General features: G+C 38.6%; 5 protein-coding genes across 11 annotated transcripts in view; 2 read left to right on the top strand and 3 right to left on the bottom strand.

Annotated features, from left to right (window-relative positions):
* Positions 1-10,055, top strand: part of ap1m2 (adaptor related protein complex 1 subunit mu 2) — an 11,451-nt gene extending 1,396 nt beyond the window's left edge. Inside the window, exons 2-12 of the mRNA XM_026933266.3 lie at positions 1,924-2,080; positions 2,781-2,848; positions 4,223-4,353; positions 4,710-4,857; positions 5,755-5,881; positions 6,070-6,212; positions 6,329-6,400; positions 7,564-7,722; positions 7,964-8,089; positions 8,295-8,370; positions 9,739-10,055. Coding sequence (XP_026789067.1) covers positions 1,924-2,080; positions 2,781-2,848; positions 4,223-4,353; positions 4,710-4,857; positions 5,755-5,881; positions 6,070-6,212; positions 6,329-6,400; positions 7,564-7,722; positions 7,964-8,089; positions 8,295-8,370; positions 9,739-9,761 — 1,230 coding nt within the window. The 3' untranslated portion in view covers positions 9,762-10,055. The remainder of the gene's footprint in view (positions 1-1,923; positions 2,081-2,780; positions 2,849-4,222; positions 4,354-4,709; positions 4,858-5,754; positions 5,882-6,069; positions 6,213-6,328; positions 6,401-7,563; positions 7,723-7,963; positions 8,090-8,294; positions 8,371-9,738) is intronic.
* A 202-nt stretch (positions 10,056-10,257) lies between these two features.
* Positions 10,258-13,981, top strand: cdkn2d (cyclin-dependent kinase inhibitor 2D (p19, inhibits CDK4)). 2 transcript variants are annotated; one of them, XM_026933284.3, is made up of 3 exons: positions 10,258-10,596; positions 11,015-11,193; positions 13,184-13,981. In XM_026933284.3, the coding sequence occupies exons 2-3, from the start codon at positions 11,053-11,055 to the stop codon at positions 13,553-13,555; spliced, it is 513 nt and encodes a 170-aa protein (XP_026789085.1). In that variant the 5' UTR covers positions 10,258-10,596; positions 11,015-11,052; the 3' UTR covers positions 13,556-13,981. The 2 variants fall into 2 exon arrangements, with proteins under 2 accessions (XP_026789085.1, XP_026789086.1); XM_026933285.3 differs by lacking the exon at positions 10,258-10,596 and adding an exon at positions 10,609-10,698.
* A 3,971-nt stretch (positions 13,982-17,952) lies between these two features.
* Positions 17,953-29,104, bottom strand: si:zfos-323e3.4 (volume-regulated anion channel subunit LRRC8E). Of its 2 annotated transcripts, none has more exons than XM_026933235.3 (3): positions 24,883-29,104; positions 23,079-23,227; positions 17,953-20,591 (listed from the first exon to the last, which is right to left on the bottom strand). In XM_026933235.3, exons 2-3 carry the CDS (start codon positions 23,217-23,219, stop codon positions 18,303-18,305), a joined length of 2,430 nt encoding a protein of 809 aa, XP_026789036.3. In that variant the 5' UTR covers positions 23,220-23,227; positions 24,883-29,104; the 3' UTR covers positions 17,953-18,302. The 2 variants fall into 2 exon arrangements, with proteins under 2 accessions (XP_026789036.3, XP_053088016.1); XM_053232041.1 differs by having other exon boundaries at positions 23,079-23,230.
* A 141-nt stretch (positions 29,105-29,245) lies between these two features.
* keap1b (kelch-like ECH-associated protein 1b) lies at positions 29,246-51,170 on the bottom strand. 5 transcript variants are annotated; one of them, XM_026933240.3, is made up of 7 exons: positions 50,984-51,170; positions 45,262-46,451; positions 40,581-40,826; positions 37,456-38,132; positions 35,218-35,423; positions 34,501-34,677; positions 29,246-31,807 (listed from the first exon to the last, which is right to left on the bottom strand). In XM_026933240.3, exons 2-7 carry the CDS (start codon positions 45,571-45,573, stop codon positions 31,605-31,607), a joined length of 1,821 nt encoding a protein of 606 aa, XP_026789041.1. In that variant the 5' UTR covers positions 45,574-46,451; positions 50,984-51,170; the 3' UTR covers positions 29,246-31,604. The 5 variants fall into 5 exon arrangements, with proteins under 5 accessions (XP_026789041.1, XP_034154781.1, XP_026789039.1 ...); XM_034298890.2 differs by having other exon boundaries at positions 45,262-45,620; positions 50,984-51,074; XM_026933238.3 differs by lacking the exon at positions 50,984-51,170 and adding an exon at positions 50,639-50,977 and having other exon boundaries at positions 45,262-45,620.
* Positions 51,171-59,797: 8,627 nt separating this feature from the next.
* On the bottom strand, positions 59,798-64,355 carry s1pr5b (sphingosine-1-phosphate receptor 5b). The gene is made up of 2 exons (XM_026933271.3): positions 64,162-64,355; positions 59,798-62,447 (listed from the first exon to the last, which is right to left on the bottom strand). The coding sequence occupies exon 2, from the start codon at positions 62,163-62,165 to the stop codon at positions 61,011-61,013; it is 1,155 nt and encodes a 384-aa protein (XP_026789072.1). The 5' UTR covers positions 62,166-62,447; positions 64,162-64,355; the 3' UTR covers positions 59,798-61,010.
* Between the last annotated feature and the right edge of the window lie 7,734 nt (positions 64,356-72,089).

Raw genomic sequence — 72,089 nt, forward strand, 5'->3', positions numbered from 1 at the left:
CACAATAGCTACCTCACTGACTTCCACACTAACTACCTCACTGACTTCCACATTGACTTTCACATTGACTTCCTCACTGACTTCTTCACCGACGTCCACACTGACTTCCTCACTGACTTCTACACTGACGTCCACACTGACTTCCTCACTGACTTCTACACCGACATCCACACTGACTTCCTCACTGACGTCCGCACTGACTTCCTCACTGACTTCCTCACTGACGTCCACACTGACTTCCTCACTGACGTCCACACTGACTTCCTCACTGACGTCCACACTGACTTCCTCACTGACGTCCACACTGACTTCCTCACTGACTTCTACACTGACGTCCACACTGACTTCCTCACTGACTTCTACACCAATGTCCACACTGACTTCCTCACTGACTTCTACACTGACGTCCACACTGACTTCCTCACTGACTTCTACACCGACGTCCACACTGACTTCCTCACTGACTTCTACACTGACTTCTACACCGACGTTTATACTGACTTCCTCACTGACTTCTACACCGACGTTTATACTGACTTCCTCACTGACTTCTACACCGACGTCCACACTGACTTCCACACTGACTTCCACACCGACCTGCACACTGACTTCCACACTGACTTCCACACCGACCTGCACACCGACCTGCACACTAACATCCACAGTAACTACCGCACCATCTTCCGTACCAACTTACGTACCAACTTCCACACTAACTACCACACCGACTTCTCCACCAACTTCCACACTAACTTCCACACTAAATAGGACACCTCTTCCATTTGCATAGCAACCAGGTGGAATATTATGTTGATATAGCTACTATTTTATAGTGTCTTAGTATGTGTTTCAGATATAGCCACTAAAACATTGGACATGTCTGCATATATCCACCTAAATTTCCCCTCACTGCCTCCTAATTTAGCGCTTAATCCAGGGGTTCTCAAACTTTTTGCTGTCTGTTTAAAAAAAACACACACACACAGGACCCTCAGCCCAGATTTATTTTTGTGATTTAGTCAACTATTAAGCCATTTATTCAAATGTGTATATTACTAATAATAATCTGGCTATTTATTGAAGCTTTTTTCTTACTGAAATGGAAGGGCCAAGATGACATTATTTATAGCCCTACTTAATTTTTTCAGTTATTGGGGTTTGGATTAAATACATTTTATTCACCTTATCAGTCAAACAGGCGGATAAATATAAGAGCTCAATATTAAATACAAATGGTGGATTGTGATTTCTACTGCTGTAAAAAAGAAAAAAAAATCACAGACATGCTGGCCTTGTTTCACATGCTCTTGAGCACGTGCTCTTCCCAGGGAAGAACAGGCTATGTGAAACCTTAAGATTTTTAATTAGTTTTTATTTTTATTTTTTAAAATTTGTTGTGTAAGATAGAAACGCTTTCATTTCAAGCACTATTTGGAAGATGTCCGCTGGATTTGTAACTTGAGATGAGCCGGCTCTGTTTCTTTCACAATGGGCTAAGGAGGGCAGACGAGGAAGGGAGGAGTGCTCTTTACAGTAAGCTCAATTGCACATAACCCAGTAATGCAGCAATGTATAGAGAAAACTCTTTTGTTTAAGATAGCATTAACTTAGAAACCCTTATCACTTATCTTAACCTGTTGCACACCTGCAGTATCTGCTTCGTTCTCAGACATTTGAAATTTACGGAAATTTACTGCTATGATGAGAAACTTCCGAAAATAAAAGCATCAAGAACATTCATTACTGACAAGCAGGAACTCACCAGTAATGGACTGCTAATTTCCTGAATGTGTTAGGGTTGACCTAACAATTGCATTAAGCAATCTTAGGATGATTTGTATGTGAAGCTGCTTTTGGGGGACAACTCATAATAGACATGTGTACAAATATTTATTAAAATCTTTTGAATTTTACTCTCTTCAGGTGCTGATATGTCGCAACTACAAAGGCGATGTGGACATGATGGAGATAGACCACTTCCTGCCGCTGCTGTTGCAACAGGAAGAGGAAGGGCTACTGTGCCCTGTTATTTCACATGGCAATGTCCACTTCATGTGGATCAAACACAGCAATCTTTATTGTATCCTTTCATCAGTGCTTTTGAGTGGATGGCACTCGCACACAAACAGGTTTAATAGCTTGAAGTTGTCTGTGAAACAGAAATTTCTGTTGTAATTGCCTGGTCTATCTTAGCGTAATTTAGAGTGCAGGAGTTGTTAATAATGGTGTTAAAAATTCATGCCAGGGCAGGTTTGGTAGTGTTTCAGCATGGAGAAGTACTGATGTAAGAATCGTCATCATAAAATAGCACATCTGTCTTATGTGTAAAGAATTGCAAAATGCCCAGTTGCCCTTGTCACTGGGGTGGTACATCTGTTGTACCATTAAAAATAATTTAAGGTAAAGAATTAGACCTGAAGGACCACTATTATACCTCTTAACATTTTACTCTAAAAGCTAATGAAAGTTGCACCTTCCCAAGTGAAAGTTACATACCACAGATACAAAAGATGTACCCTTTATGGTACCACCTCAGTGAAAAGGAAAACCACAGTTGGGTACATTTTATTTTTGAGAGTGTAGTCTCCAGTTAAACATAGCTCCAATACAAAACCAATATCTGCTTTTTTTTTTCTTCTTTTTTTCTTTTTGTGGCTGAGTTCAGTATAGCCATTCCTAAATAGGTTCCTGCACTGAGATTAATTGTAAGTATAGTGAACTTTGGAGAAATAACACCAACAAATATTGTGTCTATGAGACTTAACATGATCACCGTACAGTGGTGGCTACTACCAACAAGAACTCCAATGCATCTCTGGTGTATTCTTTTCTGTACAAGCTGGTGGAGGTAAGACACTGCACACCTCATTCACTGTACTGCAGGAGGAAAGCATGTTATATCCAGTTTATTTCCATTTTCGTTTAGGGGCATGTGCACATTTGAACAAGATGTTATTGTTGGAATTAAGCTCTGCTTGATAGAAGAGTTGATACTCAAGCCAGGGATGGACTTTACTCATGCTCTTTGAATATCTTTGAGATGATTCTTATGTCTAATCAAGATGATTCTTATGTCTAATCAACAGAGTTGCCTATCAACTAAAATAAAACTCTACGCTAATAAATCTACACAGACTTTCTGAAGGGGTTTCAGACACAGGACTTACTGTAATGAATAAAAATTAAACAAAACTTTACTCTGTAACCGAACACTGTAATTTTATAGAGGCAGCCATCTTTGACTATCAGAATCACTGTCGTCATTAGCGCAGTTTGGTATCGTTATGTGCAAGACAACTAGAGTTGATTGTTGGTATTTGATTTGAAGGCAGAATTGTATCAGAAAGCTGGAAATGATAACATTGTCATAACAACCAAACATGATAACTCATAATGTGGTTATATCTCTCTATCTCTGTCTATTTAAAAATGTGATTACACATCTGAACAATATTATTTGAAGTAGTTATATGATGATTCATCATAGACTTGATGGACTTGATATTAATACTTGGTACGTACATTAGACATAGATATGGTGGAACGTAAGTGCAAAAGACATCAATCCAAATCCAAAAAGCAACAGCTAATCAGAAAGCACAACAGCAAATAACAAATACGAAAATGCATCAGCAGTAATATACTCAAAATAGAAAAAGGGGAGGTCCTCATTGAACATCACATCGCTTGTTGCTGATTGGCTACAGCATGCATCAGTGTGAGAGTCGATGGAGAACAAAGAGCTGGAGGATGTTTACAGTAAGAGGAAATATGAGCCTAAATGAATCTGCTGATGCTTTTATTTGTGTTTATTTTATCATTCTGATCAAGGGCATTCATATGATGTTATTTTAGATATTCTGTGAATGTCACACAGCATTAATATGAGTGTGTTGATGCGAGAGGTTATAGGTCATATGCCCACACTGGTTTGAGCTGACAGGAAGGCTACGGTATCTCAAATAGCCACTCTTTACCACTGTGGTGAGCAGAAAAGCATCTCAGAATGCACAACATGTTAAATCTTGAGGTAGCAACAAGCCTGTGATGTTCAATAAAGACCTAACTTTTTGAGTTAATGCTGTTGCGTTTTGGTTTCTTGGTGTGTTTTGTACTTTGTACAAGCCACCATATGCAGCTCTCCCGTGCCAAACTAAAGAACCAAGCCAAACCAGACACCACATGTTTGTTCTTTGCTTGTGTATGTGTGTTCTCTGTCCAGGTGTTCTCTGAGTACTTTAAAGAGCTGGAAGAAGAGAGCATTCAGGATAACTTTGTTGTGGTGTACGAGCTGCTGGATGAGCTCATGGATTTCGGCTTCCCTCAGACCACAGATAGCAAGATCCTGCAGGAGTATGTGCTCATAACACCGTCTGTTTCCACCAACACCCCAAACTAGGATTTAAATTAAACGAAATTGTTACAGTCAGTGCTTCTTAAAGGCCTTGCATCAGTGTTATATGGATTAGTTTTCAGTGTTTCTGAGAAACATAGGCTAGACATTATGTCAGCATATTAGCCGCTAAGCTGCTCCTTAGCTATTTCAGTGTTGTTGGGTGGGAAAGTACTCCTTTTCAATATTTGCTGAGTGTGATGGCTTAGCATAGCTGTGGGTTTACAGGAGATTGCAACAGATAATTTGTCAGTGAGCTGGGTGTGATGAATGATAGCTGTCTTTTAACTACTTTGAATACCTCAATTATATTTAGATACATCACACAAGAAGGTAACAAACTGGAAGTCACTAAGGCCAAAGTGCCCACGACAGTCACCAACGCCGTGTCCTGGAGGTCTGAAGGCATTAAGTATAAGAAGAATGAGGTTTTCATAGATGTCATCGAGTCCATAAATGTCCTGGTGAGTGCTGGGGTCCCTCATCAGAATGCTAGTAAATGCTGCAAATTAATTTGCATTAAAATTGTGAAGATTAGGAACTTATGCAATTGATCTTTATAATACATTTGTAAATAATTACTGATATTTCATAACTACAGATATGCCACATGCCTGGTTCCTTTTTCTGCCATGGGAGTGGCATAGCTTGTGATTACACATATGCAGTATACTGTTAGTGTGATTTTCTAATGGTTTATTGCTACAGTATATAACTTTCAGATTTATTGGATTTATGCAGTGTCATATGAATTATGCAATGAAAATTTAAATTTAAACAATTTTCCCCCTAATCCAAATGTAGTCCAGTTTGCCAAGATGTTGGCTTCCTTACCTAATTTACAGCTAATTTGTAGCTCCAGCAAGTAATGATGCCAATGTCACGCAATCTCTTTTTCATAAAGATCTGCCTCAAACCACATCTTGCTCGTAGGTAATGCCAAGCAGACTTGCTTTTCGAGTTTAGCACACACTTTCTGTAAACTATAAAAATCTAAATAAATACACAAAACATCAGAGTGTAATGAAGTTTTGTTGGATTTTATAGTACACATTACAGAATTTGTGCAACCAACTTGGACAAACCGAAATTACTTTTATTTTCCCCTTGGTGTCATTGTGCACAAGACAAAAAGATACTGGGATATTCCTTGAAGCAGGTAAATAAGGGTTTGTGTATGTCCAGTGCAAAACAAACAAACAAATATTAGACATTGAATATGTCTTAGCTGATCAACTACATTTGGGATAAGTGGAAAATTATGTGCAATTAATTTTTTACAGAACCATTTCTTTAATACTTTGTTAATGCTTGATGTTTTGCTATGTAAATAGCTTAATTGGTTGGTATGTGGCTCACAGGTGAATGCCAATGGGAGCGTAATGAGCAGTGATATTGTGGGCAGTATTAAACTGAAGACCATGCTCTCGGGAATGCCTGAACTCAGACTGGGCCTCAACGACCGTGTGCTCTTCGCCCTTACCGGCCGTAAGTAACAACTTCACTGCATGCATTCTCTGTTTTATATCATCTCATAAAGTTGCATCAGAAATGGCTAAACTAACTTTAGACATAGGGTGAACAAACTATTATTTCCAAAGCACTGTTTTATTCATCATAAAGAAAGATAGAGCATACATGACCACCTTGTACTATCTGTCTGTTTTTTTGTGCAGGAGACAAGGGGAAGACTGTAGCAATGGAAGATGTGAAATTTCACCAGTGTGTACGACTCTCACGCTTTGAAAGCGACCGAACCATCTCATTCATCCCTCCAGATGGAGAGTCAGAGCTGATGTCTTACCGCATCAACACTCATGTGAGACTCCAATCATTGTATTTTACCTACCACATTAAGAATATATTGTTATTGAGCTAATGGTAATGTTAATAAGAACAGACCCACCAAAAAACTTGCCTAAATTTATCATGCAGGTCAAACCTCTGATCTGGATCGAGTCTGTTATTGAAAAGTTCTCTCACAGTCGAGTGGAAATCATGGTAAAGGTGGGTTAAACGCAAGCGTTTGCAGGGTTTTCTTTCTCATCATCTCCCAAACAAAAGTAATATCATCTATGGTCTTTTATTTATAGAGGATTTATTAAAGGAATGGTGCATAATTCCCAGTGTGGCCTCCTAGTACCACAACTACGATGCGTTAATAACCACGCTAGCATGAAAATTCTAGTTCAGGTTGAACAATTATTTCTAAATATGTATTTCCAGTTTTAATGACTAGGCCAGTGACCATAATTGCCCATAAGTGCCCATAATAGTTTTGGACAAATTTGAAGTAAGGATCAGCTATCCTAGTACACTATGTGAGAGTCCAGGATGACCAAATGGTGAACAAGAAATGTGCAGATTTTTTTTTTAGAGTGCTCTCCAGTGAGAACAGTTAACTTGTAGTAAATGTATTAAAGGAATACTCTAGCACATTTCAATATAAACTCTTTCCACTGGATTTTCTCAGTATGTGTGATTACCACAGTTATGAATTTCAGCACTGATAAAAGAAGTAAAAACTGTTTACTTCTAATAAAATTCTGGGGGCAGATGTTGAATTGCCATGGCAAAACCATTACATTCTAACAATAATGAGAGAAAGTTTTTCCACCACTGTTTTCGTCAAGCTTTATCCAACTTTCCAGCACGGGAACAGTACCGTGATCAAGTAATTCCATGTGCAGTCAGGTCGAAACTGATGCACGTTTGTGTTAATTTTAAGCTATTCTGACTGTATTGGTAACGCATGATGACAAATTCTTCCTTCTGTACAGTTAATCTTATCTCTGAAAGAATGAATTATAGATTTGGAGCTTAATTTATAAATACCTTTGACTGAAGCATTCATGAAAGTGTTTCACATATATATTTACTGGCTATTCCAACAACTGGCCTTTAATTATACTACAATTATAAGTGAATTTTAATCTAACTAGTTTCTGGTCTTTACTCTCTAAGGGAAACATGTTCTTGTCTATGGTAATCACACATATTCTGCAGATGCGGAAGATAGAATTTGAGCTAAAAAATGCTGGAGTAACCCTTTAATACAATTTTGTAATGATAATATAAGTGATGAAAATTCTTAGCCAATTATTAGCAATGTAAAAATTGAGTATCAGCATTAATGCATGTTCTTTCAAGTCTAATTTATTCTCCCTCAGGCTAAAGGACAGTTTAAAAAGCAGTCCGTGGCTAATAATGTGGAGGTTCGTGTTCCTGTCCCGAGTGATGCAGACTCCCCAAAGTTTAAAACTAGTACTGGCCATGCAAAGTATGTTCCTGAGAAGAACCTGGTGGTGTGGACCATTAAATCCTTCCCGGTGAGTAATATCTCTAACAGTATCGCCTTCTTGTATGTCATTTTTGTGTTTTATACCCAAATAATTATTTTGTAAGAATTTGTTTTTTCTGCTAATTCATTTTTATGCTAAATGGATTTTATAGCATTATAACATGCGGGTAGTATAGTAACAGAACATTTTGCTGTATGTTAACCCTATTAACTGTCTGACAGTGAATTTGGTTATTTACTTTGTGTCTGAATATTGTGTGGGTGTGTAGGGAGGGAAAGAGTTCCTGATGCGAGCCCACTTTGGCCTCCCCAGTGTGGAGAACGATGAGCTGGAGGGAAAACCACCCATTACAGTCAAATTTGAGATCCCATACTTCACTGTGTCAGGAATACAGGTGTGTGTGTGTGTGTGTGTGTGTGTGTGTGTGTGTGTGTGTGTGTGTTCGTATAGGTATATTTGTATCACATTTACAACATCATGTTTCATTCATCTAATACAATAATTCTTATTAATAATTCTAATAATCCTCTTTATGTGTAATTATTACGAATTGTATTATAAGTAACATAATTCTGTCTGGCTGTGTTTCATTTCATAAGGTGCGATATATGAAGATCATCGAGAAGAGTGGCTACCAGGCATTACCTTGGGTTAGGTACATCACACAGAGTGGAGGTAAGCTGGAATATTTGCATGTTTGCACGTAGCAAGCCTGTACCTAGGTGGGTGATTTGCATGGAATCACAATACATGGTTAGAGAGAGCATTACTGTATTAAAGAGCCACACCAATGAAGTGATTGGAAAATGTAGCGAAAACAAGATCTGAAATTTAATTTACTGTTATTTTGATCATTGTGCATCTACACAAAAGTAATGTGCTTTCACCAGTGTATCTCCCCCAAAACAAGTGGTGGGTTGATGTTAGAGTTAAGCCACTTGCTGTGATGTCACCATAAACTAGGGGCACGGCTTATTTTCCTGGCAAGCTGTCAAAACACATCATTGTTCTCGTCCTTGTAAACAGGCCCACATATGTGCAAACATTGGGGGGGAGCGGGGGGGGGAGAGTATTAGCAGCATGTCTTTAGGTTCATTATGGGCAGTATGCCTAAATAAGTAAACTATATGGCCAATAGTATGTGGACTCCTGACCTTCACACCCATATGTGCTTTTTGAACATCCCATTCCAGATTTAGTCCCCCTTTGTTGTTATAATAACCTCCACTCTTCTGGGAAGGCTTTTCACTAGATTTTGGAGCGTGACTATGGTGATTTGCCCGTTCAGGCACAAGAGCATTAGTGAGATCAGGCTCTGATGTTGGGTGAGGAGGCCTGGGGTGCAGTCAGTGTTCCAGTTCATTCCAAGGGTTCAGTGGGGTTGAGGTCAGGGCTCTGCACAGGACACTCTTCTTCCACTTCTTCTACTCCTTAACACACCATGTCTTCATGGAGCTCATGCTGTCCACAGGGGAATTGTCATGCTGGAACAGGTTTGGGCGTCTTAGTTCCAGTGAAGGGAAATTGTTTATGCTACAGCATACAAAGACATCCTGTACAAGTGTGTGCTTCCAATGTTATGGCAGCAGTTTGGGAAGAACCGCATATGGGTGTGATGGTCAGGTGTCCACAAACATTTGGCTATATAGTGTATTCAGGAGTAGTCATGTCATTTTAGCTGCTAGTAGTCTTCCAGCCAACTGACAGGAGATATGTAACATGATGGATTAAAAAAAAACTTTTTTTTTTTTTTTTTTTTTTTTTTTTTTTTTTTTTGTACATTAGGAAAATGTAGGAATTATCAGCACTATTTGGTGTATTTAAAAAAAAAACTTACAACTGAAGAGTTTAATTAAACTATAGCTTCACTACAGAGTATTGAGTGACTCATACTTTTTCCTGTAGACTCAGAGTTTACGCAAACAGAGTCTCTGTCCAAAGAGGATGTGACAAAACCACTATAGGTCACTGGAATTATTATTTAAAAACCTTAAAAACTAATGAATGAGAATTCAATATGCATTTTTCCGCTTTACCTTGCAGATTACCAGCTCAGGACGAACTAGAGAAGCACTTTGCATTTCCTGATCCTGTTCAAGCTCCCAGGCAAATGATAATCTGATGAAGTCATAATTTGCATCAAAAACTGTCTTGATATTTCAGTTCTTTTTTTTTTTCTTTTATTTTTTTGGAAACAGAAGGAAAATAATGTTATAAATCTTAAGATTTTGTTGAGGCTGAAATGCTTCTTTTTAAAGATTTCATTGTTGTTGCACTAAATCATGGTATAAACTGTTAAATCAACCATTGTTTTCTTATAATAATGATTAAAAAAAGTGATGAATTTCTGTTTTGGTTCAGACTGCAGAAGGTCACGTGTTATTTCATGAATTAAATTATTACACTGGAGTTCATGTATTGACTATATCTTTTACAGATACAATGACATTACAGAAAATATATATATACCCATAAACCCGCCTTTTTCACCGATTATCGCACTGCTGAAGGAGAAACATGAATGAACGTCCCGGGGTGCAGAAGTAACCTTCTCAAATCGCCCGCCGTCTGCGCCCTTCATTCTGATTGGCCAGAGGCGCAGTTACCATGGGGATACTGTAGCAACCGCACGTGCACTCCGCCCTTTTTACCATATATGGTCAGTTTTGGCCCCGTTTGTAGCTTCTGATTGGTGGACGCTTTTTTTCCGTCACCGTTTGAGAAGTCCTGATAGAAATTTGTCACTGTTTTCCAAGCGCGCAAATTAAAGGTACTGGCGCCCAAGAAGCTTGTTTGTTTTGATTTATTTGAAATATTCATAAACATTATAAAACGAGACGAGAAGGAGCCGCGGCTAACGGTCGACACCTCGAGAAACGACAGATTAAGGACGCAGATAAGGTAAGGCGACGGAGCTCGCTGCGTTAAACTACTTTCATTTCCCTATTCTTAAAAAATTCAAAAGCGCTCGCGCACCGCTCGGGATTATTCACGCACATTCAGGTGTATTTTACGTGTTTCATGTCTGTAATATTCCGTTTTTACCTTCTTCCTTATGTCCTCTGTCCCTGCTTGTTGACAGCTAATCGAGTAATAACCTAGTTTACACTGGTAAACAAGTTAGCCTGTTAGCTTAGCACGAGCTCTCCGCCGGCATTTAATTAAAGGCGCTCGAGACCTAACAAAGCGCACCACTACAACACAAAAGCAGCGTTATTCTTATTATTCTTCTTCTTATTGTTGTTGTTGTTGTTGTCTCTGTCATGTTTCTATAAAACACATGAACAAGGTGTATTTATTTTGTGGCGTTTATTTGCAGGGCTGGTAAAACCCACCATCGCTATAATAAGAGTGATCATGGTGCTGAGTGAGAGCGACGCGGGGAAGAGTCTGACTGCGGCGGCGGCGAGGGGAGACACGGCGGAGGTGCGCAGGCTGCTGGAGGAGAGCCGCGTTCACCCTGACACCAGGAATGAGTTCAACAAGACAGCCTTACAGGTACCACACACACACACACACACATGTATATATATAAATATATATAAATATATAAATATGTGAGTATTATGAGTCGAGTCGTGAGTCGAGTCGTGTTTACGCTGTGTGCGGTATTAAGTAATGATGACGTAATCTTACAGAGACATGTTACAATATTAATATATTAATATAATCTTTATAACTCTGGCTCTAAACGATGGCATCACAGTCTGTAGATCACTATAGCTATTTATTCTGATGAGTGAGACCACTCAGTGCAGTACACAACACACACACACACACACACACACACATATACTTACTATATATATACTATACCATTATATATGATGTCATCTGTCAATATGTAGCCTACAGAATTAATGTTCATATTGTATATGTTGAAATATCTGGGGAAAAAAACACCTCTTCATAGTCCATAAGATATATATATATATATATATATATATATATAATCTAGAAATATTGCTATTTATTCTGTTCAAGGAGCAGTGCAATATTTACTATATATATATATATATATATATATATATATATATATATATATATATACATGTGTGTGTGTGTGTTAATATGTTAATACTACAGCTGTTTATTTTGACAATTAATGAGGCACAGTGCAATATGTACAGTATGCCAATTTATAGCCAACAAATGTGTTCCTATGTGTTGTTATATGTTGAATTTTCCAGAAAAAAACATCTCTTAATCCATTAAATACTTTAGCTACTTATTATAAAATGTAATGATCCAATATGTATATTATATAGTATACCATTACATATAATTCCAAATGTCAATATACAAAATGAATATTTGTCTGTTGAATTTTCCTAAAACAAGACTTCCTAGTCCTGCCTGAATGTATAAATGATCAGCCTGTAAATATTTATTGTGATGGCATTATGTAAAATGGCTGTAAAGGAGCACAGCTGCCCCACCCTAGCTGTGTAGATCTAGCTTTGATCGAACACACCTGATCCAGTTTGTCAGGGCCTTCAAGTGGCATCTGAGTTTGAAGAGTCAGTTGTGTTGGTATTTTACTATGTAGGCTGGTAGAACATCAGGAATGAGAACAAACCCTCAAGGTAAATATGACTTATTAGTTTACTATAAACATTTACCACACAACAGTCCTCCCTGGCGTGATGGTGATTTTTTTCGCCTTTATTATTAGTTCCTTTACATATCAACAGGATACATTCACATGTAAGGACATACATTTGATCTTTATATGTACAATTGTCCCAAAATTATTTTTGGTCCTGACAGTATTTATTATATTTACCACAAACACTGCCTTATCGTGAATCATGGCAGGGTTGCATCAGCTGCTGTTACTTAATTTGAAGTTGTAATTGACTCTAGGGGCTTACTAAGTAGTAATTAGCTTGTAAGTAACTAAAATATGTTAAATTGTATGTTTGTTTCTACTGAATTGAGCAATCTATATATCTATATAAATTGTTCAATGGACCCAAGATAGTACTAAAATGGCCAGGAAGCATTCCTTTAATTCTCAAAAAGAACAAGAGGATCTCAGTAAATATCCAAACTGGGAATGTCCACTCACCATCCCAAATGCCAGCTAGCCGGCTAGTTATTTGCTAATAGCACTTGTCATGGGTCGACATCAACCTGAGTCCCAATATAAGTCTAAGTCTTGATTTGCGTTGTCATATTATTAGCAACTTATTTAACACTTGGCAAATTTGTCAAAATATACCATATCATATAAATCTGTCCCAAATACTGATTTATATGTATGGAATAAAATGGAATAAAACATGATGGGGCATGCTGTCATAGGAAAATAATGGTGTGGTGGGCTGGTGTGGGCAGTTACCACTATGAAGTTGGTAAGAGTTCAGAATTCAACGGTGCTGTGGTATAAAATCTATACAGTCAACTATTCAAGAGGAATTAAGTGTTTAAAATGATATTTTTAAGTTCAGAGGTATTTAAAGACACTGTACTGTGTTCTCTGCAGGTCATGATGATGGGTAACACCAATGTTGCTTGCCTGCTGCTGGAGAATGGTGCCGACCCGAACATCCAGGACCGCTTCGGGATCACACCGGCCCATGACGCTGCCCGGACAGGTTTTTTGGACACTTTGTGTGTCCTGGTTGATTATGGCGCATCAGTCAACATTCCCGATCAGTCCGGGGCTCTGCCCATCCACATTGCCATCCGAGAGGGCTACAGAGACGTGGTGGAGTTCCTGGCACCGCGTTCGAACCTCGGCCACCAGGACACGCGGGGAGACACGGCGCTGGACATCGCAAAGGCCTCGTGCACGCCGGGCATGGTGGAGCTGCTGAAACGGCAGCTGGAATCCTCCCTGGCTTTCCAATCTTAGAAATTCTGGATTTAGTTGTGAATTCTAAGCCACTCTAAAGTGCTAGGAGTCCACAAAGAACTTTTTCTCATGTACAGGACTAGGTTACATTACTACAGTACTATGTTTATTTTAGTTTATTTCGTTGTTCAGTTAGACAGTTAATACTAGATGAAGAATGTAGCAGCAGTTTTGCACAGAGCAAAGATCTGCAGTCGGAAACGAGGATTGCGTTTCGTTTACCGTCAATTCGGGAGTTTGCCATGCACAATTGTAGAACAGCTCTTTTTTCATCCTTTTATAACCGAAGTTACATTTACTGCACGGGTCTGTGTAGAAAACTTGAACTGTTAACCATTTTTTTTAAAAAAAGAAATCTCATGAAATTATTGTTGCCTTTTCTCACTTAGTGAGACTGTGCAGCATGCACTGATGAACTTGCATGATCATTTGCTTAGTTTGTATTTGTTTGTGTGTGTATTACAATTTAGCGTTTTTTGATGTGTACATAGCATTTTATGAAAATATCAACTTATTTATTGACAGATTGTAAATAGATTTATGTTTAATGTGGGATTTCTGATGTTATTTATAAAGGTACTTATCCATATCCCTCTGCCCCCTCATGTATTGTTATTACATGAATTCTTTGAAACACAGTTAAATTCTTAAACCTAAAAGGATTGTATGTGTGTTGTGTGGTGTGTATGAAACTGGAAATTCCTTTTACCACAAGAGGGCTCTATTCACAACTTCGACGTAACTTTGACTTAAATAATTTCAAACTTTTGTGCTGAAAAGCTGAATATTTTTTGCAATTAAAATCAAGACATGAGACTATAGAGCTGATTTAGAGTTAGATTTAGAGTTTTTATGACTTTTAAGGAATGATCAGGCCAAAAATATCCTCCTAACACCAAAATGGTTATCTACATAACACTGCAGCAGGAATTCTAGAAATTTCCAGGAAGTTGACCAAAACTACACACTGTTGATGAATGTCTGCAGAATGATGCATGATGGATAACATTGGATAAACTGAATAAGTACACTTTCCCACTTTTGTAGCTTAACAGGGTGGTCTACATGTGCTCTCACCTTGTGTACGTTTGAGACCAAGGTGAGTCAGCAAGGACGTTTATAATTACTCCACAGAGGAATGTGCTTTACTGTACAGGCCTGACAGCGTGCCATCGCTCAGGTAGACCACAGAATAAAGAACAGGAATCTTATTTGTCCGCAGCATTGCTGTTTAAAGGACACCAGCACAATGGATGTTATTGTTGGCTCTTCTGCTTTAAAGCCAAAAGACTAGACTGGCTGCCTGTTGCATTTTGTAACAAAATCTCCAGTGGCATTCATTCAGATCTCTTTCTGGTTGGAGTTCCTTTTGCCTTAACTGGACAAATATAATGTATCCACTTTGTTACACACTTAAAGGAAAAATCCACCTTGAACAACTTATCAGTATTTAGTATCAGTATATGATTTTCAATTAAGAATAAAATTCTCAGCTGACTTTTTTTGGGGCTAAACTTCTTTCATCCACATGGTCTATCTACACTTTGGTTAACGGTTTATCCACAATGCCTTTTTGACTTTCTGCTGAGTGGCACCAATGGGAATTTGTCTGTACCTAAAGAAACTGATGCAGCAGCACTTTAGTCATTTATTCTGTCCAATTCTCTCATCTGAATACTCTGCTCAAACAGATCAGCTTCCAAAGCTTCAACTTTCACGCTAATACCACCATCAATACCATCGCTTTCATCATCTCTTAGATCACGAACTAGCTGAGGCTACTCAATTGTAGCTTAACTCAATTGCGTCATATAGCTGCATTGCATTCGGGAACTCTGAGTCCAACGTTTGTTGTCTGCACTACTTCTTATGCTGGATTTCTCATTAATATGATGGAAAATGGTGAGAGAGAAGAACAGCTCTTGCTTTTTTGTATTTTAGGAGCTAACAGCGAAACCTGACAGTTATCCCTTAAGACAATAACTATGTCCCCCTGTGACATCAGATCATCAGACGACTAACTTCTCACAGATAATAAAAATACAACACTAGCAGATTAGCACCAGAATTGCTGAACATTTGCTAACTTATATATCTATACATATACATAGGATGGGTGGAGATTTCCTTTAAGGGTTCTCCAGTTGTCCCTCTGGAGAACCTTTAAAGGTTCTGTGTATAACCCTACAACACAGTGGTTCCCAATCAGAAAGTTTTTTGGAAGCTAAGAACTCTTAATAATTCAAGGAACACTTAAAGAACCCTTTTTCTAAATGTTTAGCATTCCGAGGTTTTATAATCAATCAATGCTTAAGCTATTTAACCTGCTAAACAAGAGTGTCAGGACAGCCTGCAGATTTTCAATGGCTAATGTGACACCCACCTGTTTTTGGCAGCAGAAACAAAAAGCAGTCATAATTAGGGGAGACCATTGTGGCACAACACTAGAGGGCACCATTCAGAACATTGTGCCATTATTTATTTTAGTTGCATCATAGAAACTTGTGTCAGCATGTGCTTCAATTTAAAGTGCAAATAAGATGGAAAAAGTGATGGAGAAAGAAAGTAGGTGAGTCTTTTTCAGGGATGACAAAAATAAAGTGAGAAGACAGAGGCTTATGTCACTGAATGCATTCAAGGGGAATTTCTGAACACATAATTAGCACTCTACTCATGAGTTATACTTTAAATAATGGCCTTGTCAGTATTTCTGACTGTGTACAAACCATGATTGGCTTGTACGGTTTTAGTCAAGAGCATCTCCTATTCATGACCAGTTTCTGCCACATTGTTACACCCATTTATGACTAACACTAATCATCAAGAAAAGTTGATCTTCACTACCTGACTTTAGATCAAGATATCCACAGGACATGGGCAGAAACCTAACCTGATTGGCTAGAATTGGGTAGAATCAGGGAAACCCTGAACCTTAGCAAGTGGCATCTTTTGCTTTTGACATTGTACTTGGATGAGTTAGCTTTTAAGTTTCAGCATGGATCCAGACATTCACAACTGTCTACTACTGGTGTGTGATCCAAAGTCCTTTCATATAGTTGAATCTCCTCTAGTGAGTCATTTATGTCAATATGCCTGAGATGTTGATCTAAATGCTTTCACTAGTTACTTTCACTATTATTTTGAAATGAATGTTGTAATGAATTGTACACTACATGCCAAACAAATATTTCTGCGTAGGCACATACTGCTTAGTTGTGGTGCAGGTACTACGTGCTGCAGGTTGTTGGCTGGCTGAACTGCATTCCAGTATTGGGCTGTGAGTCAGATTCTACAGAGTTCAAATTTTACACCAGTATGTCCTGTTGGAGTAATTCACTGATGTTACTCATGAGTGTAACATTGTGGTGAAATGTGCAAAACAATGGGCAAGAAAAGAAGAGCAATAAAAATGTGTACAGGTAAAGAAACCTAGAAACTCACTTTTGCTGTATTAAAACATCTGGAAGAGACATCTCTCAAAGTGATATTTTATTTCTGATGTCACCTGTGACACCGAGGCCCTGACTTTAAGGTTTGTAAAAACTCAGGCAACTTAATGGTCTAGGGCAGATTGTGCAAAATAGTACATGCTGTCCAGTTTTGCATGTTTGTCTTGATGAATATACAATTTAGGATATTTCTACCTAAAAGGTGCAAAAATACAGGGGAGGATAAATGTAAATATACCACTTTATGGCCAAAAGTATGTGGACACCTGACCTTCACATCCATATATGATTTTTCCCCCAAACCGTTGCCCCAAAGTTGTAAGCATACGGTTATATAGCGTATATAGTTGTATATGCTGTAGCATTATGAATTCCCTTCATTGAATCTAAAAGGCCCAAACCTGTTTTATCATAACAGTTCCCCTGTACACAAAGCAACATCCATAAAGACATGGTTTGCCAAGTTTTATGTGGAAGAACTCGAGTGGCCCAATCCCTGATCACTGAACACATTTGGGATGAACTGGAACGTCACTGCAAGCCAGACCTTTTCACTTGACATCAGTGCTCGATCTCACTAAAGCTGTTTTGGCTGAAGGAGCACAACTCCCCACAGTTACATTTGAAAATCTAGTGGGTTTGCAATGGGCACATATTGGTATAATGGAGAGGTGTCCACATACTTTTGGCCTGGTAGTGTAGATTCATTTAGCACATGCAATGTTATTTATTAAGGCTGAAAATTCCTTTGGGGATGGCAAATTAATACAACCAGAGTCCGTGTATTATATTTGCAGCAGTCCATTTCCACCAGATGGAGACAAAATTATACCATTCACTAGGTTTTAAAGTGTGTTTTAAAATGGTCAAAAGATTTCTTGAAATAATGATGTAATATAAACTTTTTGATAGAATGTAATAGAATACATAATAATAATAGGTAGAATATAAAGTGTATAAAAACATTTTATTTCAAGAAAGGTACAAACTTTTTCAAAGGCACTTCAGTGGAGCAATTAAAATAAATAATATTCACTAATTCTATCTACTCATCTGAAATGCAGTATAAAGTATGTGTCCGTGTCAGGGGTGACTAAGATTTATTTGACATGTACTGTTTGTTTTCCTACACAAAGATGTAAATAAATAAAAATAAATTAGTCAGGCCCAAGTTATATGACATGTTTCAACTTACTCAGCCTACAAAGTATTCTAGAACCAGTGGTGTATCTTTCTTTGTACTGAATATGCTCTGGTTTTTCCCAATTCAACTCATCAAAGGTAAGTCTATCTTTAAATCACCTCTCCTTTATTCTGTCTTTTACGTAAGAAGGCAACATATCAATCAGACTCTCCTCTACGATGAGCCCAGTCAACTTCAGTAGGTTGCAGTCACCTATCTCAACAGGCAAAGACTCAAGCCTGTTAAACTTTAGTTCCAGACACACCAAGTGAGCCAGGTTCCCAACCCTCGGAGACAAAAAAGCAATTCTGTTATTCCCCAGCTCAAGAGTCCTCAGCCTCTTACAGGAGAACAGCTCCTCTGGGAGCACTTCCAGTGAGTTGTAAGCTGCAGAAAGGTGCCATAGACTCTGCAGGATACCAATCTCAGGGGGCAGTGAGGTGAGTTGATTGTGGGAAAGATCCAGGTGCCGAAGCTTGGTGCAGTAGCAAAGATGAAGCGACAGCCTATGAATCTTGTTCCAGCTCAGGTCGAGTGTCTCAAGTGAGCGCAGTTTGTTGATGTGCTCAGGGATGTAGCGGATGGAGTTGTGCCATAGTCTGAGCGTGCTCAGTCGGCGGCAGTGCTGCAGGCTAAGGATCTCCTCCACAGTGGTAAGCCTGTTCTCTTTCAGATCCAGCTGTTGCAGATTAGTGAGGCTGAAGATAGCACTGGGGAGGCGCTCCAGTTCGCAGCCAATCAACACCAGTGTGGCCAAGTTTGCCAGCTTCTTCAGACTGCTGAAGGCATGCAGCCTGCTGCCCTCGTTGTGCACGCATAATCTTAGCAGCTGGCCACCTAAATCCGCCACACTGGAAGGGATCTTGGCGAGTTTACCACGCAAGGTCAGTACACGAAGGTTCTTGAGCTCCCGCAAGGTGTCTAAAGTGGCGCCACGATGGAGCTCATTGGTGAGTGGCCCACTCAGGTGGAGCTCTTCCAAATTTGTTAAAGTGTACATCCACAAGGGGACCTGCTCCAGGTTGCCAAAGGTGAGGCGGAGGACTTTCAGGTTCTCTCGTAGGTAGGTGAGGGCTTCTAGCTGAAGTCTGGCAGGACAGTGAATGAGGGACATTTCCTGTAAAGCTGCAAGTTGGGTCACTGTACCAGGAATAATCACATTATTGATCTGTTCCAGCTTCAGAGATTCCACTTCTGGCACATCGAACACAGTGCTGGGTAAGCCTGGCAACATGAACAAGTGCAGTTCTAAGCGGTCACTGGCATTCCTTGAGAGACGTGTGCGGAGTTTCTTGATGGGCCACTCATGATTGAGGTTCACCTGACTCAACCTGCTCTCACTCACTTCAGAGAGAAATACAGCAAAGCGTTTAGAGTAGAGAGGGTCGTACTGATCACTGAGGTGCAAGAGGAATGCAAAGTCATTTTTAACGTCAGGGATGTCGTTGATTCCTGTCTCCAGACGTACATGCTCGAAGGAGTATGCTTTCAGTGGCCGATGGAAGAGCCAGTAGAGAGAATAGATACATAGTAGTCCATACACACCAACAAATCCAATGTAACAGTAGGCTAATTTCGAGAAGAGGTGTGCTTTGTTGTTATTACAGCAGAACAAACCAAAACCAGTCAGGTCAGGCGGGACTCTGCAGGTCACCACAATCTCAATATTTGGTACAAGCAAAACACTATAAATAGTGATGATGGCAAATTTTAGCACCTTGATTGAGGTCTGGAGAACATACATGAGGTAGAGGAGGTCTGCCTCTTCTACATGAGTCTGAAATTTTCTCACCTTCTCGAACAGAGCCTTGGCCTGCTCACCTTCCTTTTTGTCCAGGACAGATGTAGCATGCTCAGGCTCCAGCCCATTCTTCTCCTGGTCAGACACAATGGACGTAGAACGAATAAAGGCAGCAGATTTGTCCTCCTCATCAGGGCTTTCGACTGCCGATGCTTTTGCTGTGTTGTTTTTCTTCCATGTGACCATGTCTTCTCTCTCCTCAGATACCTCACTAATTGCTCGAGTGGTCCAGGGGGAGTCAAAGCACTTCCCCAGGATCGACACAAACAGCTCAATCTTGGACGATGTCCCAGGGAATTTGAACCAGAAACTGCTTGCTACCATAAAGATCATGGTGTGGATGACCACAAGGTAGGGGAAGTACTTGCCATACCAGTGCACTGCCCTTTCGTAGCAGAAACTGTTTATGAAGATGTACTGGTGAATGTCCAGGTTGTTCTTTCGGCCGAACACCTCTACAATGTTTGGGGCGATGTTCTTGGTGATGGCATGCTCCCACAGACTCTCATTCTCTCTGGGTTTTTGGAGGTAGCTACAGTCCATCCTTTCATCTGAGTCTCCAGTGATGCGATCAGGGAGACAGGAGATCTTTTCCTGTGTCAGCTATCAAAAGAGAAAAGAGAAACAAGTCATATCCACACATTTATCATGTGGTTCACACCATTTAACATTCTGTTTAATTATACCACAGCTTTGCTGAATTCTCAAATCTGAAGGTATCTGACAGCTCCAAAAGTAGTTCTGGGTGTAATTCAAACATATTTAACTAAGAAAAACATATAATGGTTAATATGGTGAAGTATTTATTTAACATTATGGAAAGAGTCTCCAGTGTCATAACGTCGTAATTTTTCCACCATCGGAGAGTCTTCTGGACAGAGGACTTTGGCTTTTTGGGTTCTCAGTAACATGAGAAACTCTCTATTTTCTAATTAACTTGAAGAGAGAAAACACAGAGGCTGGTAAGGGAACAGATGTTTATAGCTGTTATACAGTAAGTGATAATAAGAACTAACATTCTTAAAACACTTCGGGACATGCTGTTATATGAAAATAATCTACAGCATGCACTGTTGTGTTTTATTCCTTACAAACATGGAGGCAGTTGAATGACCAGCGCTCTCTCCCACCCTCAGTACCACAACTGAGGTGAGACCCTTGAGCAAGGCACCGAACCCCCAACTGCTTCACGGGTGCTGCAGCAAAAAAAGGCTGCCCACTGCTCCGGGTGTGTGTTCACTACTGTGTGTGTGTGCACTTGGAGGGGTTAAATGCAGAGCACAAATTTTGAGTATGGGTCACCATACTTGGCCACAAGTCACTTCACTTCAACATAGTAGCTATGGGTGATGACAATCTCTATATTGAGATATCAATAAATTAATGTACATATATCATTAATATTTCCACATCCTTGATTAACTCCATTGTTACTCACAGTACTAGTCTGCTAGCTTATTGGAAGTTAACATCTATTTTTTAATCAAATCAATTGATTTAATTCTGAATGTAGTTCCTAACAAAAACGATTCATGAACTTATAGTTTTCATTGGCTTTCTGGTGTTTTGTTGGTGTTTTGCTGTCAATCAGCAAAACTAAATACCATGATACATACAGGGTATTGTGAAAACATCTTCAAGTATGGTAAGCTCTTATTTTCTTCTCCTATTGCCTACTAGATGCTATTCAACCAACAAGCAGCATTTGAAACATGGATTACTTGCAACTACAAATTACTTGCAACTCTCCATTTCTGCACACATAAGAATGTTCAGAAATAAAATAAATCTGCTTTACTCAATCATTTAGTGGTAGGTCTAGATGGGTGCATGGAGCAGGCTTATAATATCTAATATAAGATCATATGAATGAAATATTAAGCCCTGGAGAGCATCTAATCCAATTCTATTTGAATCTAGGCCAGGACAGTGCAAAAAACAGGCAAGACTCTTATGCCTTACATGCACTAGAAGGTCAGTCTCACCGATAGGAACCTGTGAATAATGTTTAAATACTGGGAGTAGATGTGAGGTCCGAATTTTCCCACACATTACACCATATTTAGTCCATAATTGAGCCAACTGATGTGCCTTATAGTTGTTTTTATTTCACTTTTTGTCCCACTCTCTCTCTTTTGGCTTTCGTTACATTATTCTCCTTTGTCTCTTGCCAGGCCACCTCTGTAAATAATTTGTTCAGAAGTGGCTAACCTGGTTACATCATTGGAAAAAAACAGTATGCCTCCCACAGTAAATAAATTGCTTAGCCATTTCACATGAAGGCAGTAGGGAAGTCAAAGTGACGTAATACAAGTACACGAGAATGCAATGAATGTATAATTAGAAATGAAATATAAACCACAGATCCCACTATTTTTTAGGAAATCAGGACCAGCATACGTAACAGGTCTTGCTCATGGACGGTCATCGTAGAATGACTCACATCTGCCAACATGCTTAACCTTAAAGTCAACAGTACAACGCTTGAAGGCGCCTTTCTGACTGACTGACACATAATCACACAAACCGTTGTGTTGAAATATTAGACATAAAGTACTTGCCCACTAGTAGAGTCTATTGGCTGGTTAATTTTAAAATGATGGTTATGTTGGGTAATAGGATATATATAGTTGTACTCACTTTTCCATGATTTAATAACCAACTAAGATATATGCAATGTCAGGGGGAGAGAATATATGCTAGAATATGCAATCTGCAATCTCAGTAGATTAAAAGGCCAACTGTTACCTATTCCATGACTTCACTAATATTTCCCAGATGTTTTTTTTTCCCATTTCTAGGTGTTTTCTTTGATAGTGAAACTTTGACCAACTTATGAATTTGCAAAGCCATTTTGTAACTGGTTAATAACAGATCTAAAATGACTTTCAAGTCACCTTGTCTCAGACTTGCACTTCTGATAACTAGACAGGAACTGTTAATACACTATAGAAAAGAGAACATAATCTCTGAATACTATCTGAATGAATAAACAAAACACCAGTCACATGACTTGCTCTCTTATCAGAATTAAAATGCATGAGCAGTATGGAGGAAGTTAAGTGAATATGAAAGGCAAAGGTTTAGTACCTGCATGGTACATCCAAAGACACCGATCATTAGCATGGCTATGCACAGGTACTCCGAGAAGACATCCCACCATGGCTTTAGAACTCGGAACCGCGGATTTTGTTCCGAGGAAATGTTCCGGAATTCATTAACTGGAATCATCCTGGAATCTGCCGATCAGGTGGAAGGACATAATTCAAATTGAAACAAAATTAAAAATAAAAATGCTGAAATATGAAAATATCAATATGAAATATCACAAGTATTGTATATCTCTGTAAATCTCAATATTTTTCACAGGGTTTCAAATATGGCATTATAATGAAAAGTCTTTATTTAATATCAGAAAGCAGTTCAGTGATGAGTATGTAACTGCTTTTCAGACCAAGAGCATTTTTGTGTGGAAGAGAAGCTTGTGTAATGTAAAGGAATGCTGTCTGTCTATCAACCACAGAAACTAAACAAATTCCATTATCATCCATCAGAGTAGAATGACTGGTTTTCAGAGACTGTTGAAGGAAAGCTTCAGCAGCTTTTCATAATATTGCTTGTACTGGGAGTATTCAGTAGTAGATTTATTCATTCATTCATTTTCAGTAAGCAATTTAACCTCTGGACCAGTAACCTCTGGTTTGGGTCACGATCGATCTGGAGTCTATCACACTGGGGGTGAGGTGGGAATATATCCTGGATGGGACAACAGTCCATCATAGGGCACCGTGCACACACACACACATTCACATGTTAATTCACACTTAGGGCAATTTAAATTAGCCAATCCACCTATGGACATGTTTTTGGGAGGTGAGAGGAAACAGGAGAACCCAGACGAAACCCACCCAGTCACAGTGAGAAAATGCACAGAAACTCTGCACAGACCATAACACTAGGTCACGATTGGTTCCGCCTCCATGCTGCCCTTCAGGATTTGATGTCTTAAGGTATTTTTGGGTGTTTACAGAAAGACGACATATATGATGATGGTGTTTTTATATTTTGGGCTGGATCACAGCCATACTGTCAGGAAAAAGATATGTAGTGGTACATTTTTATTCCCCAATGGATAAACAATGTAAGTGTTCTCTTGAATGTACAACACTGGTCCTATTATATACCTTGATGAGGTTTTACATGTACTGTATAACACCTTAGTAGAATTGAGGCGCAATCAGTAACATTGCCACCACCACACTGACCAGGACAGAGCTTACTGAAGATGAACGAATCTGTAATACCACTAGTTCCTTTAACTAAAGATACCTCCGACAGTTAGGGTACATTCCCAGTGACACGTGGTATCTTTGTTTTTTATGAGATCGCATTATTAACATAAGGAAGTCAGCATGCTTTTGAAGAACCAAACTTATAATAATGAGGTAACTTGTGTATGTCTGAAAGCTCTGGCCAAATCCAATCCCAACAGTTCTTAATCTGAATTACTTGTACATGCTTTACTTTTACAGGATTTACAGCAGCCCAGTTTTGCAGAACCCCATGTTTTGTAGAATTGTTTCCATAATGGTGCTTACTTCATTAAAAACTTACATACTGCCGCTTTAAGCAAGTGATACCAAAATGTGAAAGTTTCCTCTATTGAATAAAGATATCCTATTAAAATTAGTTACATGAACATTACCAGAACAAGTTTAGTGACAAAAATACTACTATAATCCTTCATTTAAACACATTTAGGTGCAGTACAAAGTGTTGTTTAAGTGTATATATTTCTTCAGAGCCTCAGAGACACAGATATAGACGACTATGTAAAGTAAACGACATGAAATGATATTTAAGTAAACATAACAATCCTCAATGAGCAACATACCTGCTTTTTCTCACGTGTTCACCATTTTCACTAGTCCCTGTACCTTCATCTAATTAGTGCTGCTCCATTTCTGTTCTCTCACTGAGTCTTGGGGACTGCCGCCGGCGCTATTATAATCAGGGTTGCCAGATTGGTTTCGATGGCTTTGTAACCCAGTCTCGCTTTAAACACTCTGCCACACTGACATGAGCTCCAAACTGAACGGTAACAAGTGTATACTAATGTATAAATCTACGTAGATATACTGTATCTAAAGTTATTCTTTTAATTCCAGTTGTCAATTGATTATAACATCATTAATGTAAACCAAAGCCAATCTGGCAACATGAGTGGTGATGCATGAAGACAGTACAGTAGGTGTAGCTGCCTGTAAGCTACAGAAACTGCACATTTGACCTCTTTCTCTGAGGTAAAAGTGATATTTCTATGTCGTTTCTGATTAGTAAAAACAGAATTCTGACTCCAGGCAGGATTTTATTTTTTTTAAAGAGACAGAAAGTGCTGGAATAACCGTTTTCCGGCTTCACCAAACGTACTATTCTGAAAGTGTAGGGCTACTTTGCTAAGTTGTAGGCTAGCTACAAACCCAGGACAGTTTAATTCAAGCCCCAGTGAGACTAAAATAAAACCAAATGATGACTCTGGTATCTGGATATATTTCTATCGTCCCACCGTGAAATTCACTACCACTCTGTGACTAACAGGCTGATGTTGCAAACAACAAATCAGTCACACATCCTTCAAACATATTTTTTTTCTTTTTAAATCTTGGCCAAAAAACAAAAACAGAAACACAAGAATCACTTGTGAGTGGGTGAGTGGCGCCATCATGTGGTGAAATACACCTTGTGTTTTATTGGCACGCTTTACTTAAACTAGTTCTTTTCCTACATCAAACAAATGGTTTGACCTAAAGGTCTCATTAAACAGTTAAATTAAACACTATAACACTGAAAACACAACAAACCCTACATGATCCCATTACATGATTTTCTATGGCTGGCATTTGCATAAGGGGAACATGATTGGCTCGTATGTTTTATGACACAATAACACTGGCCTGTGATGTATGTTCCACACTAGCTCAGACTTTACAGCTTTTCAGCAGCACTAAATATGGTCAAACTGTTATAGTGGCAGTTTTCACACTTTGACAAGTGTGTGCACTCCAGTTAACTCCCCTAAAAGAGTTTAATCCTTTTATAAATAAGGTTTGGGGTAACTTCTCAGGAGCCAAGCAAGAAACTGCATGCTTTCACATCAGTATGCCAGCTATAATCTGACATTGCATATGTATCACTGTATGAATTATGTCTAAATACTGTATGGGGCTTTTGACATACAGTAGATATAAAAAGTCTACACACCCTTGTTAAAATGTCAGGTTTTTGTGATGTAAAAAAAAATGAAACTAAGGTAAATCATGTCAGAACTTTTTCCACTCTCAATGTGAAATTACAACGTATAAAAATTAAGTGAAGCACTTACAACCTAGTTAATTAACCTAACCTAACCTAGTTAACTAATAACCTAGTTGCATAAGTGTGCACACCCCTAAACTAATACATTGTTGAAGCACCTTTCGATTTTATTACACCACTCAGTCTTTTTGGCTAAGAGTCTATCAGCGTGGCACATCTTAACTTGGTAACATTTTCCCACTCTTTCTTGCAAAAACATTCTAGATCCATCAGATTGTAAGGGCATCTCCTTTGCACAGCCCGCTTCAGGTCACCTCACAGATTTTTAGTTGGATTCAGGTCTGGGCTCTGGCTAGGCCATTCAGAAACATTGATCTTCTTTTGGTTAAGCCATTCCTTTCTTGATTTAGATGTATGCTTTGGGTCATTGTCATAGTGAAAAGTGAAATTCCTTTTCATCTTCAGCTTCCTAGCAGACACCTGAACGTTTTGCACTAAAATTGGCTGGTATTTGTAGCTATTCATGATTCCCACAGTTCTGGCTGAAGAAAAGCAGCCCTAAAGCATGATGCTGCCACCACCATGCTTTACCGTGGGTATGGTGTTCTTTTGTTGATGTGCTTTTTTTGCACCAAACATACCTTTTGTAATTATGGAATTATTATACCTTTTGGAATTAGTCTCATCAGACCATAACACATTTTGCCACATGGTTTGGAGTGATTTAGTTAAGCTTGGAGTGATTTAGTTAAGCTTTTAGTTAAGAGCTTCAGTCTATCCACCCTACCCCATAGCCCAGACATGTGAAGAATACGAGAGATTGTTGTCACATGAGAAAGTAATCAGTACTTGTCAGATAGTCCTGCAGCTCAGTTAATGTTCCCATAGGTCTCTTGGCAGCCTCCCTGATACGTTTTTGTCTTGTACTTTTATAAATTCTGGAGGGACTTCCTGTTCTTGGTGATGTCACTGTGATGCTCCATTTTCTCTATTTGTTGATGATAACCTTCACGGTGTTCCATGATACAGCTAATGTTTTGGAAATTCCTTTATACCCCTCTCCTGATCAATACCTTTCAACAAGTTGATCTCAAGAAAAATCTACAGAAACAGCTGATGTTTATTTGAGGTTAATCAGAATAATTTTATTCATGACAGCTGTATGATAATTACTTTTGAACATGAGATTGAATGTGATTGGTTCATTCTGAACACAGTCACATCCTCAATTATAAAAGCGTATGCACACTTATGCAACTAGGTTATTGTAACTTTTTTTTTCTTTTTCAATTTTTCCCATTTTACCCTAAAATGTTTTTCTAATTGTTTTTCACTTAATTTTTATATGTTGCAATTTCACATTGAAGGTTGAAAAAGTTCTGACATTTATCTTGGTTTCATTTTTTTTACACCAAAAAAACCTGCCATTTTAACAGGGGTGTGTAGACCTTTTATATCCACTGTAAATGGTGGTTGTAGAATGGACATTAGCTGGCTCAAGTCACAGAGCTGAGCTGAGCATCTGTGGGCCTTCTTTTACCTTTTAACCTTCTGTTCTCTGTTATCACAAAATCATTTCTGCAAAGGCTAGGACTAACCCTAGGGTTTTAAATTTTTTTTGTAATACAATGACAGTGACTCAAATGACTATCTGCTGGTTGCCATAGATTGGGAACCATTAAGGGTTCTCAACTCTCACATCCAAACACAACTAATAAGCTACTAACCAGTCCCTTGACGAGCTGTATCAGGAGTGTTGGGAACGCTTATTTAATGGATCACCTGATTTTAGAGTAGCATTGCCTCATCTAGTCCTCAGGAACCCCCAGAGTCTCCACATTATTGTTCTCTCTCATTCAGTGTTCTCAAATTACTTGGCTCAGGGGTCTGGGAAAAAGCTAAAATGTTTACTCTGTGGAATTCCCTGTTTTGGAAATGCCTAATGAAAAAAAGGTTTCTTTATCTTCAAAATCATTTTACTGACAGAATGAGAAGATGAGATTACGTTAATTCTGTGTCCGCACATGAATGAGCCCTTGGTGCAAAAGCGTTGAAGCAGTAAACATCCTGATAATTAGTTACACAGTATACAGACATTATGATATTCTGTGCTCAGACTATTGTACTGATCAACACTTTTAACCCTATTCTATATAGAGGCAGCATTCTTTTTTTGGCTAATGCTGGATGTATTCGCCAGTCTTATCAAGCACTTAAGGATATAACAGAACTCAGTGCTCTTATGTTATGGGGTGCCAATAATTTGCATCACGTGGCTTTTTTCTTTTTTTTTGATATTTTGTTTCTTAGAATAAGGGCTAAATTTCTCAATTTTCAATGAGATTAAGCAGTATGGGTAACCCCTGGTTAGGCATGTTCCCCTACTTAAATTGACATTTTTGCTTTTTTTCCCCCTCCATTCTGTTCCTAATTTGGTCACCTGCCATTTCCCACCCACCAGCCAGCTCTCCCTTCTCATACAACAACTAACAAGCAGGGAGGTTGAAACATGTGGAGACATGAGACATGTGACATGAGACATATGACATGAGACATGTGCTACTAACAAGCAGAGAGGTTGAGACTTCCTCTGAGACATGTGAAGAAAAACAACCACATTTTTTCCAACAGCTGCTAATGTGTCCCAGGGCCATGTAAAACACTCAGAGGAAGCGCTATCTACCCTGTTCTGCATACATGAACACACAGAAACCCGCAACTGGCTAGTGTCACTGTGACTGACGGGAAAGAGAGTATGCCATCCCTCCAATGCAATTTGCTCCGTTGGCTCCTGGACACGGATGGCTATTTGTCTTTTTTTTGTAACCAAAGTATACATTTTCATTCATGAGGAAGTTGCGGTGTCCAAAAGTATATCTTCAATTACAACAGTTCATATAAATAAACCTGGCTTATAAGTCAGCATCAGGGACACGATGAACTACAATAAACAGGTATCTTTAATACACAATGTGTTGTACAATACACTGATTGCTGTAAAATGTACAAAGCAGTCTTTAAATTATCTCTCAATGTTAGTTATAAACTGTTAAAGCAAAAACTACTTCCTTTTTTAAAACAGCCAGACTTAGAAAAAGAGAAGTTGCCGTCACGTCTCAAATACGGCACATGCTCAGTTTGCAACGAATACAAAAGGAGATCAGTCCATTTATTTGAAAGTAGAACTTAAGGGTCAAGCACGAAGGGGAAAAAACAGTTAATCCAAAATAAATAAAAGCGAAATCCAGACCCTGTACAAAACTCCAAGAAGTTTCTAAAATCTTGGAAAAATGTAGCTTAAAATACTGTTACAAATACATTAATCGGGATTTTTTTTTTTTTTTTTTGCCTGCTCACGAAAAACATCTGTTCTGACTGTGGACAGTAAGGAACCCACTTTATTTCCCAGGTAATGCAGCATCCAGCATTGAAGATGACAGGACCCACATTCTTTTCCATTACTTTCCAAAACCTTCATCTTGGACATCAGTCTATCTTTCCTTCATTTGTGCTCTTTGATTTTAGATACTGCTTTTCTCAGGTCCAGACTGGACCCTGAAACACTTTTAAATGAGTTGCCATCTAGACAAACACAGGCCATCTGGACAAACACACACTCATGAAGAGTTTACGAATTAACAAGTAAGTGACTTCAGCAGAAAAAACACTAAACTGTATCAAGTTATTCAATAACCAGGGTTAGGCAACCGTGGTTCCCAGCATTAACAGTCACCTTGTGTAAGCTGATTCAACTCACTAGTTAAACACAAAGGCGGTGTATTACAACAGTGTTTGTAAGCACACACCTGAAGAACACACCCTGAGTGAATAAGATCATGAAATGAGCAACTGACTAATACACAACGAATCGGAGTTCAATCTGAGTCCTATAATAGATGTGGATAATTACCTAATGAGTTGAATGAAGTGTTACCCCTGCTTCAATATGCCTGAATCGGTTTGTCTTGATAAGTACCTGATGAGTGAAACCAGAACATGGGTTTTAAAAAAAATTTCCCAAATGTACTCAATCAGCTGAAACATGTTTAATATCTGAATCATGTTTTGCACTGGAGTTACGAAACTAACAAATAATGGAAGTCTGTCACACAACATAGCTGTTTTTGAAAAAAATCTGCTTCAAATGACATTTGTAAGCTGTAAGCTATGTGATGTCAGTTTGAAACAAAGAAGTTTGGAAATAGTAGGATAGACCACATTTACATATTTTACTTCAAAGTAGAATTATATTGTCATACACATAACCTCCAGGTGGAGGTAGTCACAGTGCTGTTTTTTTTAAATGCCACTCCCACCCACTCCTAACATTTTTGCTTTTGCCTGCTCTCGATCCTGTTTCACAAAATTTAAACAAACAAGTCATTTAAACTGATCATTAAACATCGTTTTAACTGTAGTATACTGATCAGTACAGATAAGACCAAATTTATAGCTATATATTTTGTGCATCTAATGTAGGACATTTAGTAAAAACACAAGAGAAAAAACATCCCACTCCCGTTCTTTTTTTGTTGGGTCCACATGATCTTGGTCCCAGTGCACATCTCGAGATTACAGTCTGGGTATATTCCTGAAGAATGGTTTTTACAAAATCATATTTATGTGAGACAGACTTCTCTTACTTCTTAGCTACATTAAACTTGTAGCCTGGTGCAAAACTAAAGAAGCAAATGTCAGACACAAAACATGTTTTGGTTGATCAAATAGATATAGAGTAAGAGGAAGATTGTGTAAATTTGACTTTTCTCTAAACCAGCCCACAGTTGTTCGCTGCCTGTCTGGGTCCTTGTGCACGGTGTGATGGTTCTATAAGCCCAGTACAGCAGCACAGACTCGGATACTGACATGTGTTGTGAGATACAATAATGGCACTTTAAAATGTTGACATCCGTGGTCCAGGGTGCTGATCTGCAACTTCTACTTCAGGAGAAATGTTCGGCTTTTAGTCAGTGCTCACGTTTGGTTTAGACGGACAAGGCTGGTCAGTAATACAAACAGGAGACACAGGCTGACTCACATTAATGATCCCGATGCCTGTAGTCTGGCTATAAAACCAGCAACAAAAAATATGAACCAGTCCTTCCTGGAAGCATCTTCTGGTCTATTTCCGTCTCTCTGATCTCACGGCTTTGTGTGAACCCTGTAGATGTCCAGAGACCCGTTTGCTCTCGTTTATAGAAGACTGTTCTTGAAGCACCAGAATTGTAATCACTGATGATCCTGGCTGAAGAAGGAAGGAACAGAAATATGGAAGGAAAAAGCAGTAGACGATAGGAGGCACTAGAATTTCTGACAGTCTTTCTGACAATCCTTCTGACAATCTTTTTGACAATCTTTCTGACAATCTTTTTGGCACGGCTCCATGGTAACCGCAACACCGACCCCGCTCCGCCCAGAGGTCATCCTCGTGACCTCGGTCCATGTGTCTGTTTCAGGGTCGTAGCACTCCACACTGTCCAAAAAGGTGTTCCCATCATATCCTCCTGTTGGAAAAAAAGAAGAAACCAATTAAAACACTTTCACACATTTAAAGTCATCAAACATGACCCAGTCCATGGAAACACACGGTCAATCCCAATCATTTTTTTTGTACTTATCCACATCAGAGCTATGAGTATTTTTTTGGACTTTTCTCCCTTGTAATTGCAACAGCTGTTTAAGTATGGAGTAAAACACTTGGGCTGTGCTGTTATAGGAAAAAAATCCACAATGGGGTGGTGTGATATGGCCTGATGAAAAGCAGAATCACTATTACCAACCCAAAGTGGATTATTTTCCTATAAAAACACATCCCAATGAGTTTTATTCCTCTTATACCACAATGATTGGAATTTTAAATTTTTTAGAATTTGTCATTTTAAATTTTGTACTTCTTAATTAATTCATTTTTAACCATTTATACTTACATTTATTGTTATGGAACATCTGCAAGATGAGTCCCTTTGATCACTTACTTTATATAACAGCTATAAACAGTTGTTCCCTCACCAGCCTCTTTTTTCTTTGTCATGAAGTTAATAAAAATTAAGACAATAAAAAAAACCAGAGATCAGGGAAGGAATAAAGCTCAAACTCCTCTGTCCTGAAGACTTTCCTGTGGCAGAAAACTTACTGTTGCAGAGTGATGACACTGGAGACTCTTTCCATAAATGTTAACGTCACCACAGCAAGGATTATTATATTTTTCTTTATTAAATAACAACACGTTTTCTTAATCCTTTATCCTAGGCTTAGATTATGTAGATACAAGTCCATACAAGTCCCTGTGAATTACCTGTTACTATTGAAACAATGAACTATTACAATGAGCGCATTCATTTAAACCTATCATTTGAATTACACTTGGAGCTACTTTCAGAGCCGTGCCATTATAGAAAAATAATCCACACCTCCAGATCTGAGAATTTGGCAGCTCTGTTGTATAAAAAATGTTGCACGTTGACTTTTCTTTCAGCTAATACTTTGCTTAGAATGGAAATAATGATCATAACTAAGCTACTTAACTTTACAAAAGGAAAACATTGTCACTCATCATCACACAATGTCACATATATATTTATTTCAGGCAGCATTGGATCAGTGCAGTCTGACTGCTAGCCAAAAAGTAGTCTGTGTACAACATTACACAATCATAGACACACACTCCTGCCAGATCCATGCTGACTGGCTCATCCGGCCAAGCCCCATTCGCAGAATAGTACCATAAAGGAATGTTTTCCTGGCTTGCACACTAGCAACTCTTGGCTGAAACCAAACACCAAACTCATAAATAACAGCTGAGCTAATGACAGCAGCGTCACCTCCCAGCCAGCAGAGGGCGTTCATAATGGGCTGCATTACATTTTTGCATTGTAGACTTGATGTTTTAGGTTACACTCGAGCCCTTAGCATTATATGTCATTTAAGACACCTGACTCCACTTCTCAGCTAATTAGCAAGGCCTTCATGAGTTCAATATGGTGGGCTAAATGAGTCATTTTTGACGAGTCTGCAGCCAAAAAGGAACCTGTAGCAAGCCCTGTTTGACATCGTTAATGGTGAAATGTGTGAATTTGTTCTGTATATTTACTCTCAGAAACAAACCTTGATGGGTCTGGGGTCTGGATTAATAAGAAGGAATTGATGGAGGCACTTCCTGATTTGGTGAGTAACAGCAGACAAGAGTGGAGTTCAAGTCAGATTTGCTCATCCAATTGCGTAAATTCAGTTTAGATGTAGACACTAGAACAATTTACATGCAGCAAGGTAGAAAAGTTTACTTTCTTTCTTCCTATTCTAAGAGAACGTTGTGACATACAGCAATTAATAAGAAAGCATGCATGGAAACGCTTGTACTGTCCTAACTGAAACAGACCAGTGACAATTTTTTTCCCCCAGAGAGCATGCTGGTTACCGTACAACCCTGTATATATGCACACTCCAGTTTCTACTGCAACATGCTGGGGAGCAAAGAAGGTTTTTAATCACTTTCTAATTATCATTACCTTTGAACTGATTTGCTATAGGCCTACCTAAATCCATTTTTCTCTCTTAATGGAATAAGTGCCATTTTTTTTAATTTATTTTCAGCTGAAATTTATGCATTTCTAATAAATATAGTTAACTGATATTAACTATATGCTTGTCTAATGGTAGCTAATTTGAACATATGTGAACAGAGATTTATTTCACATTAACAGACTCGAAACATTCTCCCTTCACACTGACAGAAATTGCTAGCATACTAGTGTACTCTCAAGTTAAAGGTTGGCAGGTCTGCTTGCCAGCCACCTATTAACTCAAGGCTTAAGGTTACATCTCTATCAAGAGCTTTCTGAAGTTTACTAGCAAGCTCTCTACCTATATTGTATAATTAGAACCATTTGCCAAGATCACTAACAAGCTAAATTAATTAAATCCAGAGAGGGACATTTGGTGGGCTAATGTGTAGTGTAATTAATTCCAGGGCCAATATGTTAGCAGGTGGTCTAACAACTTGTGTAGTTGATACTAGCTGGAAAAAAAATAAGGCAACTTCCTGATAAAATTTAACAAAAGGTGTGTTGTTGACCTAGGGACAGTAGTCTGTCTGCAAACCCAGGACATGACGATAGATTGTTAGAGTCAATGATCTCTTCAACCATCTCTTCTGCTAATAAGGAAGTTGGTAATATGAGAGGCAGATATTTCTCCATACCGAGTGCGTAGATGCGTCCCTGGTGGGTGGTGACTCCCAGCGCGCTGCGCCGGTGTCTCATTGATGAGATGAAGGTCCAGCTGTCTGTTTCCACATCGTAGCGCTCCACCGTGTTCAGCTGATTGGTGCCGTCATAGCCGCCCATTACATAGATGTGGTTATTCAACGCACACACACCTGAGGAAATCAATTACAGTGAATGTCTCTACTCTACAAAACAGAGTATTTCCTAATACACAGGGTGCTGAAAAAAAATTTAATGGACAAATGAACTTTCTTCTTTTTTTTCTGACCTCCAGTGACTTTATCTAGAATTCAAAGGTTGTTACTGTGGTTGGGGAAATACGGGCTTGCTGCAGACGAATCATGACTATGCAGAAAAATGTTGTTAATGACTGAACTAGAAGGGTTTATGGTATTGTAAGTGAAAATAAAGGAAGGTCAGGAGGACCATAGGAAGTTAAACTTCCTGCCTATTGTAAACAAGCAGAACTCAGTTGTCACTATAATATGCAACTAACCAAATAAACATGAATAATAATAATCTGAGTCAGTGAGTTAGGAATAAAACATGACAGGGTGTGCTGTTAGAGGAAAATAATCAGTGACCTGAAGTTGATTATTTTCCAATTATTTTCCAAAAGCATGCCAGAGTGTGTCTCATGGCCACCTCCAACAGTTCCTTAGCCAATAATTGCTGGACTCGCAAGGACTCACCTGCTCCACTGCGGACAGTGTTCATGGGTGCGGTGCTCCTCCATTCGTCTTTCTCAGGGTTGTAACACTCCACTGAGCTCAGCCGATGCGTTCCATCAAACCCACCCACCGCATAGAGGAGGCGGTTAATGACAGCCACGCCCACCCCTATTCGCCGGGTCAGCATAGGGGCCACCAGTTGCCACGAGTCTCTTTCTGGGTCGTACCTGCATGGAAGACACGCACACACAAACACACACAATCAGCGGAGTTCCAACAAAGACAAAGGGCTCAAAAATATAGAGCCATGCATAAGTATTCACCCCCTTGAATTTTCCACATTTCCACAGGTTGTAGTGTTACAACCTGGAATTGAAATTGACTTATTATATGGATTATATATCATGAACCTACACAGGTATTGAAAAATATTTCATGTTGAACATCCCACATATCCACATTAAATCCATTATATAAAACTGGAAAGAATACGGCAGAACCAAAAATCAGTCACCGGATGAAGATGGGATCAGTCAAAGAATCAATCAAGAGACCAAAAGTAACTCTGAATGAATACTATGAATACTACAAAATGTGGGAAAGTTCAAGGGGATGAATATTTATGCACATCACTTTATTTCCATGCTCTTTCCAGTCACTGATGACACTTCTTGTTTAGCCAGTATGAATGTGCATCACTGTGATTCTCAAAACAGTGGAAAATATTCTTCATAAAGATGTGTTTAATAGATTAACAAAGCACATACAGTAATTGCTTTTACATTCTATTACATTATGAGATATTTGGAAAGATAAGGCACGAGATTCTGTCCATTTAAAGATTTTTACGATCTACACTGCAGTAACAGACAGATGCTTTGATAGTAGAGCAAATTGCTAATAATAACTAGTTTCCCTTCCTTATTCTTTTAAATTGGCTGTTTCATTATTTGAGGCCCATCACTGGACTTACAAAATCCACTTCCTCCTCACATGGCTGTTGATGAATCATAGTGAAAAACGCACACTGAGACCAAAAGCCAAATGACTGACAATCTGAGAGAGAGCGAGAGAGAATCAGCTTTGAGGCTGCAGGCGATTTGGGGTACAAACCCAATCCTAAATACATTACAAAGTCTTACTGTGTTGTAATGCCATAGTACAAAGACACAATATGTGGCGTACTGAAAGACAGACCCCGAACAGAAACAGCAGAATATTTAGAATTTAATCAAGTGAGAGAACTCATGCAGCAAAACTTTTCTCTTATATTCAGAATACAAGAAACTGGTATGGCATCAAAGTGTATATTACCTGATTGTATAGAATAACTAAAGATATTGACTTGCTGTACAAATCTTTAAATAAGGGTTTGGGATTAAGCATGTCAATATATACACCACTTTATCAGGTACATCTACCAGGTCACATTAAAGGCATATGTTTACTGACTGCACATCATCTTCAACTTGTCCATCAGGACCTTCCCAGACCCACCACTGAACAGATATTATTTTGGTGGTGGCTCAGCAGTGAGATATTACCGGAATAGTAGCGTATAGGGCTGATACAAGAGCAGATGTGCCAGCATTGCTAAAAAAGAATATCCTAGCAGGCAGAGAGTAAAAGGGAAAGTGCACCATGAAACAGTATGCAAAAGCTGAGATAAAAGCCTGATGTGACTGATACTTAATAAGAAGCAACTCTTCCATTTTTTTTTTTACCAACTAAAAGAGAGTCTCACGCACTTGCTTTGAATTGGTTGATTAGATGGAGGCTTCTATTATTCATGGAAATAAAGTCAGTGTGAAGCGAAAGTAACAGCTATCTAAAGCAAATGTGTGGCTTTCACATCCTAGGTCCGTTCCCCTTAAGTGATTTGCCTGCTCCGACTGCTGCTTTGGCTGAAAAAGCAGAAAAATATAGTTTTCAGATGTCTCACGTCTTGCATTGGGGCCAAACATTGTAAACACTCTGGTTAAACCATAGATGGCACCACTGCAAGTGTATGAGGAACAGCGGCACCTTATTTTTACTGCTGGAATTAGAAACGGTCCAATAAACCAACATATCCAGCCAACTTCTGTGCTTTGTTCAGAAACTGGCAGTGATGAATGTTAAAGGCTAAATCTACTTATTTTCCTGGCAGTAATTCCTCACTCCTAAGATGGCTCTCAACGGGAAGTGAGTCATAAAGTTCAGTCAAGATAACCTTCTTTCACAGTACACAGTTGTTAACTCTTTAACCACTTTCCTCACCTCTCCACGCTGTTATGATGGATGCATCCATGTGAGCCCCCGACGGCGTAGATCATACCATCAATGACCCCAACGCCAATTCGGTTCCGGGGTACACTCATTGGAGCGCACGGGAGCCAGCAGTTGTTCATAGGGTTGTAGCAGTCCAGCGTGTTGGAGTCCATGTTGCCATCAGGTGCGTTGTTCCTCCCTCCAACAGCGTAGAAGAGCCCGCTGATCACACACGCTGCCAGGCCACTGCGGGGCACCTGCAGATCCGCCAGTCGCAGCCAGGCACCAGTGCCCGGGTTAAACGCCTCGAGGTAGCAAAGCGACTGACGGAAATAGCCGCCCGCTGTGTAGATGAGCTGCGGTACCTTGGGTGTGCGGCATGCCGCTGCCTTGGTGGGCTTGTGCAGCGTCAGGTCCTGAAAGATCTGTGCCAGATAGTCCTTGCTCTGTGCATCCCACTCAAAGTGCTCAAGCTGGCGCTGCAGGAAGTGTGGCGGAAGCGAGTGGCACCTCACGGCCTGTAGCAGTGCCTGCACGTACGGCCTCCTCTCGTCACGCTCGTACTGCACCCACGCCACACATGCATGGTATACCTCAGACTCGCAGCGTACGTTCAGCTCATCACGGCTGATCAGCGTTACCAGCTGGCATGGAGAGAGATTGAAGAACTCCTCTTGCGTCGCCACCTGGTGGAGCGGTGGCAACAAAGCGGGAATGAGTACTATGCTTGAATCATCTGAACAGTTAACCAAACATTAAATTTACACAAATCTTTACAAATTGATGTAGCCAATCAGCCAGTGCATATTTGGTGTCCAAAGTTCTTTAGTTTTACAAGTATATGGCCCTTTTCATATCTTTATAATGAATGATACTAAATGGGAATTGACTTGTCCTCATGAGAATCTTACTTACTTACTTTCACCATTGTCGTAGAAATACTACATACTGCTTTTTTTTTAACTCTCTAGCTCGCCTCAATTGAGTCTTAACCTAAACTACTGTGTGGGGGATAGGTCACACAGACTATAAGCTGTCAAACATTGCTAACAAGACAATACTAACATTCAGAGATAAAAAACCCTAACTTTTACCAAAAAAATCTTATCGGATATCGGTGGAAGGTAATGCAATTTTTTTCCGGCTATACACCACACAACAGTAAGAGAACAGCGAGGCAAAAAGCTAGTGTAAATATTATTTAATAATAAGCAGCTCCAGCATTTTTTTTTTTTTACTGAAGTAAAAGTAACTGCTATCAGAAGCAATTTTTTTTCCTTTTCAATGACTTGCCTTTTCAGCTGAATACATTTTTTTTTTGGTCTCACCACTGCTTTATCCGATTTTTCTTTCTTTTTTTCTTCATAGCTTCGTAGCTTCAGTGCAAAACTAGAGAAGCAAACTCTGGACGCAAAACATGCCTTGGCTGATTGACTAACTGTTGGATAAGGGGAAAACTTTGTAATATAAAAAGAATGCCATTTTGACTGTATTTATGTAATTGACTTAAAGGAATAATTTGGCCAAAAATACCATTTACAAAGTTTTGTAACTGACTGACATTCAGAACAATCAGTATGAAGATTCAACAATAATCACACATGTCTGGCACACTGATCCTGTTAGTTGGTAAATTGCAGATCTCTGCTATAAGCATACACTGAAACTTTTATTTAAAGATAAGCACATAAATAGAACATCTGCTGTAAAAGCGATTAGATATAGAATCACTGCCAAGGTTTAGGCTGAGAGAGAAGAGGAACTAATACTCTCCCTCTCCTCTGTAGTGGCATTCCTTCCTCTTGCAAATGAATGCATTACAGATGTAGAAGTCATTAACTCAACTACAGTACTCCTTTTGTCAGTGCTTTACTTTTTTCTTTTTTTTTTTTTTAATTGTAACTTAAACTCAAACCATAACTTGTGACACGTGTCATATGATTTAAAGTAAATGGCTTGGTTGGCCACACCTTTATACAGCAGGTAGCTTTTACAGGAACATGTACAATGCAGCAGTACAGGTATGACTACATCACACGCATCTAATCAACCACACATTCATGTATATGTACCCTGACCTCATTCACTGCATTCCTAGACAATAACTCATCTGTCTTCACCACAAGTTACTGCATACTCATATCTTGGAGGAAGTAAATTATCTTGACATTATCCTTAGTACTCACCCACTATGGCTAGTTTTCCAAATTTACCAGCCAGCTGGGTTTTTCACTAGCCAAAACACTATCACCCCAAAGGTTAAACATATGAAATATGAATTATTTAAACTATTTTATTATTACTTATACCACAGTGATGTTGAATTCTGGATTCTTTTGGTAAAAAAGTTTTTTGATTAATTTTCTATAACAGCAGCTTTGACAGTAATGCAGCTGTAAGACAAATCATTTTACATTAATGCTCTCGTTCTAATACGTCATCATTTTTATAATAACAACTTACATAGGGACCTTTATTTCAGACACTTCTTATAAACAGATAACAAAAAAGGGTGATCAATGATATGGTGGCACTTTCTGTAAGGAGAAGTTTATTTCACATTTATGGAAGGAGTCTCCAGTGTGAGTGCCTTGTAATGGTCAGAGATAAAGCTGTAACTAAGTAACTTTTTACTGTAACTTTTCGCCATGGGAAAGTCCAGAGGTTAAAGGCTTTGTGCTTTGACAAGCTTCCTTTGTCTTATTAAGAGAGGGGACGACTGTCTATAGCCGCCTTTTAACGTAAAAGGAATTAACTTGTTTAGCGGACATTTCACAACATTAAATGTAACTATAAATGGATAAAAAGTACAGGGAGTCATTCTTTAGTAAACAAAATTGCTGTGGTATAAGAAGAATAAAACACTTGCTGATGTTGGAAAATAATTAACGTCAGAGTGGCCACAGAAACTCTGCTTTGCGTCGGGTCGTTTTTTACACCACCCTATCACTGATTATTTTCCTTTAACATCATGCCCTTTTGGGTTTTCTTCCTTAAATATTGGTTAACAATATTCCTAATAACTGTATGACTACTGTATACAGTTTACAAACCCACTATTCTTTAATCATATGACCACACCAATGTGTCTCACCCACTGTAGCTGAATGATCTGTATCACATGAGAGTCTGACCTGGCTGAAGTTCATGTAGATGTACTCGCGGGCTTTCTGGTGCAGCTCGGTGCAGCCGATCTGCTCAGCGAAGTTAGCGATGCCGATGGCGTTGCTCGGGTCCAGCTGCTGCACCAGGAAATCACAGCAGGCCTTCACCACGCTGTCGATCTGATACATCACAGCTCCATTCATCACGTGGATGACGCACTTCTCTCCGACTGAGATACTTGCCGTGTAGGCAAATTCTATCAGACGGCCCATTACCTGTCAATTCAAATCACATATTGTTGCCTGTTTAGCACTATAACTTCTGTTATGCGTTATTTTACTAACTCTGGTTCTGATGATGCCACAGCCATCCGTGACCGGATCAGCGTGGCAAGGTACCAAAACTGGTCACGCTGTCGGGTCGGCAGCGATGGTATACTCTCTGTCCCCTGTCAATCTCAGCTACATTAGCCAATTATGGGCAGAAGTTGGTAGCTGACATGTCATAGGGGAGAGCTGGCTGGTGGGTGGCAACTGGCAGGTAACCAAATTGGGGAGAAAATGAGTTTTGTTGATGATGGTTGGTCAGGGTAATGTGCTTTGTTATGGCTGGAAAGTGAACGAAAAAGAGAGTGCTAGAATATTAGGAGCTCCAGTTTCTTCCAAATTTAATTGGCTGTCACTGGCTAGCAATGAAGCTCAAAGGGTAATAAATGTTTAAGCATTAGTAGGAAAGGAGAACATTTTACCAACATATCTTCTCTCTCTCTCTCTCTCCCCTCCCCATTAAATGTAACTGTATATGGATTTAACAAGTATGACACAGTACCAAAGTATCACCTGTTGCAGCACTCTTTAGAAAATAAGTAACAATAGCAACATTCTACTTTTATCTAAACTTAAAGGAAATTGTTTGTCAAAAATATTGCACAAAATGACCTTGCATATTGCACAATACAGATTTGCTCAAATATATTTGCACACAGTTGTTTTTGTATCACTGTGTTTAATCAGTGTATTCCTCTAATTTTTTATTTAATATATGTAGAAATTCTTTCTTCTTATTTTATATATTTGACGTGGCTTGATGGGGAATGGTACATTGAATCCAATGGCAATAAAGTTATTTGTTTTCATTAAAAAAATTTGACAATTTTTCCCAATTTTTTTTTTGCAAATTTATTCGGTCTGTCAAGATATTTGTTGTCCAAGCTTGCATCTTTAGTTTTGTACTTGAGCTATGAGGCTGTGTAGCTAACATATCATATAACAAAGTTTTTAAATGTACTAATCTTCAAATATGTGCTTCAATGAACATCAACAACATTATCTAACTTTTAAATAAACAATACCAAGGACAGTTGATAATTACAAAACTGTATTATCATCCGCATAGCTTTCAGCTTTCTGGTACAATTCCATCTCCTGGGTTCGTACTTCGTTTCTTAGCGGATATCTTGTGTTAGCCTACTGTGTGTCTGTGTGACGAATTCAAACAACCTCGTCTGATCTTGTGTAAAGTGACACCAAAGTGCAATAATGAAAAAGGGATTCCTATTGTCCAAGACGATGATTTCATTGCTTGTTTGCTACTTTAAGCTGGTTTTGATTAGTCTTTAAGATTATTGCTTGTCACACTGTATGAGATGATCCCAATAAAATCTTGGCAGAATTCTATAACATTCTGCAATAATGTATTGATTGTACAATCTAGCATGGACAAGATTGTACAATCAATATCCTCTAAATATAGACCTGCATTTAAAGAAAATTACCACCTTTTTTGTTTACATTATTAATTAGCATGATCCGGGCTCATGTAGTAAATAGGTTCATGCAAACAGACACATTCTGAAAAGTGAGTCTGAGGTAATTATGATATATTTTTCCTGTTTATGTTTCGCCATTGCTGCTACATTATTTGTAGCCTTCCTATGAGTTTGGCTTTTTCCTACATTTGAGACATGCGTCGTAGCAGTGGCCATGCTCTGACATGCTCTAGCAGTGTCAGGAAAAAAAGAACTTCTGACACTGCTAGAACGTTCTCGCCTGTAGTCTGTGGTTGCAATGGCACTAAATCGTCCGGCATATTAATGTCATATTACGTGTTCTAGGACTGATGACCTAAAAAGTCACGACCAAAGAATTCTTTTACGATGCTGCAACAGCCAAAAATCATACAGTGTAAACTTTGCTTTAGCGTCAATGCAAAACTAAAGAAGCAATTCCTTGCCTGATCGACTACACTACACAGGTAAAGTACAGACCTGTAACTTAAGGAAGAAGAACAGCATGCCATAAAGAAAACAGAATTATAGTCCTGTTACAGAATACTCATTATGGTACAAAGTCCTGAGTAATTGACCAAAAGGAAACCAGAACCAATCAAACTACTCTGAAATCGACATCCTAACTGACAGCTCTTGTAATCTTTAGCCACAGTCCACAGTTCCTCTTACACACTATGACTTTTCAGCATGACACATCAGTTATCCTATCTCTCACAGAGCATGATCAGATCTAATCTTTAGAGAAGCACGGCGGGTGGTTGGATATCGCAGCCCATGGCGATGACACCTCACCACAGGTGTGTAATTAGTGTGTCAAGTAGTAGCTCCTGATAATCAGTGTGGAAGAACAATGTGGACCACAGTCTCTGTCTTTAGTCGTCCTGGAGGAACAGGTTGTGCAAGAGTTTATTATGCAAAGCTCACCCCTGCTGAGTGGGAAAGGAGAATAGATCTTTATTTTTAAGAGACAATCAATCAATCTAGCAAACCTCTAAGAGAGGATGTTGTGCCTTCTGTCTAACTCCCAGGCTCTAGACAATGCAGAATGATAACTGGAGAAAATAAATCATATTTAGAAATAATTTCAGTTACACACTTTCAGATAAAGGTGAAAACCCCAAGTCTGCATGAGTTGGTGAAAAATCTGATTTATTTCTAAATGCATAAAATGTGCAGCTTGCAGGTAAACCTACTAAAGAAAAGGAATGCAACATAAATTTCACATTTCAAGATAGTCACTTTTTTGTAAATATTTATTCAGGGAGGTGTTATTTTGACATATTATGAGCTAAATGCCCAATCCATGGGGTTTACTGCTATTCAGTTATGTCAGGGCAGATGTAGAAAAAAGAAAGACTAATGGAATACATGAACCAAATAACCCAAATATTGGACAAAAAGTGACTTACAGTTAAAACAGAATTCAAATGAGCAGTTGATTGTTAAGGTTCTTGCTTGAGGACCCCAGTGGTGGCAGGTTGGTGGTGCTGTCATAAGAACTCATAACCTCCTGATCAGTAGCCCCAAAGCCTTAACCACTGAGCAAGACTTTTCCGTGCCAAGTGTGACTATAGAGTTTACCCTTACCCTACATTCCCACTAGAAAACACCAGGCAACCACTCATTTTCTACGGACATGCACGACACGGAGCCTTGATTTCAGGGACAGCGGCAAAGTAACAGTGCAACAAGCACTGAGATTTTCTCAATTTTATGCCAAGTATGTATGACATGGTAACAACACAACTTCATGACACTTACAACTTTATTTCCTACCTGCAGTTAGTTCCAATTTACTGTCCGACGCACCAAAATGGAAGCAAAACTGATGAACGTGGATTCATCTTGTCCTATCATTAACTGCGTATAGAGACAGTAGCCAAGACTGTTGGTGCCTCTGGAGAATTGTACAGTTAGCGTGCCTTTTCTAATCAGCCAGTGAAGGCAGTACGAAGCCTAGCATGTAACATGTAAACAAACAACCAATTTTCACAATGATTAGTGCATTATAATTTGTAACTTGCGTTTAACCAGTTGGCTTTAGAAGCTATATATAGCTACTATAGTTTCTCATCTGAGTTTAAAAAAACAGGCAGGACAGTGAACGTCCACAAGCAACAACAGTAGCAGTCACTACATGCCTACAAGAGGCAAACTACAAGTGACATGAGTGACTTGTCACTTGTTAGTGTGAATGTATGATGTGCGATCAAAGAGGAAATAGAACCATCACTCTTGTCACTTTGGTCTGTGTACACATTTGTGTTATGTGTGTGTGTGTGTGTTCGCATTGTACGCTTGTACATTACATCATCATGTTCCATCAGGAAATATTTGGTGTTTTACTTCCTTTTGCTCCGGACCATCAGGGTGGCTTCTTTTAGAACTAGTTGAGTTTTCCTGTTTGCAACACAGCAGTAGTGGGGACCTTTTATAGGGACTCACATGGGGTTATGGTCAAGAGGTTGACTAGAATGTTATTGGTACTTGTCAGTTTACACACTTATAAAAAGATTACAAAATGAAAGGGATTTAATGGAGTTAAAAAAATATTAACTGAAAGTTTAACTGAACATCAGAGTAAAACAAATATTTTAGGGGCCAGAGAGGGGAGCAAACATTTTAGGGTTTTGAGAGGGGACCAGACATTTTATGGGTTTATGAGGGGACCAAGCATTTTAAGCACCTGAGAGTAGACCAAAAATTTTAGGGGCCTGAGATGAACAACGTGGCTAAAGATGGCTTTTTGCACATGGTGTAGCTCTACTGCTAATATTCATTCTGTTTGTAGCACTATAAAACCAAATGCTCGTTAATATTTAAATGTAATCATGTAACTAAAATTATGCAGTTGTAAAATAACTGACCAGCCATAATTCACATTGCATGGCAATATTTCTGAAAAGGTACCAGTCACTCACCCGTGGGTGGATTCCCTCGATGGGCACCACCTCCATGCCGCACTCCTTCAGGCCATTGGTGAACATGGCGCGGAAGACGGGTGAGGAAGATGCCAGCACCACCTTATGTGCCACAAAATCCACAGCCTCCAGATCATTGTATTTTACTCGCAGCGTGACGTCACAGAGTTGCCGCTCAAGCCGCAGCTCATTCATGATGGCAAAGGCAGCGGCCGTGTGGCTCTCGAGCGTGTAGCTGAACACGCGGTGGCCATTGCGTGTCGACGGCGTCACCTCGGCCTTGCACTCCGTCATCCCTGACGCCGCGTACATGCTCAGCGGCGCCCGCGGCCCAGCGCCTTCATCCTCACTCGCCAGTGCTAGACACGTGCAGAGCAACCAAGGATCAGGGTTTACAAAGTCGTGGCCAAGTTATCTTTCTATTGGGGAAGGTGCAAGCAACATTAGGAAAACACTATTCCTTTCGTATTGCACTGGCTTTCTCTCTTTAGGCTGAAATGTCCTCTTTACGGCGTGCTGTACACACTATCAGGCACAAACTTCAGTCTGTGAATCACTTCCATGTCAAAATGCAATTTATAATCCATTTTGGAGTTTCTGGAAACAAGACACGCCTTTATTAGAAAGGCTGTGACCTGCTTACATCCTCCTGCTAAATATAAACACCATGCTGTTACATGAGTCCCATTAACCAAGAAAAGAAACTGTAAATGACCTCAGAAGGAAGGAACCTGAATTTGTGACTTGAGGTGTTGCAAACACAGTGACGACAGCAGCAGCAGAAACTCTGACAGCTGGAGTAACAGGAATGGCAATTGCAGGTGAATGGAAGTCAGCTTAGTGTGCAAACATGGGGCACATTTAAGCTCCTGCTGGACTGGGACTACATCAACACAGACTTTCTAAAACGGCATTTAAAACAAAGATTGTCAGGTCAGAACCTGCTAACAAACCATATTTCTAAAGGCTTGTAAAAAAGGCTTGTTAAAAGCTCACTGCCTCTTAAGGATTTTCTCACTACAGTAATAAAACCAGGCCTAGCCGGGTTTCAAGTCGGAAAAGTTCCAGAAGTTATTTAGTCTGTGCCACCACCCTCTTCAAGGTAAAACACAGCTGATCACTCCAGGACTGAATGGCTTAGAAAAGGCGGTAGATTTCAATCTATCTTCATTGACTGCTTGCTAGAATACCTAAGGGACAAGAAACAGAGCGAGAAAGGATCAGCAGACTGAAATCACACACACTTTAACATCACATCAGCATGAACAATCCCAGCTTTCTTAGAAAACAGATATTTATGTCCACATATCCAAGCTCCAATATAATATTGCCAACGCCACACATACCTGCATAAGGTCAAGTCAAACACACATGGAAGTAAAGCTCCACAGATCTCTCTTGGGAACACACTGCATGTTTACTTAGCGTGTGAGAGTGAAACCGAGACCGAGCTTCTATTTAGGACAGGTGACTATAAGTAGGGCTTCGTGCCACTCTCTCAGTGTGACTGTGGAGTTTACTTGAGTCATATGACCTCTCTGACGTCAGTAGAATTGCGTCCTTCTGAAAGAACAGGAGTGTGTCTCAAATCCACCTCTCGGTGCATGACTACATCTGTACAGTAAACAAACTGATTTAAAGATTTTTTCTAGTTCAATTAGCAGCAAAAATGTAAAGATTCAAGATTCAAGAACTGTACGATAATATGTAGGGCTGGGCGATATGATAATTTATCGCAATATTGATACTATGTCATAGCATGAATATCTTTTCTGGAAAAAAAATTATAAACTTACAAGAAGCAACTAATTTGAGGATAAAATTTTGTACTTAATCTTTAAAATTGTAAAATGTTGCAATTTTTACATATGCACAAGCCCCTTGGATAAAGAAATTCTTAGGATGGATAAAGACCACTGTTTAAAAATTGTGCAATATTTTGAACAGCATTGGGACAAAATAGAAAATATTCTTATTTCCTATAAAAATAGGAAACATAGAAACTATCACAAATAAATCCAAAAAAAGTAGTACTTCTCAGGATGCACTTAAACTCCTTGTTGTATTTTTCCAAGATAATCTACAGCCTTTGTAAATTTAGTGTAAATCCAGAAATGTGTAATAGTTGCAATTTGTTTACATGTGACTCAATAAGGTTTTTATTTCCACAGAATGGTCACAATGAATTCTGCTCTCTTTTATACCCTACACGGGTGGACGTACCATCGGCCTGGGCAACGGAAAGCTTCAGTGTGCTCCCCAGTCCCATGTTTTGGTCGCCCAGAAACAACTGATGAGGCTAAAAAGTGGTAGCTAAAGTAATGTAATAACATATAGCAAGCTAGTTAGCTAGTTAAGTGATTTAATACAGGTTAAGGGAAACCAACAAGGCGCTGTGGCGAACATTTCGGCTATGAGACGTGGTGTTGTCTTCTCATATCACATGTAAAAATATAATTCAAGTCTGATTAGCGTCTTTTTCTCTCGATGTGAGGTGACGTATTTTGCGTGTTGGGCTAGCAGAAGAGTTATATGACAAGTGTTTCCACATAACTGTGTGTTCCCGAAGATTGTCTGTTAAAGCGCCCAGTAAAAACTTCTACAGTTAGCCAGACTGTGTGTCAACCGATGTGTGTAGTGCAGCATGCGGTGGGATTTGGAAAGAGTAGCTTGTGCTATAATTACAGCATCAAGACCCCACTGTGAAGCTCATCAAATTTAAATATACACACCGAATGCTTGGCAAACGTCAATAAAGACTAGGTTATTTTGTCTGTTTGTGGTTGTTGAAACTCCTTGTCTGTCTGGCAGCTAGGAATAATAAAACAAATAGCCCAGACATGAAGTCTGCTTGTCTCAGGTGTCTGGGTTAGCGATTCTTCCACTTTTTCATTTTTTTCCCCCTAGATGGTACTCGTCTACATACGGCACCACCAATTGATTTGAGACACAGTCCTGTATAGCCTCCAGTGTGTGAAAGTGAGAAAAAAGTGAGAAAGTTGCATGCAAACACAACACAAAGCAACTCATTAAAACAACCCATTAAAACAAACTTTGGACTAATGAATGTGATTTTGCTAAATGGTTTCATTTTCATTTAAGCTTGAGACTAGTTTGAAATCGAAATTGGTCAGAATGCACAAAATCAGAGCGAGCAAACTAACTTAAATTAGACATTTTTGACCCTTCAAATGTGCTGAATATGTTTTTGCTTTAATCATGAAGTTAAACTATAAACTGCAACAATAACAAAATTCAATATGCCACTTTTTCCGGAAGGCCTGCACTCAGTCACTATAGTCATTCGTTCTGAACGCAGCCAAATATCTATTTCCACTCGCACTGCCAGGCCAAACTTTCGCCACATTAATCATTAAAGCACAGCGCGTCTCAGGTGCACTTGCACTCCTTGTTGTATTGTTACCTGATGATCTATGATTTTAAGTTGCTAATTCCACCTATCCCTGCAGTAAGGGTAAGTGATCCAGGAAGAACGGTGTTTAAAAGGGACTAACGTTGCATCACAGAGTAAATCAAGGCATAATATTTCATTCTTGCTGGAGAAAAATTTAGACTAGATGGTCGTATTGCACTGAACCTTAACCTACTGACCCTTGTACAGATTTGCTGGTGTGTGTTTTACTTGATCGAAAGCAGGAGACACAGTCAGCAAATGTGATCTTGGAAAAAAAAAGTTGCAAGTTAATGGTTCTGGCACAGCGCCTTCAGCAGTGACTCAACGGACACAGAGTTGCCTTTATTAAAGTGGGAGGAAATAAGAGAACAGAACACTTTGTACGACAAGCAAAACTAAATAAATAACAGTCTGTTACTAAGTTAAAGCCCATAATAGCTGTATGTATACCAAAATTACACATTCACGCCCTGAATATTCATAATTATGTGAACCATGTGCTAAAACTATAAAGCACAATGTCAACAGCACATTGCACTCAAAACCAAATTAAAGCTAGAACAGCACAAAAATAGCTCACTGAAGGTAAATATTAACTTATAGCACTCTACATGCCAAACCTGGGATAAACAATGACAGCGCAACACCAAAACATAATAACAGCACACTTTACCAGAAGTAAAGAAATTCTTAATCCTGACATTTCCATTCACAGAAGACAAGCTGAAGTTGAACGGTGTTAAAAAGCAGATTTAAAAAGTCTTGTGTCATATAAAGAGAACTTTGCCTGTGTTTATTAAAATTAGTTTTGATTTATGCTTGTTTTTAAGATGTTGAGCTTCAGATTAGGATATATATATATATGTGTGTGTGTGTGTGTGTGTGTGTGTGTGTATGTATATATATATATATATATATATATATATATATATATATAAAAATCAGTTTGCCTAGCATATACAACCTACCTATAAATATAACCACTTTTAACAATAGTAATTTATATTAATTTATATTAATCTCCACCATCATTGAATAAGAAAACTACATTCACACACACACACATAAAATACTGCAGAGCTCCAGGATTTACGTAATGATACAATGAGTGTTTCCACTTTGAGAACCACAGCACTCCAGGTAAACACACCGTGTGCTAAGTACAGACTAAAACACCTCATGATGGAGTGGTGCGATGCAGCCTGGTACGAAGCAGAGGTACTTTTACGACATAACGAAGTTAAGTTTGTCAAGTTAAAGTGCAGAGTACTCTGTCCTGAAGACTTTCCTGTGGTGGAAAACGTACTAAGGGAAAAAAAGCGCTGACACTAGAGACTCCTTCCATGAATGTGAAATAAAACATGTCCTTAGAGAAAACATCATATCAACGATTTTGATTTGTCCATCCATTTTCTGTGCCGCTTATCCTACACAGGGTCGCGGGGAGCCTGGAGACTATCCCAGGGGACTCGGGGGACCAGGCTGGGGGACACCCTGGACGGGGTCCCGACCCATTGCAGGACACAATCGTGCACACTCACTCGCTACGGACAATTTAGAGATGCCAAGAGGACCCGGAGAAAACCCCTGAAGCATGGGGAGAACACAGGCAGAGGCGGGTATCAAACCCCCAACCCTGGAGGTGCAAGGCAAACGTGCTCATTAGTAAGCCACCATGCCCCCTGATTTATTTATTTATTTATTTTTTTTTAATGTAGAGCGTCCATCTGTGTAAGCTGTTGCTATAGAAACAATAAGGAGCGCATTAACATAAACCTGTGATTTGAACTGCAGCCGGAACTACTTTCAGAGCTGCTGATCCAGACAATTAATCAACACCTCCTGACCAATCAGAATGGAGAATTCAACAGCAGCAGGGGAAAAAAAGAGCAATAGTTAAAGCATCCTGACACAGCAAGAAGAACGAAGTGTTCATTTGGCATTTCTGCTCCATGCACTAACCTGAACCTAGAGGAGTTAGTGAAAAAGCAAAGCAGTGCAATCTGCCTGGAAGTGATCTTATAGCATGAATGAATGAATGATTCCTGCTCCAAACTGCTGACTGTTTCATGCACTTTTTCAGACCAGTGGATATGTTCCAGGTCCACAAATCAGGCTTCAAGAGCAACACCTGCGCTGCACAAAAACATCCAGCAGTCTTCTTCTTCTTCTTCTTCTTCTACAGTCAGAGTGCAAATCTGATCCCTCACCAAACACACAGCCAAACACGATGGAAAAAAAAAAACGCACCAAAGCACTACACAAACACACACCCACGCAAAAGTGTTATGGATAATCTGTACTCACAAAGCTTCCTATTCAAAATGACACGGCTGAATTCTTGCGTTGCTGTCCGAGCTCCAGATGAGAGCGAGGGAAAGCGATAAAGTCACCATGACTAAGCATTGCAATCCAGAGCGCCAAAATAAAAGCTGGGCTCCGTCCCAAATACCTGCCTCCTCCCTATACAGGCTCGCTTTTTCCCAGCACATTTCAAAAGCCTCAGCCTCATTATACAGGAGTTAATCACCAAATCTTACTTGGTGGGGTGTGGGGAAATTGAATAGTCAATCCTACCCAGGTTTAGTGCACTATATAGGAATTATTTTGATACACTATTTAGGGTGTGAATGCGCATTTTTAGAGGTAGCCCTAGAAAATGGTGGTTGCATGACGTAATTGAACATGGCGGCGCACAGAGAGAAGTACAGCCGCATTTTGTAAACAATCGCGTTTAGGTGAAATTGAAGCATTTAATGTGCATGTTTGAGGCGGGTTGCAGACATATATTAATTATTATGAATTATATTATAATATCCAGAGCACACAGAGAGCACAGAGGCTTGTAGCCACACGCGTTTATCGCGAAACCTCAGAGCTAGCTACATAGCTAGCAAAGAGTATCAAATAAACACTTCCGCATTCTCAGTGTCAGGTAAAAGAGGACTTTTATACAAACAAAGGAACAACAACAAGGGAATGAGGAACGCACTCAGACACTTTCACTTTCTATTTTTGACTATTGGGCAGCGCCCCATCAGCTTTCAATCCCTTTTACACAATAAGTTTAACTTTTATTTATTTATTTGTTTGTTTGTTCGTTTATTTAGCGCTGCTGAATCCTCGAATCTGATTGGTCAGAAATTGTTGATTAATTTTCTTGTCTTATTATTTGTCTTATTAACTTCAAGAGAGTGAAAAAAGAAGCTGGTGAGGAAAAACTGTTTCTAGCTAATTTGATAAAACAGAAACTAAGTTAGTATGATGTTCATTAATAATTTTATAAAAAATGGAATCTTTGGAAAATTGTGATGTAAAAGGAATAACACACTTCAGGACATGCTGTTATAGGAAAATAATCACATCACCCCATCACTGATTATTTTTCTATAACAGCACATCATGAAGTATTTTATTCTTTACATACTGCAGCAAACATTTTATTATTTAGGTTTAAGTGCTAATTGTGAGGCTGAGACTTGAAGGTAGAATGTGTATGAAAGTTGCATCATTAATTGATTAGAAAAATAATGTTTTAATAATACCAAAAGAAGCAAAAATGCTTGGAAAAAGGCTCTCTAGAGATCAATAATGTCAGCATCAAGACTAACATAATAATGTGTAATATTTTAAATGCTGTTGTCAGGTAATTGCAAATGTTTTAGTAGTTTAATATACCAAGATATTTCCTCTGTAATAGCAATACTGTTGTAATACTGTAATACAGATTTTAAACAAGCTAAAAATTTGATATTATTGATTCTGATGATATCAATTGTTATAATTTTATACAGTCAGAAATTAAACTGATACCAATAATGTAGGTTAAACAGCTTTATTATGATGATGATGATGATTATCAATTTCTAAAATAATAACATTTAAAAACGTTATCTAATATATAATAAATTTGTAAATATAATATAAATTACATTGATTTGTTAATAATGACACAACTTGCACCCTACAGTATATTTGATTGTTGTTCTAAACATTTTCACACCCATTTTCTTTATATTATTTTCATTATTATTATTATTATTATTATTATTATTTAAAAAGACATTATAGGTACTTTACTGACATAATCATTGCAGATACCAAAAGTCAGTAAAGGAACATTTTGGTGAAAAATCAAATTTACATAATTTTCAGTTAATCAAAGTTATGTTTGGTGTCCAACAATTGCATGTTTAGTTTGGAGATAAATGTATCTGATGCTATGTAACTAACAAGTAATTATGTTCTATCTCATCTAAAGTCTTTTTCCATAAATATATGCCATTAAATGCACCCCGTCCTAGTAATGTCATGCAGATGTGCTGACTTATGGGGTGTTTATGTTTATTATTTATGGCGTAACAGTTTTTATCATGGTGTAATGTCATACCAATACATCATCCCAGACTTAAAGGTGGAATTTGTCTTTTTTAAGTGTGTGCCCAGAGCTAAAATAAATGCATAGTCTCAAAGATACGTTAGAAAAACTGTGAGGTGCAATATTGCAGTGCAATAAATCTTACTAATGTGTTAGATTCAGGCTTTCGTTGTAAACATTTCTGGCCCAGAAATAAGCTCATACTGCAGATACTTTTTTTTCAGACATGTTTTAACACTTTACCACCAAGGAACTTTAACAGCTCTACTGAACGGCATGCGAGCTATATTTGTGATTTCCATCTGTATAGTCAATTTCACTTGCGGTTTCAAGCTGTGAATTGCTTTGAAAGTGCCAAGCACTGAAAGTGGGTGATATGTGGTGAACCAGATGCTTTCAGGAAATCTGAAGACTATTTCAGCTCAGTAATTGTTACTGTTTATCTGATGCCTGTAAATTTTTCTCTATATTTGTGCAAACATAAAAAAAGCTTGATTGGAGTTATTTTGCTGTCAAAAGTAATCATGCCTATCGTAATGCCCATGATAACAAATCTGTAATAAGATTAGTAAAACTGTGAGCAGAGTGAAGTTTTGCTAAGAATTACACTATATTAACTTTACACTTAGCCAGGCCCGGATTGGCTAATCAGGAGCACCGGGAGGATTATCGGTGGGCCGGTCTGGTCATGCCACTGGGTTCAAATACGGATGTTGTTCTACACTGCCTGCACGCACAGCAGCCCCACTCTTTTTATTTATTACTTTACCACAGACCCACTTTTTTTTTATTATTATTATTTTACCACAGCGTCAGTCTTTTATTTATTATTGTCTCGCAGCGCCACTCGCAGTCTAGTGCAGCCTGCAGCTTAATGATGACGTAATTCTCTTTCGACTCCCACGACAGCGGCACTTTACTCAAAACACGCTAATAGTTGGTGATATGCGAGCAAAAAAATAAGAGCTATAAATGGATAATAAAATGCGCAAAGGTGGCGCTGAAAAGGCTAGAATAAAAAAAAAAGCAAGCTCTCGAAACTGACGCGGCCAAATGTTCTAAGCTGAGTACATATTTCCTTAAAAACAAATGAAAACGATGAGGCGGACGGTAAGCTAATGTTAAGCTAGTGCAAAACAGCGTTGTCTGTAAACCACCGTTCATGTTTATGTATCAAACTTCTTCTTGTAGCTCTTCAGCAGCAGCAGCTTCTAGTCCAGTTTGCTGCTAACAGTGAAGAGCCAAGCTCAGTAACATTACCAAGCAGCAGTCATGAGCCCAACACATTAGAAAGGGCAGGTAGGATTGTCATTGAGTGAATATAAGAATTAGAAGAATTAATATGAATGAAGAGCCTGTACACCTGCTCAATGAAAAATGCCCCGAGATAATTAATGATACCGGATGATTCAGGAGCACTACATTAATGAAAGTGACTTGACTTGATCAGAAAACTTTGTAAAAAGGGGAGAATTGTTTTGTGATGAGAAATATGGTCACTTTTAAATTTCATTTCGTGTCAGAAGCAGAGCCAGGACCCAGCTGTATCATGCAAGAGACTGATGCTCTCACTAGCTGCGTTTACATGGACACTAATAATCCGATGGTAATTGGACTAGAAGCACAATCAGATTTAAAAAGTCACATGTAAACACGTCAATCGGAATGAATTGGCCAAAACCGATTAAAATTTCATTCTGATCGTAAGGGGTGGTTTAAACCTTTTCTAATCCGATGGAGAGGACATGTACACACTTCATCGGATTGAAAATGAAACCAGATAGTTCTGCGCATGTGCAATGACGTACAAATCACGTAATGACGTATGACGCACGGCTGTCAGCAGTATTGGCGCTCTGACCGTAGCCTCACCAGGTGCCATGTTCCCCTCCACCATTGAGCATAGTGTCATAAATAACTGTCGTGTCATCCTAAAATTCTCCTTCCACTCCTCGTCTGTGAAGTGGTGCAAGATGATGTTGTCCCACCGGTCCTTGCTGCGGACCCTCATCCACAGACGCCTTGTTCTGGGCTCAGGAAGGGGCATTTTAATTGCTTGATAAATACACGCAGTACCGCACAAAACATCACACGCTCGTCGTCTTCTAATTAGCAGCTGAAATAGGCAAATGTTAAGTCTGCTTTTTAAAACAAAAAAAAGAAGCAATGGCAAGAGAGTGGCTGCTAGCATCTGCATGTTGGAACGGAGGGAAAAGTGTATTCGTGCACTGTGCGCATGTCAGAAGATCAAATCCGATTCTGTCATGTAAACGCGCATATCAACCCGATTACTTTATTCAGTGTTCTTGTAAACACTGCGATCGGATTAATCAATCTGATTGATTTCATTCCGATTGAAACAAAAAGTGTCCATGTAAACGTGACTACTGTAGAAGACACAGGTAAGCTGTTGTACCACAGTGTGTGAATAAGCAAACATGATCACATTAGTTACACTATAACAACTTTCTATGCCCAAGTGTTACTACTGAAGAATACTGTTATTAACTGTTCTAATAAATCTTCACTGTGAAGCAACACTTAGGCTACTGTATTAGCACTAAACTGGAAATGATCATATTTTTAATATATGAAGTTTATACTGTATATACTGAAGTTTTAATTACGTTATTTTAATATAGTCAGTCGTGAACTAAAGTGGGCCGGTCTAAGTCATGAAACTCCAGAGCTGAAAATGAGTTCCACTCCGGCCCTGCACTTAGCTTTACTTTTATGCTAGATAATACATTTACTAATTGCTGGTTTCATTGCCAAAGAAACACTGAAATTATTATAATTATAGTATTGTAATGTTTTGAGGGGAGGAGCTAAATGGAGGGCTCCAGTGTGCTAGGGGGTGGGATCAAGTGGAGGGCTCAAGAGAGCTGAAGGGGTGGGGCTAAAACAAAAGTATTATGAATTATGGTTACAAACTGTGGAATCTTTTCATGTCTGTAAAAGACTCAGACACTTTCATATATATATATATATATGTTGGGCAGCACCCCATCACCTGTCAACCTGTCAATCATTTCTGCACAATATGTTTAATTTGCACTGGAAATAATTGTATTTCTGAAGTAGCTTTATTTATAATTGAGCTCATTTGTCAATTTATGCACTTTATTATATTTATATTATAATTATAATATGCCTTATTGTACAGTAAGGCACTCGAAGCTGTGTGTTACAGTGATTTGTCACGTGTAAGGGTGTTCTTAGGCATGACGTGAAACCCAATGCAATGTAGAATGTTAACAGTAAGCTAACAGGCAAAGATTAGGTTATTCTATGGCCAGAACAAATGATCCGTTTGATAATTTTATTTATACCACAGTGTTATTGAATTCTTGAATCTGATTGGTCAGAAAGCATTGATTAATTTTCTGCAATTAACTGCAGTTCTGACAGCAATGCCAGCTGTGTGTGTTTATATGAGTTCTCTCCTGTCTGTAAACCCATAGTGTGACTTACAAACTATAAACCCAATGTGTGATTGATAATTACATGAGATGTTACTTTTTTTTTTTTTTTTTTTACAAAATCCAATATGGATTTGTGATTCATAAAATACTGATTGAATGTTGCATTCACATATGATTCCTTAAATTAATTCCATAAATCGCCCCTCCTACGTTGAGACGTGTGTATTAAGGGCTTGTATTGACAACGGTGACAACTTTTATTTCACTGGAAAAGCTATAAAGCTTTATTTGGCTTTGAGCAAGCTATATCAGGACATGTTCTTTCTTCTAAACTCTGACTCATCCACTTTATAATTGGATATCATCACATGTTTTGAATGATTCCTGCTCCAAACTGCTGTTTCATGCACTTTTTTAGACAAGTGGATATGTTTCAGGCTTCAAGAGGAACACTCGCGCTGCACAAAAACATTCTTCTTCTTCTTCTTCGTCTTCTTCTTCAGCAGTCAGAGTGCAAATCTGATCCCTCACCAAACACACAGCCTATGTTATGGATCATCTGTACTCACAAAGCCTCCTATTTTAGATTTTATCAGGATTTATGATCAGTGTCTTTGAGCAAAAGTAGTTCATGTTCTTTCATCTAAAGTCTGACTCATCTACTTTATGATTGGATATCATCAGACATGTTTTGCACAACAGGTTTGCTGAATGTTTTCTCCGTGGTAGCAACAGTATAATTATTGGCTGTTGAAAATTGTCCGATGCAGATTGCTAAACGACAGATTTAGCAATCTGCATCTGACATGAGTGATTAATTATTAAGGATGGTCAACTCTTATGTTAAATATAATGAAATCCCCAATTTTCAGGTAGACACATGCCCATGTAACAGAAGTGGCATTGCAAGAGTAAAGCAAAAAGGCCAATTATCAGGTTGCACATAAAAAAAAACCCTTAACAACAAACTTTGTACAAGTAAAATAAAGCCAAAATTCTTCCTGGTGCTTACAGCATATGTTATGAAATACACTATACAATACATTTTTATACATTTAGATTTACATATATAGAATATTTATATATATATGTATATATATATATATATATATATATATATATATATATATATATATATATATATATATATATTTTTTATATATATATATTTTTTTTCTTTTTTCTATATATTACATATATAGAACTAAGGTGACTAATCCTAGGGTTACTAAGAATCATGAGAAACATAGTTCTCATAGAGTGAACTAGCTATATAATGAGATAATATAGCAGTAGGGTTATAGTGTCAAAAAGGAGACAAAGCACTTACTTATAAACACCAATTTAAGAGTTAGCGTTAATTAGGCATGTGATTATAATCAGTTATACAATATGTCACAGTATTCAAGCTTAATATCCTGTTCTGTCTGGATTTTTGGTTGAAAATGAGTTGACCACTTAAACTTCATCATTGTGGGATTTGTTTTATGTAAGTTTTATGTAGTTTTAAATTATATCTCCAAATTCACAGATAAACCTAGTTTTATAAGGTTCTTTCTGTCAGCCAATCAACATCCAGGATGAACATAGGATGAACGCAGCATAGGCAGCCTTGACCAATCAATATCCCCGTTTTATTTACGTACATGTCTACTATAAACACTAGTTTTACAATATCTGGGTTTTAGCACTAGTTTTTAAATGTCCTGGCATATTAGAAAGTCTTCAGCACAGTGGTGAGCTAATACTGTGGCTAACCTCAGATAACTTTAGCGTTAAATATTACTGACATTAGCTAGCTACATCCACTTGCTTAATAAACAACTTTCCAGCGCTGAAGGTCAGCTAGCAGACGTGTAATACCTCTTTCTGTGGTTGCATAGAAACATACTGTATGTTCTAATGTATTTTAATCAGAGATTAGAAACATTACATGGAATGAAAACTGAAAACATACAAAATTTTTCGCTGAATGTAATCAAAAACGTGTGTGAAAATGTTATTTTAAAGTTCTCTAACTGGTTAATAATGTTATTCTTTCAGTCCAGTGTGATTTCAAGAACATATAGCATAACCTGAAGATTTTCTCAATAAAAAAAATATGACATTAGATAGCCACTATAGCTGTTTTTTTTTTTTTTTTGAAGATGGAGCGACAGCAGGAAAATCTGTATAGAAGATATTTCTTGTATGATTCAACAAGCAACAAATCACACTGCAAAATGTAAAAATAACTACACCAGGTTCTGAGGATGTTTCTGATAGCAGAGTAGGCTGTCATAGGTAAAGAACACTATTAACCTTTCCTTTATTTTGTTCTAACCAGCTTCTGAAAGCTAAATTTTCTTCTAACCCCTGATTTTAATATTCTTAAATGTTTTAAAGTGGACTTTTAAGGTAAAATATCTTATTTAGGGACAATCAACAGTTTTAAAAAATAAAAATATTTTGAATTTTAGATCTAAGAGAATATATTGAGTGAAATAAAAAGCATATATGCTCATAATGGGGTATTAATAGGTATTAAAATGTTTTTCTCTATTGATTTACACCATTTATTGGTTATTTAATGAGATTACGAGACTGCTTAATAAGAAATGGTCAGATAGAATCTTGTAAAACCAAACATATTTCATTTACAGAATAATAAGATTCTCTCTGTATTTGGCCATAGGTCAAAAATCTTCTTTCTCAGAATGTTCCAGAATTTCCATAATGTAAACTTAAAGTAATAGGTCTTGTTGAGCTGTAAATATACATTTCAAAATTTTAAAGTTTTGCTCTCTGGAATGTAAAAACTTTGATATCACAAAAAAGCTCTTCACTTAAATAGAACCTTATAACACCTAAGGTCACAAGATCAGTTTTGTGATTACAGTAGTCTTCCAAGATTCCTTATTTTGGATGAATGCAGTTGTCATTAAATACTTTTTGTCCTTATAAAGTTTGACCCATTGTGTTAAATGCAGATGTGTTCATAACTAATCCTTCATTGTATCCTTTAGGGGTCGCAGTTTACAGCAGCAAGTTGTGTTATTTATGATCGACACACTTTTACAGTCTTTTTTTACAGCCTCTAGTGGGCTAAGATATGTAGGGCAATGCCTATACCAGATGTGTAGACAGGGTGGCTACACTTCCTCCGACATCCTCCTTATAAAGGTTATAGCTTTTGCTGTTGTAGCATTTAAACACACAGCAAACATGCACTTGATAAAGTTTTCTGTATATCAAATTTAAACATGTTTTTTTTTTTTTCAGGCTAATTGCAGTGGTTTTTAAGGAGATATGGCAGTATGGGGGCACTAAAAGAAAACATCAGTTCTGGTCACATTTATTATTGTAGGTATAATGCAAAAAGGCACATAATTTAAGATCATTTTGATATTGAAAAATAGAAACATTCAGTACAAAGGTAAGGACAATAAAAAATGCATTGTAATGACAACAAAACTATACACAGTGACAGCTTGTTTGAAATATGAAATACATTCTAAACACAAAGTGGCCATTTTACTAATCAGCAACAAGAGGAATATTTACATGTGCATGAATTATAAAGATGTGGCAAATTTAAGCATGGAATAACACATGCTTTGAATGCTATGTTGATCAGAATGCTAACTTTTCTAATCTTCTGTGGTTTTGTTTGAGAAAAGAAAAAGCCTGGATTATCATTCTCCAGTGGTGATCAGATTGTTAAGTCTATTTAGCCGACTGTAGCTTCTGCAGGACTGAAAGATCTCTGACTACTGAAATTCTGGACCTTGCAAAATAATGTAATAACTTAAGAACTTAAAAAGTAATATTGTATGTTATGCAAAGTTATTTCCGAGTGCTTGCAAAAGGAGGCCTCCGTCTACCTTCAGAAATTCCCATAGGTTTGTTTTATAACCTTCGATTTTCCGTTGAGGTTCCTGCATCTGGCTGTGTCACAGGACTTAACTCGTAATTCACACACCGCCTACTGCCTTCCTGCTTATTCTCCTCTCTGCATACGGTAACTCTTCTGACTCAAGTTATATGAACTTTCTAAACAGTGATACAGATTCAAAGCCACAGTGTTTGTATAGCAGTCAGATTTTGGTCTGTCCATGACAGTAATTTGACTCCCCAGTAGGTGCCATCTTCAGGTGTTATTACCTGAAGGCTGCTGTTCTCATGATTTTATACCAACATCTAGGCATACCTGATTCACAATTTAAGCACCTCTTTTGATCCAAGACTCCAGAGGTCTGATGCCAAGTTCGTATTTTAGTCCCATAGGGGATACACTGTATTTGTGTGAACTTGGGCATGCTCCGACTTTTTGTGTTGGATGGATGCTGACAATGCAGTTTCTCACGCTGTTTGCCTTTTTACTTCTGTCAAAAGTTTTAAGCAGGAAACTTATCAGAGCTCCTGTTTTGCCTGTGACTGCTTGTCCCGAGAACCCTCAAGTGTTTATTTAATTCTCAAAGTGTGCTAGTGGCTTCAGGCAATTTCCGGTGCATTGGTACCATGTTCCAGCACCTGGTGACACAATCAGTCTTCACAGTTTGACAGCTTTGTTTTTTGGGGTGATGATTCGGATTGGGGAGGATGTGCCATTCCCAGAGGAGATGGTGGTCTCAAGGCCACGGTGAATGGCTGTCTCAGCTTTGCTTAAGCTACACTCTAGGAAGGGTATTCCGAGTTTCTTTACCTGACCATCTTTAGTGATCAAACAGCGACGACAGAGCAGCTTAATAATGGCCTTGCGCATGTCCTTGCTCGTCAGTGTGTATATAATAGGGTTGATCAGCGAGTTGATCATAGCCAGCCCCAGAAAGTAGTCTGCCTTGAACAAGATGGGGCATGCACCAGTTTGGCATACAAAGTCCAGCAGTAAGAGCAGGAAGAGTGGCAGCCAACAGGCAATGAAGACCCCCAGTACGATGGTAACCGTTTTTAGCAGGGCCATGTACTTCTGTGAGCGGCGTGCCAAGCCCTTGCGCCGTATGCTGCCCAGCCTCTTCGTATTTCTCTTGACCGTGTGAAATATGCGCCCGTATAGCACGACAATGGCAAGCAGGATGGCACTGAAGACAGTGACGCAGAACAGGACATAGCTTTTGGAATAGAGTGGAAGTACAGTGGAGCACAGATGTAGTTGACCCATGCAATTCCAGCCTATGATGGGCAGCACACCGAGCAACACAGCCAGTGCCCAGCTGGCACCAATCAAGGCAAACATGCGGTTGCGCTTGGTGCCATGATAGGGCTTCATCTTCACCATGGTGATGTGACGCTCAATGGCGATGGCCAAGAGGCTGATGACTGATGCGGCGAGTGTGATGAAGACTCCACCCTCCCTCAGAAACCAAAGCAGAGGGGTCAAATTAAGAGTGTTGGGCCCTGACATGATAATATTGACCATGTATGTGAATCCGGCCAGCAGATCCGACAGAGTCAGGTTGCCTAGTAAGTAATACATGGGCAGGTGGAACTTCTTGTTCTTCCAGATGGCCACCAGCACAATCGTGTTTTCCACAACAATAAGCAGGCAAATCAGAACAAATGCGATAGCTTCTGGTTTGAGCCCATCCTTGTATCTGTCCTGTTTCAGTTTCCCTGTGTAATTATAGTGGTGCCTAATGACACTATTGTTGTGGTAATCACCATAAAAGTTGAAGGAAGACAATGAGGGGGAACAAGTCCAATTCATTTTTTTTAATAGAAGGGCCAAATTTTCCTCACTGTGCTTTCAGTGCTGGATTACTTTATAAAAGTCCTTTGGTTGGGCATTGTGCAGAAGTTGCTCAACGTCAAAGAGCTATTTTTGTTTGATTTTTGTTTCCTCAATGTGTCCATTAGCCAACTTGGTAGAACCTACTCCTTCTTTTCTAGTGACATAATGTAGCGTCCCAACACCATTTCCTCCACTAGAGGGCAGAAGAGAGCAACTCAGAGTTCCAGGCTCTGCTTAACTTTCCAAAGCCCTATGGTGCTAAAACAAAGAAAAAAACAGAATTAATCTGGATTCATGAAGAAAGTAGAATGAAAGGAATATGGTGTGTATGGTGTGAGACACAAATCAGGTCACTATGGATGCTAAGTTTAACTTAACTTAAATTTAGCCTATGTGTTAATATATTTCTTGAGAAATGTACATATTAGGCTATTACATTAAGATATTAGTGGGATATTACAGTAAAAAAGGGGATTATTATTCATATCAATTCTCTCTAAACTATTTTGAAATGCAGTTAACAAAGGCTAGCTTCAGAGTGCAGAGTGCATATATATATATATATATATATATATATATATATATATATATATATATATATGTATATATATATATATATATATATATATATATATATAGAAAGCAGCATATTACGTAAGAGACCACTTTTCAGACAAAAACATAATGAAAGCTGCTGGGTTTTGTTGCAAAGATGAGAAACAAGTGTGGCAGTCTAAGTCTCCAGAAGAACTGTGGCTGCTTCTGCAAGATGCTCAGTAAAACTTACAGGTCATTTCTTTATAAAACCGCACTAATTGCACCGGAGACTACTAAATTTTTTTAAAGCAAAGGGTCGTCACACAAAATATTGACTTTGTTTCATTTATTACTGTTTACTGCTCTTTATAATATATTTTTTAAATATAGAAACATTTAATTTTAACATTTAATTATTTTTGAAAGCATCTTTGCTTTACAAGCATTTCTTTGCATGTACCTAAGACTTTTGCACAGTATATATATATATATATATAATTTTATGCAATAGCTGTCTGTTTAAAATTGTATTCCATTGGATGATCTTACAACATGAAAATGCTCCAGGATTTTTCAGCATTCCAGGGCCTCAGTCAGACACATGGTAACATTTTAAGATCTCAGGTTACACTCGCTGAAGTTCACTACCCGGGACTCCAACAACGGAAAGTGGGGCTGCATAATGCATCGCATGTTAATCCTTATTGTGATATTATCGGCTTTCACTAGACATCTTATAAAGCTTCAAAGTGCAAGCAAAGTGCTAAAGATCTCTCTAACCAATCTTTGAAGTTGTATTATGTGCTTTATCGAGACACCAGATGAGAGTTTTGGATGAATCAAATGGAAATCATTTTGGTTCAGGACAATTTTGGACCACATCCCACATCTCATCTAGGAAAATAGGTTTCTTTTAGAATTCAAAGCATACTGCAATTGAAATATGTGGCAATAATTGCAATATGATTGCGATATAATGTTGAGTCTTTATAGTCTTTATAACTCTGATTTCAACTGTAAATTGAACCTTTTGTCCTGGACTATGTGTATGTGGAAAGACGTCATTACAGCCAAACTAACACATAAAATAAATAGAAAATGCATTGAATTGCAACTTACAGCTCCGGAAATTTGAATGAAAGTTAAAAAGTTGAAAGTGTTCCTTACAGTCTTCATTACACTGTCATTCAAGTAGCATAATCAAGTAATCTTGGTTATTATGTATTAATACATACCAATAATAAACCAAATTCACTGGTGACTATTAGATGCCCTAATCTGACATTCAGCAGTGCATCTGAATCTGACAGTTATGCAAAAAGAACAACAGGTTTTATTGCTGTATGATACAAAGGAAAACTTCTTACACTTACATTTTTACACTAGTGTTGATATTTGCTCATGAAGAAAAGAAAAAGTGGAAAACCTTACTTACCAGAGTAATGAAGGCTGGGGGTGGATAGTATTGTGCAGCATGTGGGGAGTGAAACCCATTCTGAGTTGAGACAGACGTGCAGTTCATACACTGAACAGGAGTGGGCTGGACTACTGTCTATTTCTCCTCCTGCTCTCTCTTCATCACACTTTCCACCCACTTTTCTTGCTCTTTGCTTTCTGCAGTAACTCTCCTCCCATTATGAATTATGGTTTTGAATTGAATGCAAACAAGACCATATTTCAACTTGACATATTTAAAAGATAACTAGAATCACCATCAAAAATGTAGCTTATATTTTCTGAGATGTTTTATTGCAGCTGGTAATAAAGTTTTCTCGTTGTCAAGGGAAATTAATTGTACATAAATTTCCATGCATGCAAAATCAGCCAAGAAGTTAATTGTCTGATGTTTGCTTTAGTTTTTCACTGGAGCACCAAGGCTAATGTAGTTAAAAAGAAAGAAAGAGCTGAGGAAAATTCATGCCAACTAATTTACATAATCTCAAACTTGTTTCTGACACTGTATGGCACTATTTTACATACATAAAAATTGACAAAAGTTTCAACCTGTAGTAGTACACAACCTGAAGCACATAGTTTATTGTAATTCTATACATGCAATTTGCACAATGCTTAACTGGTAGCTATAAACTTCTCTTACTTCTTAGCTACTTTAACCTCATATCTTCAGTACAAAGCTAAACAAAACAGAATAAAACAAAAAACTTCACACACCAGATATGTTTTGGGTAAGAAGAAAACTGTATAATTTCATTTTGTTTTGTTTCATCATACATTCTCAGAAAGGTACAAATCTATACTTTTCCTTGTCACTTGGATGGTACCATTAAAATGACATTTTTTGTACATTTAGTATGAATGAATACTGTAGCTTTAAAAATAATTTAAGGTACATAATTGGACCTAATTAAGGGTCTAATTAAAGCTGTCACCTAAACGCCAGAATCGGTGTTGCTTCACACAAACATGGCCACAGACTACAACTCCCAGAACCGAGAGCGGCCTACAGGCCTGGCCGCTGAAGACTACGACTACAACATCAAACAGCCACCAACTCTATCATGTTCACATTTACCGTCCTACTGATTACATAGGCCTGAGCTCACTTACACAATCGTGCCAACAGTATATAAGGACACTTGTTCCACCACCACAGTGTGAAGTATACGCTGGTGTTTTTTACCCATCGATACCAAGCCTTTATCTTGCCATAGTGTTTTCTGGTTATTTAGTTTATATCATTGTCTTTTGCCCTGGTTATTCTGATTGCACTTTGGCTGACTACTGCCTGTATCCTGTCCTTGATCTTGCCTTATGTTTTGGATTTGTTTGCCTGTTGTTTTAATAAAAATTTGAAGCTGCAACAGGCTCCCTCTCTGCCACCTGACAGAATACTTCGTCTGCACATGGAGGCAGCAGGATTTCAAGAGTGGTAACAGGCCCTGGCCTCCTAAGGCCGCTTTGTCAGTGAGCAGCAACAGCAGATTGCCATAATCAACACCCAGCTACCACAACTCTCCAGCACGCTAGCACCTACACCAGCTACTATGGTGGCACCCTCTCAATCTGCCCCGTCGCTGACTTCTCCTGAGTGAAGGGAAGTAGGAGAGCAACTGCTCATGCTCTGACAAGGCAGAATGCCACCGGGTTCGCATTAGAGTTCTGCACCCTCGCCACTGGCAGTGGCTGGACCAAGTCAGTGATAAAGGCAGCTTATCCTCAGGGATTGAACCCCGTCATTCTAATGGAACTGGCTTGCTGTGGTGATCAATCATCCCTCGTCAATCTTTCCATCCGTCCCTACCACTTACTAATGAACCAGAGCGGCAAATCACAGATAACTTCTGTGATGGAAATCTCCGAGCCTGAACCCATGCAACTCGGACAAGCTAAGTTGATGGATGTGGAACGCCAAAGTTGGGCTTTTACAGTGGCGGTCCTCAGCAATCTGGGTCTTCATGGACCAGGATAAAGTCACTGCTGTCACCAAGTGGCCGAACGCTACCACAGTGAAAGAGCTTCCAAGAGGTTCACAAGAGGTTCCTGGGGTTTGCCAACTTCTACCGCCAGTTCATCAGAGGGTTCAGCTCTATTGCCACACCCCTCACATCCCTACTCTAGAAAGGGCCCAAAAAGCTACAATGGAACCCCTCAACAGACCAAGCATTTCAACAGCTCACAGAAGCATTCACGTCAGCCTCTATCTTGAAACACCCAGACCCTTCCAGGCCATTCACTGTGGAAGTGGATACTTCGCCTGCTACTGGACAAGCAGGTACTCACAAAACCCACCAACTTATATAGGGGAAGTACTGGTGGCCCCACATGCTCTCCAACATCCAAAGGCTCATCTCTTCATGTACAGTTTATGCACAGTTCATGGTACCCAGAATGCTACCCACTGGTAAACTCCTTCTGCTCCCCATACCACAACGACCATGGTCTCACCTTGCCATAGACTTTGTCACAACTTTGCCATGTTCTCAAGGTAACACAGTCATCATGGTGGTCGTAGACAGATTCTCCAATTCTCTTCATCTGATTCCCCTCCCTGGTCTCCCCTCAGCCTTCAAAACGGCAGAGCTCCAACGGATATGGAGCTTAATGGAGCTTAATGGAGAAGTTAGAAGTATCACTCAGTCACACATCTGGTTACCATCCCCAAACCAGTGGCCAGGTCGAGAGGGCCAATCAAGAAATAGGCCAGTTCCTGTGAGCAACTAACCCCGCTCCAGTGTGTTCTAGGTCACCAACATCCCCTGTTTCCTTGGAACGCCAACCCCTCTGACTCCACTGCCATCGATGACTGGTTCAACAGAATTGAACAAGTGTGGGAGGTTGCACACCAACACCTAGAACATGCAACCCAGAAAAACAAGGAGTTTGCAGACAGACATTGCAATGCCACTCCACAGTACGAACCCAGAGACAGTGTATGGCTGTCCACCAAGGACATCAGGGTCATGCATGGTTGCAGAAAACTCACCCACCGCTACATAGGCCTCTTCAAAATCCTACAGAAAATAAATGAAGTCACTTACAACTCGACCTACCATGCCACTGCCGTCTTGCACCCACATTCCATGTATCTAAGCTCAAGCCAGTCATGCCAGGACCACTAGCCAACAACGACCCCCCTCCGCAACCCCAGATAGACATTGAGGGACAACTGGCATACATAGTCAAGAGAATCTTTGAATCTCTCTTTTTTCTCTTCTGTGTAATCGGGAACACAGCAGTATTTCCCATTGGGAAACCATATCCCTGTGAGAACCATTACCATAACCAGTGCCTACAAGCACTACCTGTTTACACACCTATGTATGTGGTTGTGTGTGTGTGTGTGTGTTTGTGTCTGTAGTTACATTCTGTCACTGTCGTCTGATCTGGACATCATTCACATTTGTGAATGTGAATGATGTTTGTAGGCCATAAGTTTGTATGGCTGCCGACTACTAGTTACGATTCCTGTTCTGGTTATTAAAAGGCAAATGTCTTTGCCTTTTGCCTTGGTTACACTGACTGTATCCTGACCTTTATCTTGCCTTAAGTTTTGGATTTGTTTGCCTGTTGTTTTAATAAAACTCTGAACCTACAACTGTCTCCGTCTCCGCCACCTAACAAAAACATAATAAGAGGTGCACTGCACGTATTTTCTCAGTTAAAGGTTACATACTAAAGGCACAAAAGATATATCTTCGTACCACTCAAACAACAAGGAAAAGCAAAGTTTGGTACCTTTATTTCTGAGAGTGTATTTACTTTAATTTTGCTCCTCATTCTTCAATCAATGTACAAAAAAAAACCAAAGAGCTACATTTCAGAAATGATCTGAAATCTGATGGTATTGCGGGAAATGATTCACTGTGCAGAAAAAATGGCCAAAAATGATTAGACATTTCTAAGCTAGTTATTCTAGCAACTTAGCCAAACAAATAATAACATTTTAGTTCATAGTTACACTAAATGAAGATTGTTGTGCAGAGGTACAGTCTGTCCAAAGCAGAAAAAAAATGCACAAGCTAGAACTGTGAATAGATAGAAAGTAGAGCAGCACCATATATTTGGTTGTTAAACAGTGTCACAATATTATTGGCCTTTGTAATACTGATAATATAGCAAAAGATAAGAACTATAACTAGTCATTAAGTAAGAGTAAAAAGTATGTATATATATATATATATATATATATATATATATATATATATATATATATCCTGTATAATAGATTGATTTGATTTGATTTTTTATTTTGATGCAGTTTTGCACTTTGTCCATAATTATAGTGTTTTTCATTATCTGCAAATATCAAAATGAAAAATAATAATCTTACTTTAATAGAGCTTTCTGAAGTACTATTGAAAATATATCGTTTTAAAGTGCCCTAGTAGTTGTTATGTCTGTCTTTCAATCTGCTTGTCATTGTGTGGTTTCATTTGTGTGCAGTAACCTTCTCTGTAAAGTCAAGTTCAGACTTGTCGTCATGCTTTCTCTCTCTTTTTACTCTTCTGTGTAATCGGTAACACAGCAGTATTTCCCGTTAGGAAACCATATCCCTGTGAGAACCATTACCATAACCAGTGCCTACAAGCACTACCTGTTTACACACCTATGTATGTGTGTGTGTTTGTGTGTGTATTTGTGTGTAGTTACATTCTGTCACTGTCGTCTGATCTGGACATCATTCACATTCTAATGAGGTAGATGGGTATGTCTAAATTGAGTAGGCGGTAAACGTAGTTTGACGGTTTAATCCGATGAACGTTTAAGAGTCAATAGCCCTGCCTGTTTAATCAGTGTATTTGTTGTTCTGAATATCTGTCTGTGAATGTCTTAAGGAAAAATTCATCCTGAACCACTTGCATATTGATCTTTATAATTAGCATGTGATCTTCAATTGTGCAAAATATTTATTTTGTGATTAAAGTCTGAGTTTAAACTTCTTTCATGGACATGGTCTTTTCTCACTTTGGGTAATGGTTTCCTACATTACCCACAATGCTCTGCTGATAGTGGCACCAGTGAGATTTATGCTGTATTAGACTAAAAGTAATAACTCATAGTTTCTGACCTCCAGACTAGGTCGGAAAACTCAAAGAAAATGCCCCCTCAGCTTGGGATTCCTAATTGGGAACTTGGGATAGTCTCCACAACTCCAAAAATTCAGTGTCCAAAGCTTCAACTTTCATACTGTTTTTAGTAATTTCTATAATTTATTATTGTCAAGTTGGGTTTTTACTTTGTTGACGGCCACATACACGTGTATAATATTTTCTTTTTCATTTCTCCCTACATGTTAATTTTTTTTAGGTTTTCTGCTTTTCTTTTTCTTTTATTTATCTTTTTCTTTCTCAACCTTTTCTTCCCTTCTCTCTCTCTAAGGAGTGGCCTTAATAGTCCATAAAAATGTAACTTTATATTTTATGTATTTCATAAGTCCTTGCTGTACTCCAAAGACAGAGATGGTGTGGGTTTAAATAAAACAAACAAAAAAATTTTGAACATGGATTATTTTAATGTTTTAAAATGACATGCTTTTAAATAAACTATTTGATGGCATGTCACAGTCACAATCTGTAGCAATCTTTTTCCAGCCTTAATGGGCAACTTGTTAATGCCAGCATCACTGCACTAATAGCAATAAACTATTGCACCTGTGGATTTGACTAAATGTCCATAACACCAAAACCACTGCAGTCAACTTGTTGGAAGTTTTAGGGCAAAAAAACAGGCATGTATTAAGATAACATTTACAATAAACCTCCCCCCCCATCCCCCACCCCCCCCACTAAGCCTAGTTCTCAATGACTTTTGGAGACCTCTTGGCTGATCCTGTGGCTGCTGACCACTCTCAAAAAAAAAAAAAAAAAACAGTCTGGAAGTCTTGGTCTGACTTATTCAAGGGTCTCTTACCAGATTAACTGATAGAGACATACTGATAACCTCTAATCCACGGAGGAGCAGAGCACAGGGATTAGGTCTGGCTCCTCTCCTCTCACTAGACCTGTATTTGGTCTGGGATTGTAGATTGTCTTACAGAAGACACTGGGAAGCTCAGACTGTCCCACAACATTAAAGCAAATTTGCCTTGTATGATACAACATGTTATGGACTGGTTAGAAAAGCTCTATCAAAGCCATTCAGTGTAAAAATGTATCTCCATTCTCATATAACACTCATATGGAAGAACCTGTTCAGATGCATTTTTCCATTGATGCTAAGTGTAATTACACTTCGAATGGAGGCTTTTCTTAGCAGTTTACCACCACGTCTGAGAGAAAAGTTAATATTCCTGATGTTTCTTTTTTGTCTCTACTGTCAATCTGGACTTACACTGTCTATATAATAGATTGAATAGTTACCTGCTAGCTAGCTAAATGTTAACATTAGCCATTAGCTAGTTCATATTTCCCAGTTGCCTAGGAACAGGGATCTCATACCTCACAAAAAGTCATACAAACTTCAAAAAGTGAATAATCACACATTTCACATATTAAGTTTACACCTGTGGACATATCTAACTAGCTAAATCATTAGCATCAATCAGCTAGGATTGCCTGGTTGCCCAGCAGCAGAGCTCTCACAAAGTTTTTCCCTTACAGAAAAGTCACACAAATTTAACATGTGAATAATCACATGATTCATACGTGAAATTTTATTCACACATTTTATTCATAACTTATTATTACTTGCATTCACGTGCAATTTCAGGGTAGTATATCATGTGCGTGTTTACATACATAAATGTATGTGATTTTTCTGTAAGGGGAGTCACGTGGACTAAGTTAACATGTGAAAGTAAATGAATCATGTATTTTAAAAATGACATGCAAAAAAGTAAGTGAATTGTGTGTCAAAAAAAAAACTAAGCATGAAAAACTGTGTAAATTAAAACTGCATGTGTATTGTGTATTCAACTTCCCATGCTGAAAGCGAAAATGTTCCATTTGGACACAATGTTAGAGAAGTACAACTTCAGTAGAGAGTTCAAAAACACATTTTAATGTACTAGTGAACATTATTGAACGCTAGTGGATTCTAGCTTTCCCCTTCCTGGTTACAGAATATAATTACTGCACTGCCATTCTGTCTTGAAAGGACTGTGGTCTGGAGCTATAGCCTCATTAGGACATCGTTAAAGCATAATATCCTGTGAGAAAGAGCAGTGCTAGCAGACATCAAAAAGCGACAGAGGAAAGAGTGCGTGTGTCTCTGGGGATGAACGATTCTGCAGATGCTACAGGACCGAACGAACCCTTCCGCTCGGTCACCCAGTGAACGTTGTCTCTTATTTTTCTGTCTTCTTCAGCTTGTATCTCTTGTTTTTCATCTTTGAGACCATCCATCAGAAGTTGTAAGAAAGCAGTTTCGCCAACAGCGTATCACCTTAGGTCTCCCATGGGACAAAGAAAATCCTTTTGTAATAACGCATCTTTACTTCGCCAGAAACCTTTTGTCTGAGCCAAAAAAAATCCCCAAACAAACCGTTTGGTTGTCCTGACATGAAGTCTATTATGAATATTGACCCAAGAACTGAATAAACAGCCAGATACATGTTGACTGTGCAGCAAAACCAGTTGAACGTGATTCATGTTGCTTGGAACGGGCACCTTCTGCAAACAAACTCTGAAACCGCACCTGAGTTTATTCACATTATTTTATTATTATTTTTTTTTTCTGTACCTATCCAGTCTAAAAAGTGATTTTTAACTGTTTAACCCCTATTTGCTGGATGATTCTGAAGGCATACTAGCGTTTCAAATTTGCATAACTGTAGATTTTTGCACTCTTTATATAAAGAAATATAATATAGGATAAAGAACTCATTACAATTTACAATTTATTATTTGTTTAACGTACCAGGCTACTTTAAGTTACTCTTTATGCTTAGCAGATGATAAATTA

This window comes from Pangasianodon hypophthalmus, chromosome 2 (assembly GCF_027358585.1).
Source record: "Pangasianodon hypophthalmus isolate fPanHyp1 chromosome 2, fPanHyp1.pri, whole genome shotgun sequence".
NCBI classification, from domain to species: domain Eukaryota; kingdom Metazoa; phylum Chordata; class Actinopteri; order Siluriformes; family Pangasiidae; genus Pangasianodon; species Pangasianodon hypophthalmus.

What these genes read in the sequence shown, in the direction of transcription:
- cdkn2d (XM_026933284.3), top strand. Translation starts at nt 11,053, where the DNA reads ATGGTGCTGAGTGAGAGCGACGCGGGGAAGAGTCTGACTGCGGCGGCG. An exon ending in TCAACAAGACAGCCTTACAG is followed by an intron (nt 11,194 to 13,183) that starts GTACCACACACA and finishes TGTTCTCTGCAG; the next exon opens with GTCATGATGATGGGTAACAC.
- si:zfos-323e3.4 (XM_026933235.3), bottom strand. Translation starts at nt 23,219, where the DNA reads ATGATTCCAGTTAATGAATTCCGGAACATTTCCTCGGAACAAAATCCG. An exon ending in TCTTTGGATGTACCATGCAG is followed by an intron (nt 20,592 to 23,078) that starts GTACTAAACCTT and finishes CTCTTTTGATAG; the next exon opens with CTGACACAGGAAAAGATCTC.
- keap1b (XM_026933238.3), bottom strand. Translation starts at nt 50,747, where the DNA reads ATGAAACAGTCAGCAGTTTGGAGCAGGAATCATTCATTCATTCATGCT. An exon ending in TCGAGGGAATCCACCCACGG is followed by an intron (nt 40,827 to 45,261) that starts GTGAGTGACTGG and finishes TTGAATTGACAG; the next exon opens with GTAATGGGCCGTCTGATAGA. An exon ending in CATCATAACAGCGTGGAGAG is followed by an intron (nt 35,424 to 37,455) that starts GTGAGGAAAGTG and finishes TCTTCCATGCAG; the next exon opens with GTACGACCCAGAAAGAGACT.
- s1pr5b (XM_026933271.3), bottom strand. Translation starts at nt 62,165, where the DNA reads ATGAATTGGACTTGTTCCCCCTCATTGTCTTCCTTCAACTTTTATGGT.